Source organism: Pelodiscus sinensis, chromosome 3, assembly GCF_052426305.1.
Source record: "Pelodiscus sinensis isolate ZL-2025 chromosome 3, ASM5242630v1, whole genome shotgun sequence".
In the NCBI taxonomy this organism is placed as follows: domain Eukaryota; kingdom Metazoa; phylum Chordata; order Testudines; family Trionychidae; genus Pelodiscus; species Pelodiscus sinensis.
The window spans coordinates 69,208,973-69,281,061 of NC_143054.1; positions in this window are offsets into that span (position 1 = coordinate 69,208,973).

The window sequence follows — 72,089 nt, forward strand, 5'->3', positions numbered from 1 at the left end:
AGGTGCAGGGACCGCGTCAGAGTTGGGGTCGGGTGGGTCTGGGGACTACAGGAGGTGAGCAGGAGCGGGAGCTGGAGAGGGGTCAGGGATGGCAGGAGGGCAGGGGAAGGGGCATGGACATCACTTGGAGAGTGGGCAAGGGCATCACCTGGGGAGGGAGCAGAGGCATTGCACTTGGGTCAGGGGGAGGGGGAATGGGCATAGTATGGGGGGCGGCTTTAAGAGGGTCCAAGAGACAGGAACTATAGAGTTGTGATTACTTTGGATGGACTGTCCACCAGGGCATCTGTGTTATTTCCTGGAGGCCTCCCTCTTCGTCCAAAAGAAAACCCTTCCACCAGCTGGTGGGAATCCCTGCCCTGGCTGGCTGTGACTATTCACTCCTAACCAGCACAGGCTCCATTTCCGCAGCCACAGAGGCTTCCTTGTTCCTGCCCAGTGGCCCTTCCATGCCCCTGGCGACAGAGGCTTCCCTGCCCCCATCTAGCAGCAAATCCATGGCCCCAACCAGCAGGGGCTCTGTGTCCCCAGCCAGTGGCAGCTCCATGCCCCCAGCTGGCAGGGGCTCCCTGCACTCAGCCAGTGGAGCTACGCTCTCAGCTGGCAGGACTCCCCACCCAGCTCTGCTTTGGCTGCTGTGGGCTGTCTGGGCTTCCTGCCACCAGGACACTGGCCATCCAAGCTGCCTGTCTGGCTGAGCTCCCAGCCACTGGTAACCTCTGTGACTACAGCTTTCCGGTCCAGCGACATCCATGATCCGGCAGAACCATGGATGTTGCCAGACCAGAGAACCTCAGACCTTACAGATTCAAAGTGTATTCAAAGACCACCCCTGACTGCTGTTTCTCTGAGGTTATGTCTATACTTGCCCCCTAGTTCGAACTAGGTATGCTAATGTAGGCATTTGAAGTTTCAAATGAAGCCCGGGATATTTTAATCCTGATCTTCATTTGCAATTTCGAATGCCTACATTAGCCTCCCTAGTTCGAACTAGGGGGCTAGTGTAGACATACCCAAACACAGTTCTTTAAAACATCAAATGATAGGGACTCCGCAACTTCTGTTGCAGACATATACTATAGCTTAACCATTGTCAGATCACACTCAGTCTTCCTTTCTCAAGGCTAAACATGCCCAGTTTTTTAACTTTTCCTCATAGGTCAGGTTTTCTGTTATCGTTTTTATTTCCTATTGTCCTAAAGCATGACACCAGAAATGGAGACAATACTCCTTCTGAAGCCTCGCTAGTACCAAGTAGAGCAAGACAATTATCTTCCATGTCTTACATGCAACATTCTTATTAATACACCCCAGAATATTTATTTGAAATCATACATTTCTATGTTAATTTTCAGGTAGAAGATATTGTTTATTTGCATTTTTTTAAGTTAATTTAATTCTTCCCTCTTATCCGGCAACTTTTTTTGGAATGAATCTTTCTTGCAGTCTACTTCCCCCGGGAATGTGGCAGATATTTGCAGCAGACTCCAGTGCTTTAACCACAGAGTTTTAGTGTGTGAAAGCTCACTATGAAGCAGTAAATACAGCATGCCAGCAAGATATTTCTGTACTACTCACCTTATTTTGCTGCACGGTTAGTCTTTCTGATGTCTTTAATCGATATGGCATGGCTGACAATTTGGATTGAAGTGGAATGAGAAAAGAATATTTCCCTCAAGAGCTTCCAGAGTAAGTAATGTGTGAAGGAGTGTAAGGTGTACAGAGTGATTGCGGTCATATGCCTCAGGAAATTCTGGGATGGAAGATATTGTACCATAGTATTCCAATTACTGTGAAATATTTCAAAGTAAAAAAAAGTGGGAAAATAAAATATACAGGTTATATGATACAGTATAGTTTCTTTTATTTGTTGGGCTGCATGCCCACTGTCTTCTTTAATATTTCTATTTTGTAGATATGTGATATTTTTTCCCTTTGGTCTGTGAACTAGACAGAAAGGGGGGGCGGGAAGCAGAAACCCATTGAGTTGTTTTGTGTGATTGAAACAATCCTTTGCAGGTCATGTGAGCAGAATGAAAAAGTTACTATATAACTTCAGGGCTACTTCTTCCCCCCGAGTTTCCACAATCTTGAATGTGTGATCAAAGTTTTAATGTTTCTGAAAACAAACACTTTCATCTGTCAAGATAGCTTCTCTTTTACAGTCCAAAACTCTACAAGCTAAAAAGAAGCCAGGTTAGAGCAGCAACTCAAAACAAGAACCAGTTAATTATTGATCAAATGTATTTAATTTTTTCCCTCTTCATTTATTATCCAGAAAAATTCTATGCTTTACAATTTATTCTTTATTTGAAATCAAATAATAATAATATTATCTTATAGGTTATTTGTGAACTATTTGCTCATACAGTTTCTTAGGTAATTTGCAGTTCATTGTTTGTGATTTGTTAAATACTTTATAGGACACTAACTTTTCTTGAATATTCTTATGAATAAAAACAAAAATTACTCATAGCTGTCCATGGAAAAAACATATGGAGGGTCATTTCAGTGAAGCAAAAATATCTTTGAATCCATTCCTCTTGTATTTACCCTGTATCTGCTATACAAAGAAACAAACCAAATTTTGTAATGAAATAACTAGTTATGAAATAAAAGATTGCAAGTGAAAGTTATTGCTGTAACAAGAAAAAAATCAAAGGAAAAATGTGTGTGATCATTACTTTAATAAAATTTAATTTCATAAATGTTCATAAAATGTCCATCCATCCCACCAATCAATATACAAAACAATCTGTGTGATGATATCCACCAGAGGTACTACTTGGTTGGAGTTTTGCCACTCATATTTAATAGATAAAGGATCAGGCTGAATTCATTATTTTCAAGATTGGAATCCATCATGAAAAACAAGTGAAAGAATAAGTGTAGATATGGGAAATCAATGGGATGAAACATTGTCATCCCACAAACAAAATACCTTCCTTTTCTACCCATGTTTCACTCAAAACTGGCCCCTAGAAAAATCCACCTGTGTTTTTCATCTGATTCACTCATCACTGATTGACTTCTGCATGCTTCTGGTCTTTCCAAATACTGGAGAACCAACTCTAACTGGTTCTGTCTTCAGCTGACCATAATAGTCCTTTCTAGGCTACCTCTGGAGTTCTGATCTTGATTTTCTTCTGTTCTAGCAAGACACCTTCTTAAGACAAAGTATGACAAGTCATTGGGGGCCACCAGCAGGGTATAATGAGTGTGTGGTACACTCCATTACAGCATATGTATTGTAAAAACTGAAATGGGTGAGCCTAGGCCCACCTGAAATTAAAGGCCTATTCTCTCAATGAAGAAGGAAGAGCCAATGACACCTTTAGGAAAATGGTCACACAAAAAAACAACAACCAGAGACAGGAGTGAGGATCACTGTGTCTCAAACACGTTATAGTTAGAATTTCACCCAAGGTGTTTCATCTCCTCTTCCACATACAGAACCTGAGAGACAGAGAAAATGAGGGGTTGTCTCAGTATCAGAATCAATGGGGGGACTAGAAAGCTGTGAAGTAGATAAGTTCAGATACTTACCCCAATCTTAACCCACATGTCTTGAGCCCTCTCAACTGGAGAGTAGCCTAATAACAGCCTTTCTTGGGATATATATGATATTTTCTTCTTCTGGTTGGGATGAAACTACCAAGTACAAACTGTTTTTGGACAACTTCATTCCTTTTACTTCTGTATCCATCCATCACCTCAATGTTTCCAAATTTCATAAAAAGTTTGTTGTATTTGATTTAAGAATGAAGGTTCAAATTGATTCTTGTATTATCTAAAAAGGCTTTTCTGGGTCTAATTGTTCCATGTGCCATTTTCTGTTGTCAAGCATTACCTTTTTAAATATTTGCATATATTTTATTTCTGTTTCTTGTCACCTAATCTATTGATTATATGTTCCTATCATTTTACACTAGGGTAAATCAAGACTCATTTCTTTGGCTTCAGTGGAGTTATGCCAGATGCATATTGATAATGTAACCAAGAGAAGATTTTGGCCCTAAGACATGTTCTCCTTCATATTTATTAATCTTCCACACTTTCCAGCTCCTTTTATTAGTCCTTCAGGAAAAGCCTGTTAAGCCTCAGGACAGCCCTGGTAACAAGTTAATGTGATTTGGGTATAAATGACCTACTCCATAATGGGTGAATGCTACTTGTAGATAAGAATGCATGAGTTATAAATTTTCTGCAAATAACTCTTGATGAACTTGGGAGTTTATATTCACACACTCTAGCCAAAAACATGCCTGCTTTAAACTTCTTTTTCCTATTAAAAGGAATTTAAATGGGATGCCATAGAGCACTATCAAGGCATCTTAGTGCAAATCTTAGACCTTAATCTTTTATGATCTTCCCATAATGGGGATTCCTTGCAGGGATTAGTTGGCCCAGACAGATTTAAATTGAGTTATTATTAATATGTTTTTATAAGGATAAACCAAGGTTTTTTGAATCGTGGAATGAAGAAAGATTCAGGATGTGCCTTTGGAAGGATATATTGGTTGCTGAACTGAGGACAGAGAAGGCTTGTCCCGGTATATAATGAAAGTAGCTATATAAAGGAAAGTACAAAACCATCAGAAAGGTGCACCACACACTTTTATCTCATAACTGGCAAAGACCACAACACAGCCTGCCTATAAGTACTTGACTAGGTTTGTCCACGGGTAATTTCTTTATATTGGATGTGGCAGTGGTGGTGGGGAGTGAAGGGGAGGAGGAAATTGTGAGACAAAGTGCCAGAAATTATACTTACTCCTCTGATCCATTCATAGAGAATATGGGACAGATTTTGCAGTCATCTTTCTTTATATTATTCCTTATATTTTCTCCTATCTTCAGACACATTTTCAGAGGCATTCACTAATTCTGTATCGCTACATATTGTGCCTTTGTGCTTAACTTTCAGATGTGTGCACCCTCAATAAGAGCTGCAAATCCTCAGCAACTCAGAAAACTGGCCACTGGGTGCTTCAGTTTGGGCACTTGAAAATTGAAAAGGGCTCAAATAAGATCTTGCACCTAGTTGATTACAAGTAAAACTAAGAAACTCTAGTGATTAAAGAGCAGAAAAGGGAGGAAACTAAGGCTCTGAAAACAATCCCAAGTTTCCTTTCCTTTCCCTACAGATCAGTTTTCTAAACCTTTTATAATTGTTGCTCTCCTCTGGACTTTCTCAAATTTCTCTGCATCTTTCTTAAATTGTAATACTTAGAAATGGGGAAATTTCTTCAGCTGTGGCTTCACCTGTCCTGAGTAAAGTGGGACATTTATTTCTCGGCTACATCTAAACTGGCATGATTTTCCGGAAATGCTTTTAACGAAAAGGTTTCCCGTTAAAAGCATTTTTGGAAAAGCGCGTCTAGATTGGCAGGACGCTTTTCCGGAAAAGCACTTTTTGCGGAAAAGCGTCCGTGGCCAATCTACATGCGCTTTTCCACAAAAAAGACCCGATCGCCATTTTCGCGATCAGGGCTTTTTTGCAGAAAACAGAACTATGCTATCTACGCTGGCCCTTTCGGGCAAAAGCCTTTCAGAAAAAGACTTTTGCCCGAACGGGAGCAGCATAGTTTTTCCGGAAAAGCACTGATGATTTTACATTAGATTGTCAGTGCTTTCCGGAAATTCAAGTGGCCAGTGTAGACAGCTGGCAAGTTTTTCCGGAAAATCAGATGATTTTCCAGAAAAACTTGCCAGTGCAGACACAGCCCCCATGTCTTACATGTGACTATTCTGGTCATGCATCCCAAAAATGATATTAGCCTTTTTTTGCAAGTGCATCATATTGTTGACTCATATTCAATTTGTGATCCACTATAACCCCATATCCTTTTCAGCTCTTCTACCACCTAGATAATTATTTGTAATTTTGTAGTTGTACATTTGATTACTTTCTAAGTATGGCATTTTGCACTTTTTAAAATTTAATCTTGTTGATTTCAGATCATTTTCATGGTCATTTTCAATTCTAATTCTGTCCTCCAAGATGTTTTCAAATCCTACAAGTTTTGTGTGATATGCCAATTTTATATCAATATCATACTATTATCAAAACAAATTAATGCAAAAAATTAATAGTACCAAACTCAGGACAGAGCACCTGTAAAACCATAATTGGATACAGCCTCTCTAGCCTCTCTATTTGACAGGCTATATTTTAAAACCACAGGTGCATCCTCTTTATAGGAACTTCTTCCAGATCTCCTTTTTCTAGTTTATTTATGAGATGATTGTGTTTGTGTCAATAGCTTTACCCCAAAAAAGACATATATCATATTCTACTTCATCCCTCCATCCCCTATGTCACCAGTATTGACATAGGGGATGGAGCGATGAAGTAGAATATGATATATTAAATCATTTGTTTTCAGTATTGTTTAAGGTATCAAAATTAGACTGAGTTTCAGGATAGCCAGGGGGCAAGCTGAGCTTAGAGCAGAGTGAGGATGGGGCAGTCTGTCAGAACTGCCAGATGGGAAGGAAGTGGCACTGTGCAGAGGGAAATGGCATCCACAGGCATCTTCTATTAGGAGCACCTTGGGGTCACCCGGTTAGGCAGTTGCTTGTAGATTGTCTTGGCATGAGCCTATTGTGGCCTTGTTGACTGGCATGGGCCTATTCTACAACTCACAGGAAAATACCTCATGTGACTCACCAGCACAGGCTAAGGGATAATCCAAAAGATAATTGCTAATGGTCCTTAGATTCCATCACAATAGTTCTGACCTTAAGTATTGTTGGCTGAATGTCATGTACCCCTGCCTATTTAAATGTATCTGCCATCCAAATATTCTTTAACGTGTTTTGTTAAAAAAACAACAACAACAAAACCCTTGAGTTTCTTCTCTCTTGTTGTTAATATCTTGTTAAGCATCCAGTCTCTATTAACACTGTTAGAGAAAACTGAAGCAAACTAAGCACTAAAAACAACTCAGCTTCTTTGATGTGATACATTAATAGATACCTTGCCTGGTAAATAATGGACATATACATTCTTTCATCTTTCTCTTGTACCTAATAGATTTATAGAAACCTCTTCATATTACCTTCTGTGTCCCTGGCTATAAATACCTCATTTTGTGTCTATGACTTTCTGATTTTCTTTCTACATGTTTGTGCTATTCTTTTGTCCCCTTTAGCAATCTGTCTATGCTTCTATTTTTTGTAAGATTCCTTTTTGATTTTCAGGTAATTAAAAAGCATCTAATACAATTGCCCTTTTACTATTCTTGTTGCCTTTTATTTGCATTGGGACAGTTGGCTGTTGTGTGTTTAATATTGTCTCTTTGAGAAACTGCCAGTTTTCCTGAATTCCTTTTCCCCTTAGATTTTCTTTCCATAGAATCTTACCTATCAGTTCTGTGGGTATATTAAAGTCTGCTTTTTTGACATTCATTGTCCTTATCATGGTGGTCTTACTTCTTCCTTTTTTTAGAATGATGAAATTTGTCATTTTGTTAAACTTTCACCACATTTCTTTCCATTTTCAGATTCACAACTAATTCCTCCTGCCTCTTGGTCAGAATCAAGCCTAAACTAGTTGTCCTCCAGCTTTCCTCATCTACCTTCTGAAATGAGAAGTGGAGTCTAACACATGCCAAGATGTTTTTCATTTCAATATATGCTAAATAAATGAATAAATAAAAAGGGCATTTATCCAAGGTTAGGCACCAACAAAACCAGGAGACTAAAAAGCAGCAGTTTACTTCCCCTACAGGCTGTCTTAGCTCTGCCTTTCCAGCATGGTGGAGTGGTGTTAGAGCCTCCATCTTGAGAACCCCAGTAACTAAAACAGCAGAAGGGGAGTCCTTGGCAACATGGCTCCTATGGAACTGTCTGAGATCTGTGATAAAGTGAGGCAATGAGAGAACAGAGCAGGTGTAACAGCCTGTGTGTATATAAGCATAACAAAGATGTGTAACAATTTACCAGGTGGAGATTAAACATTGGAATGTCTCGTGCCAAAGAAATTAGTTTAGCAGAATATGCAGCTAGCATTGAAAGTAATGCTCAAGGCACTGGAGCATGTGCTGCCACACATTTTTCTCCATCTATCTGTGCAACCTAAATTGGGCAGCAATTGTTTACTGCAGAGTAAAATACATTCAAGTGGTAGATGACATTTTCTTATAGGGCTTTACTGGTCATGATCAAACATAACACTTCAGGTTTTAGCAAAAGTCACTTAATATTATTTACTTCTTACAGGAAAATTTGCCAACAAGGTAGTTTCCTTAAATAACAGTAACAATAAAGACTCATTTTGTTTATTATTATATAACTGGACTGGGCATAAAGGCTGATATATAATTAAGTCACTGATGAATTTCTAAGACAGATAAGAAAATGTATCAAGGTATGCATGTATGTAAAAATGTAGATTCAAATCTGTAAATAATCATTTTACTTTCTGTTCAGTTCTCATCCATCTACTGATAAATATTGATCCCTCATTACTATAGTTCAGGAAGTTAAGTGGAATAAAAATACACAGCATTGGAATGCCTTCGAATTTCTGTCCGATCTCAAGGCCAAATATTTGTCCGTGCCTCCATATCCTTTATTATAATAATAATTTTTATGCATTGTTTCAAAAAGTCATCTCTTAAATTAAAAAACCCAACACCTCTTTGAACAAAAACTGCTAGTACTGGGCCAATATTTAAATCAAAAAGAGGTTAAATTCTAGCTATCCTTCTGAGAAAATATGGGATATGCAGGAAGGGATGCAGGTAGGTGTCATGGAGTTCTTCCGTTTTCAGATAACTGCTATGTGTTTCATCCAGTTCAACTTATCGGAACTTTAGACTGCTGAAGAAGACACTCATGGAAAACATAAAAACAAAGGCTTGATGTCTGGGAGATGCAGAGCTAAAGCGAAGTATAGCTTCCTACTGCTCACCTTCTATAACTACCTACTATTTTGTGGAAGCTGTTTCAACATTGCATGACCCTAGATGTGTGGAGTGGATGGACACAATTAATGGGTTTGGGCCTAACCTATAACAAAAGGCTAGAGACTAATATGTTCCTTTCTCTATATCATTGTAGAAACTTGAAGAAGGTACTGTATTTCTGTCATTGGCTTGTTCAAATGGGCCTGTTCTAAAGCTCACTGAAATCAATGCAGAATCTTCTATGTACTCGAGCTAAATGGAAAATTTTCAGGCAAAAGCTTTCCATTGGAAAATGTTATTTCTACTATTTTTTTCAAAATCATAGCAATTTTTATAAAATGAAAACTAATTTTTCAAAAACAATCTTTTTGTTTTGTTTTGGAAAATTTAGTTTTGGGAAAAATCTGGGGTTTTCTGTTTCAAAATGAAACTTTAATTTTGAATTTTTAATGTTTGCATTTGAATTAATTTTACATTGCTCTGAAAAATATGTCATATCATGCTATGATATGAATTAATATGGCATGCGCAAAATATTCTATGATTTTATTCTATTAAAAACCTTATAAGCAGCTAATACTATGTACAGAGTAAAACATCTAATATTATATAATCAACTGATTATCTAGATTAAAGCATCTCCTTTTTTTTAAATGAAGACTTTACAATTAATCTTATTTTCTTCTTGAAAGTGTCATTGTATCAAACTGTTTCATCACTATTCAAATGGAGACATTAAAAAATATGTGTCAATCTGTACTAAGTAACAGCTGCTCTCATTTAAAAAAAAGATTATTTTGGCTATTATATTATGTCATAATCATCACATGCCATAATATGTACTACTATGACATGAAATAATAAAAATGTTAAAGTGAAAGGCCACAGTGAAATAAATTACAAAATAAACATTTCCTTTGGGGAAAAAAATCAAAATGATTACTTCAGGGAATTATTGTTCCACAGGCAATGTTAAAAATATTTGTTTCATATTAATTCAATCCAAATACATATTTCAAAATGGCAAAATTTCACACGAAAGGGAAATTCCAAGTTTTAACCAGCTCTACCACTATCTTTAGAGAGTTTTGATCAAGCCCAGGTAGGGGAGATAAGGCAGTAAGTCCCCCTGTCTCTTACACTTTCCATTCTTGGCATTGTCAGGAATCTTAGATGGATCTGGAAGTTCAAATGCACCTGGTCTTTTGGCCAGGCAGAAAATGTGCAGTTCGGTTCTTTGCCAATTTTGTCCAGTCCTCAATTTGCTTGACACTAGATTGCGTGGTCTGCTGAAGCGAGGGCAGGCATTTGGGACCATTGTGAGGATTTACTAGAGAAGGATGCTCCCAGCAAGCACAAATGTGAAGGTCAACCACATTCTCCCGATGGTGCTGTACAGAATCTTGAATGTTTCTGTGACATTCAGGGGTTTAGCTTTAGCCTTGAATGTCACAAAACAAATGGCATACAACATTTGGGCTTCAACATGCCTCCCACATCAATCCATCTTAAAATGCTTTTGGGAGTTATGTAGAGTTTTGAATAATTTGTACAGGATCATTTATAACACCCATACAATGTTTTTGTGAAAGAAACACTATTGGAAAGCATTGCCTGAATAAGGAATTAGTTTGATTTTAATCAACCACTTTCTGCTGGTTAAAAAAATTAAAACCCTCTGCAGAAGTGCTTAAATCATGATGGCTCCTAAATTGATACATATAACTTGTTTAATTTCAAAGCTAAAAGTAAATGTGTTTTTAAAATCTGAACAGAGGTAGCAGGGCTAGGAATTCATATGACTTTAGTGTTTGTAAGCTCGTGCGTTTGTAACAGGAATAAAGAAATCATGATTGCTATGATCACCGAAAAAAGTTCATGGATTCAGTTTCTGGCGAAAAGGAAACCAAGAGAAATTTGTGACACAAATGGATGGAGAAATTTCATTTTCCATGTTATCCCAGTTAAATAACTAAAAGATCTTCCTTGTGTATACATAAACACTTCAGATGTGTTTATTGTTCAATTCAATCCAGCGCACCGTCTGTCTTTTCACGTTAACAGTAATCATCCTCTATATGGCTGATTATAAAAAGTATTTTGATACACTGAAACAATCTATCTGATGTTTGTTCAGTACTTTGGCGAAACATGTTCATGGAATAGGAATATATGAAATATGACTCTTCTGAAGCCACTTCAGTGTCATCAGCTGCAGATGAGCACCTAAGTCATTAGCCATTACACAGTATGCTACACAAAGGATGGGACCTTCAGGTTATTAGAATACAGTTGACAGATGAACTTAATTGTGCCATTCCCATAATGAATCTCATTCCCTCTTCTAGAGAAAGAAAAAAAAATGTTTTCCACTATATTGGCCTCATGCATACACACATGACAGAATGGAGGGCTGTTTCAGCAGAGGGAGTCAGATATCTCTTGATAAACGTGTCTGAAAGAAGCACGTAGTAAAATTTGTGTCTATTATTATTCAATCAATTCTTACTTGCTTTAGGGGAAGTTGAATAAATGATTTATATGACAAGGTGCATTGTGTTATACATATTCCCTATAGAGAGAAAGAATACAAGTCCTAAAGTGCAAAGAAGATTTAATTTTCACAAATGTAAAATTGTAAAAAAAGCGCACAGAACTCCAGTCTTATTATTATTAATGCTAACAACAGTAAATGCCAGGAATAGATGCATTGAAGTTATTAAACTTAGTGTTATTAAAATTGTCTGAGTGTAGAATTCCTGAAAGAGACTAGATTGCTAGGGAGATAAGTCTCCTGTTTAAGAGGCAGAATCAGGGCAAATTGTTCCACCAATATGTAGCAGCTTTCTCCTCCATCTATGAAAGCATACTTCAGTCCATATGCCTATTGGCATCTGCTGAGGTGCCAGATGGATAGCTGATCAGCCCACATTGGGAGGCAGATTGTTACGTGATATGCACCTACCTAAGAGATTAGTTTAGGTAATCACAAAGCCCTTTCCAGCCAGATAATCTCTGAATTGCTGGACTGTTTACTTGATGGGATTGAAATCACAGTCCCATTTCACACAGGATACCTATGGCAACCTCATCTTCATTTGAACCAAACAAATGAAATGTAACATAGGGTATGCCTAGATTACAGGGTTTTGTCAACAAAAGTGGACTTTTGTCAACAAAACTATTCCTGCGTCTACACTGCCGCTGAGTTCCATTGACATAACATTGACAGAACTCAGCAGTTTTGTTGACGGCTGTAAACCCCATTCTACGAGGAATAACGCCTTTTGTCAACAGAGTTCTGTCGACAGAAGGCGTTATTGCATCTACACTGTCATGTCAACAAAGTGGCTTGCTTTGTCAACAGAACTGGCTGTAGTCTAGACGTTCTTTGTCAACAGTATCTGTCGACAAAATTTCTGTAGACAAAACCCTGTAGTCTAGACATAACCATAGAGAGGCCATTATCAACCCCGTGGTTATAGTGTAACCCACACACCTAGTGGGTGTGGTTCACTGTCCCATGAAGTGGCACTTAGATCAGTATTTCCTCTAATTTTTTCTATTCATGTGTGGAATAAATCCACCAGTAGAAATACAGGCTGCTGGCTGCTGCCAACTGTAGATGTGCTGCTAATCAGCTGGGTGGCAATGGAATCTCCCGAGGGTGGCCGCCCAAATGCTTAGTTTAGGTGGAACACTGACTTGGACCACTTACAGCAAGAGATAAGAATGAGTGAGCTCTACAGCCTAAGTTGACAGCCAGCTGACTTTATAGCTCAAGCTGTAGAGGCTCCTACACTAAACTCCAGATGTCTCAAATTCAAATCCTCCTGCAGACGGTACAAGTAGGGGCTTGTCCAGGATTTCAACTGTGTCTCTGAAGCTCATGGAGGCTAAAAAGAGTCAAACAGGCCACAGAAAAAGCTCAGAGCTGACAGCTATGAAAAGCTCTCATCCTGCACTTTGGGAGTTAGGCCCATCAAGTACAAAATAACCTCTCTGGATATGCTGACAATTGGGAGCAGTGTCCTGGACCCGCTCCCTACCCCCCCTCCACACACACTTCTCCCATCACAGCAACAGCACACATGATACTGCATCCTAAGGTCAGGAACTTCCATAGCCCTAGTTAACAATGTATAGTGGATAGGGACCCATATTCAAAGGGTGAATTGGAGAGCCATGGGTTCTCTGTCCCCTCAGAAGACTGGCCATGGCTCCTGATAACTCCTTGGTCAACTCTACTACCTTACTCACTAGAACCAGACCTCTTCCTCTGGTTGGTGTGGTATGAAACCATGTTATTACCCAGAATCCTGTAGTTAATGTGCCCCTCAGTGTATGGGTAACACAGGAGCAAAAAGGAGGTGGGAGACAGGATATGATATAAAGATTAATAAAATGATGGGATTTATACCCCCAAACTGGCATTGAAAGAGTTACAGGGAGATTATGATCTCAGTTAGGATGCTTGGTAGCAACTATGGGGAATGCTAGACTCAACTGAAGATGAGACCCAGCTCGGGAGGAGCTTGATCACTGATATGAAGGAAGGCTCTCAGGACACAATGAGGCAGGAGAGTGTGCATTGGGATCCCCCTACTGACAAGGGAAATCTGAAAAGGGGTCAAGAGAGACACTGCAAAGCCACAGGAGTAGAGTAAGCCTATGTAGTGAGCCTATGAACTGGCTTTCCAGAGAGAAATCTGTTAGACTTCCTCTCTCCCAGAGCTAGGAGCACTCTGAAAAGCCAAGAAGAGGGCTGGGAAGAAGAGCCTAAAAATAGACCAAGATAGGAAGAAGTCGAGGGAAGTGGCTAAAGAAAGTGGCCAGATCTTGATTGCTACCAGGGTCTATGGACTGGAACCCAGAGTAGAGTGACAACCTGGATTCCCCTACTGGACACCAAAGGAAAGTGGTTTACACTCTCCTGTTAGAAGTGGTTAGGCCTACTGGAAGCCTGGAGACAAGAGGTAAAAGAACCACTAGGCCCACAGTCAGTGACTTGACACAAGGTCAATGATCTATTTATTGGTGGCTCCTAATACCATACCCACTCACAAGATGATATACTGGCCAGGCACTCACTCTTCAAGAACCTCATCCCTTCCAGTTTAGATTAATCTGTGATACTGCTTGCGAATAAAGAAAGTATATCTGACTTTCTGTACAGTATTTAATATGGTACTAAGGGCATTCTGCAAAGTGCATTTATAGCTAAAAATATGAACTTAGTAACACCCATATGGGTTTCCACAGATATCTGTGCACTTGCTCAAATCTGGCCAAATCCCAAACTCTGTGGCTGAAGGTGGCTCAGTTGTTGTTGCTGTATTTTGTGGGGGTTTTTTTTGTTTTGTTTTTGTTTTACCTGTGCTGTGCACTTAAAAATCAGATTTTTTTTTCATGACCTTGCTGGCACTTGAAGATAATTCTCACTGTCACTGCTATTTGTTTCTGACACATTCGTGGCTTACAAAAATGCACTGTTTTATGCACTGGAGGCAGAGGGAAAGAAACTGCATGGCTTTAAAAAGGCAAATGAAAATAAGAACCTCATTAAAGAACCACATCTATAAAATAAGTGAAATTTATTTTCAGTAGCTATAAAAGAAAAAGTCAAATTCTTTTATAGTGTTTCCAACAACATATATGTCCACATCCACCTATACTTTCCTGAGTAGTATCCAATGTAAACTAACATTGAGTGATGGTTCTGGTGAAACTATATGAGCAAAGACAAAAGATATTTCCATTTACATTAGGATTTACATGACATAAGACTGCCCCTGCAAGTACTTATGCATGTGAGCACATAAAGACTATTTACATGAGTAAAATTATTCAAGTATATGTGAAAAAAATGGCTCTTAGACTTTAAGGACCCAGGGGCAGGAACTATGTGTGTTTGTTTTCATTCATTTATATGACACTCATATAATAAGAGAAAAAAATCCTATAAAATGAAATAATTCAAAGATTAAAATCACAAACAAGCTTATAGAAAGCACTGCCAAAGTTCATATGATATGGCAAATGAGCCAGACTCTTATGTGAGAGCACCTGATAAAGTTGTGTAATGAGACTTTCACAATTGGGCAACATAGTTGGGAAGCCAAGCAGTATGATAGCCCCTGCATTTCAGGGAACACTGATGCTGCTATGCACCTAACCCAACATGATCCATGGCATCTCAACGGGGGGAGGAAGTGGAGCCCGGACACATAGCATAGCTTCACACACCTCTTTGTGCTGGCCAATGGAGCTTATCAGCCATGTTGAGGCTATATGGCTGCATACACATTTCTGACTGCTCTGTCAGTAAATAATTAGTAAAATAATAACAATAAATAAGAATGACAAAAATAATTACATATTAAAAATACGTAACTGAATCATTGGCTTTTTCAAAGAGCTCGTAATGATCTATCAATCTCTTTTCACCCTATGAAATAGTGTATATTCCTTACTGCTAATAATCCTTTCACTGGTTAATAGTTGAAATATGGTTTTTGCCTACATGAATAATACCCCCTTTAGTCTGAGATAATGTCATAATATTTATTCCGCAGTTTTCTGAAGCCCAGTGCACTGTTCCTAGCTGGGGTTGATACTAGTTCAGGGTATGTCTACACTACAGCACTAATTCGAACGAACTTAGTTCGAATTAGTTAATTTGAACTAAACTAATTCGAACTAGTGCATCTAAAAACTAATTTGAATTAGCGTTTTGCTAATTTCGAACTAGCATGTCCACATTGAGTGGACCCTGAACCTGAAGTTAAGGCTGGCCGGAACCAATGCTGGCAGGGCATCAGGTTAGGACTTAGAGTGTGGAGCTGCTGCCTCAGGCTAGCCTGAGGGCTGTGCTTAAAGGGACTCGACCCCTCACCCCGGACAGACAGTTCTCAGGGGTTCCCCACTTGCTTGTGTACCTCGATGAGGGACAGCAAAGCAGTCCTGTCTTGGAGTGCCCTGAGTGCCCACACTCGGCACATCTCAGCACTCGGCCATAAGCCTGGCTTCACTTGCCGCAGGCTGCCATCCGGGGGGGGGGGGGGTCAATTGGGGGAGCTGCCAGGACCCAGGAGGCCCTGCAGGAGAGCTTCCACCCCGAGGAACCCGCAGAGCCACCCCAGTCCTCCCCTTTGGGGGCTCGTGCCCCATTCTTCCCTCACCTCCTTCCACTTACCCCTCCCTAGCCCCCCTTCCTGATGTAAAAAATAAAGGACATGTGTGTTCAAAAATAGAAACTCTCTTTATTTAACAAAACTGGAGGTGAGGGGGGATTAACCTCTGGGGAGACTGGGTAAAGGAGGTGGGAGAGCGGAAGAGAGGGTGGAAGAGGGGAGGAGGGATCTGGAAGGCGGAATCCAGGGAAAGAAGGAGGAGGGGAAGTATAAAACTATGGTATGCCATATCTTCAGTACTGTGTACAGATGTGGTTTCCTCACCTCCAAAAAGACATTTTGGCATTGGAAAGGGTTCAGAAAAGGGCAACTAAAATGATTAGGGGTTTGGAACGGGTCCCATATGAAGAGAGGCTAAAGCGACTGAGACTTTTCAGTTTAGAAAAGAGGAGACTGAGGGGGGATATGATAGAGGTCTATAAAATCATTAGTGGTGTGGAGAGGGTGCATAAAGAAAAGTTCTTCATTAGTTCCCATAATAGACGGATTAGAGGACACCAAATGAAATGAATGGGTAGCAGGCTTCAAACTAATAACAGAAAGTTCTTCTTCACAAAGCAAATAGTCAACCTGTGGAACTCCTTGCCACAGGAGGCTGTGAAGGCTAGAACTAGAACAGAGTTAAAAGAGACGTTAGATAAAGTCATGGAGGTTGGGTCCATGGAGTGCTATAACCCAGAGGGTAGGAACGGTGTCCCTGGCCTCTGTTTGTGGAAGGCTGGAGATGGATGGCACGAGACAAATGGCTTGGTCATTGTCTTCGGTCCATCCCCTCCGGGGTAGTTGGTGTTGGCCACTGTCAGCAGACAGGCTACTGGGCCAGATGGACCTTTGGTCTGACCCAGTACTGCCGTTCTTATGTTCTTATGTACTAAGCTCAGAGTCAAGGGTCTCACTGGACCACCTTGATTTTCATGCAAACCTGCTCCTGGGTTCGCATGTGGCCTTTGGTGGCCAGGCTAGTACCTATCCTGCCCTAGATGGCCACTTTCCTGTGCCTAGTCCGGAGGTCATGGATGTTGGAGGCCTCCCCCCAAACCTCGATGAGGTCCACAATCTCCGCACTCCTGGGAGCCGCCATCCTAGTCCTGGGAAGAGGCAGAGGTCTGGGTAGCAGCGGGTGACTGGCTCATGCCGTGCCAGGTGCAGGGTCTGCTGGCTAGGTACTGGCAGGCTTGCACCTGACATAAGCATCATAGCCAGACCGTGCCCCTTTAAGGGGTCTGGGGCCAGGAGAGGGGCAGAAGAGTTTCTCTGGTTTGGCCCAGAGTGACCACCAGAGCAAGCTGGGAAGGCTAGCCTCCCACTAGTTCGAATTAAGTGGTTACACAGCCCTTATTTCGAACTACTTAATTCGAACTAATCATTAGTCCTCGTAGAATGAGGTTTACCTCCTTCGAATTAAGCGCTCCACTAGTTCATATTAAGTTCGAACTAGCGGTTTCTATGTGTAGCGCCTATGAAAGTTAATTCGAACTAACGGTTGTTAGTTCGAATTAACTTTGTAGTGTAGACATACCCTCAGTTACTAATAGTAGACACGATTGCCATTAGAAATAGGACATATTCTGATATTCTTTGAAGGCTTCTGAAATAGAATGCATTTTTAGACTCTCTTCACCCCTCCCATTTCCGTAGATACTCTGCCTTGATCAATTTTCACTTGAAAAGGTAGTTGTAAAGATTCCAGATGTCTCAAAAACAACAGTAATTAGATATTCAAACGCAGAGTCAAAAGAAAAGAATACTGTACTCATTTCCCAAGGAAAGATAATGTTGTGAACACCTTGCTTTTTGTCTCACTGCACTGATCTTTCTAACTGCAATGTACAGAAAGTAGATAGACTCCCACGGCTTTTTTTTGAAAACTGAGCTTCTTAAGGATAAAATATGGTTAAAAATGTCCATCAAGCAAATAATAGTATTAAGACTTCTAATATCATGAGAAAGCAATCATCCTCTTGAACAAAGGGCAGTTTACTATGGTTTGAAAACAAGTTGAATCTTTTGAGAATGCTGAATTTTAGTTATTTGTAATCCTTGTGCTTGACTGTATGTCAGCTTTGATTGGGAGCCTCTAGGGTCATATTGGCACACTAAGATAAAAGATGATTTAAAAAAAATATTAGAAAACATATTTTAAAGTTTACAGCCCTTCTGTGGATGAGGCTTGAAGTATTTTTCACATGTGTAGCTGCTCATGGTTGTCCAGATGAATCCTCCTTGGTCAGTTGACTTGTGTTAAAACAGAGCTTCCCTTATGTACACTAGAATTCTAAACTGTTCTGGTTAAAATGAGTTAAATATCACGTTGGTATTTTATAATACTCTAGGCCTACCCAAAGGGTGAAATTTATCCCTAAGCAGAGAGCTAACATGGGATGCCAGAGGTGTCCTGAAATATCTACTCCCCATCTACACAAGCCGCTTGTTATTTTAAATATTTTTCTAAATAACGGGCATGCTATTTTAGCATCCCGGTATCCCTCATTCCACAAGGGTTAAGGGATGTCTCAAAATAGCATGTTATTTCAAAATCTGGCACTGTGTAGATGCACCAATTTCAAAATAAGCTATTTTGAAATAGACTTGAATTAAAATATGCAATTTGCCTCTTATTTCAAGTTTAGAGTGCTGTGTGGACGCACCCATTGAGACAGTCCAAAATAGGTTCAAAGTGAAAGTTAAGTAGTACCAAGCCCTTGTTTATGGTTTTCTGAACAAGGTGATTTTACTAATGCATAGAGATAAGTTGGCATGCAAAAAACATCCTCTTTATGCTTCCCTAAAATTGCATATCTTTCACTGCTAGTTCTGTCTGCCATAAGATGCATAACAGCTAGTCTAGGTTTGACATAGCATTTTGCCAGTCTAACCATGCTCCTTTCAGTGTAACCGTACTCAACTTCCAGAGGCATGTATATTATACCAATTCTTATATTAGCTGTACCTCATTGCAGGGGTCTCCTGGCCACCCATCTGACTTCTGCAGCCAAGACACATTTGTAAGTTTCCTGTAAGCTGTGCAGCCATTCTGGCAGGTGGCCATACAGCCACTCATCTGACTATTTAGCACCATGGTAGCATTCTAAGAAGCTGTGTAGGACAGAAGCCAATGGCAGCTGGGGGAGAACTGCCACCTCCAACCCCAGCCTATGCCCGTCCTCCAACCTGATGCTGCCAAGACCACCCGATACCAGCCCAGATCCTATCAAAGTTGGAGTCGCCCCGCCTGGCCACTGCCACAATTCAGCCCCTGCTGCAGCTGGAGCAGACCAGCCCTGGGTCTGTTACAGCTGATGAGGCTTGGCCTCAGATCTGATTCTGCTCCAACCCTAGGTCAGCCTCCCTGATGATGCAACAGTGGGAACAGATGCTGTTCTCCCCTCCTCCCTAGCCCAGGAGATGCTACAAGGAAAGAGGGCTGGGGGAATCCTCTCTCCTTGCAATATCCTAGGAGTACCTCCTTCACCCCAAATCCCTCCTGCACCTCTAAGCCTGCACCCCCATCTGGACCCTTTATATCCCAATCCTCTGCTCCAGCCCTGAGCCTCTCATCCCTGGCACCAGCCTAGAGTCTTCACTGCCTTGCATGCCTGAGCCCAATTACAATCCCAATTACAATTACATGCCTGAGCCCAATTACATGTCTGAGCCCTTGGCCCCACCCCCAAAACATGAAATTTCTTATGTGCACCAAGGTGGAGGTGATGTGTCATACATCACCTTCACATTGGTGCACATAATAAAATTAATTCCCCTCAATGGTGAGAAAAATTAGAGGGAACACTAATTAGCCTGGACAAGAAAGACAGGACCCCAAGAATGAGATTTAACTGGTTGCAACTTAATTAACGAACACATATAGGAATTACCTAGTATTAACTCATCCAGTGCAAAGTCTCAGAGGAGTTCCATCTTAGTCTTTAAATGCAAAAACAACGAGGAGTCCCATGGCACCTTATGCTCTAATAAATCTGTTATTCTCTATGGGTATGTCTACACAGCAAAGTTATTTTGAAATAACAGCCCTCATTTCAAAATAACTTTCCTAGCATCTACACAGCCATACCGCTATTTCAAAATTAATTGGAAATAGTGGAGAGCTTATTTCGATTTTGGTAAACCTCATTCTATGAGGAATAATGCCAAATTCGAAATAGCTATTTCAAAATAAGTGCTGTGTAGACACTTATTTTGAAATAGGGAGTCTCCAGCCTTCCCAGGGTACCCTGGTGGCCACTCCAACCTCAACCAAGAACACTCCTGTCCCTCCCCCGCTCCCTGGAGCCCTTAAAGGGGTTGACTCTGGCCACAGTGCCTGTGCCAGCTCCAAGCCTGCCAGCCCAGAGCCAGCAGTCACTGCCCCTGACCCAGTGGCCCCAAAACATGAGCCAGCAAGCCACTGGTAGCCAGCCCTCTACTGCTCCCCAGGAGCAGTCTGCCAGCTCCCAGGAGCCTGCCAGGGCCCGGAGAAGGTGGGTGCCTTCCTGGTCCAGGTTGGAGATCATGGACCTTATTCAGGTTTGGGGGGGATGCCCCCAACATTCATGATCTCTGCACTAGATGGAGGAATGCGGCCATCTATGGCAGGATAGCTGCCAGCCTGGCCACCAAAGGCCACATGCAAACCCAGGAGCAGGTTTGCATAAAAATCAAGTTTGTCCGGCAAGATCCCCAACCCTGAGCCCTGAGCTTCCCCTCCCCCTTCTTCCCCTTGCTTCCTCCTTCCAGCTCCCTCCTCCCAGGTTTCCCCCTCCCCTCTCCCACCTTCTAATCTCCCCTCTCCCGCCTCCTTTCCCCAGTCTCACCAGAGTTTGTGTTCATGAAAATACATGTATTTTATTTGACATCAGGAAGAGGAGTTAGGGAGGGGTAATGGAAGGACACGAGGGAGGAATGAGGCACAAGCCCCCAGTGGGGCAGACCAGGGAGGCTCTTAGTGCTCCTCAGGGTAGAAGCTCTCCTGCAGAGCCTCCTTTATACTGACAGCCCCCCGATGGACCTCCTGGATGGCAGCCTACAGAAAGTGCAGCCAGGCTCACAGCAGTGCATCCAAGAGAAGCACCAGAGTGCCCCGGGCAGCTCTGGCTTCATGTTGCCGAGTGCTGTGGTGTCCCAAGTGAAGCAACCAGAGCACACAGAGACAAAATGCTTTGCTGTCCATCAACGAGGTAGACAAGCAAGCAGGGAAACCTGCTCCTTAGCAGTTTTCTCTCGAAATAATGCTGCTACACGGGGCATTTTATTTTGCAATAATGCGATTTCAAAATGGCGTCTGGATGCAATTATGCTAATTAAGCGCAGGATATTTAAATCCTGCACTTCATTAGCAATGTCAGTACACTACATTTGCATCCCTATCTTGAGATAGAGATCAAGTGTAGACATACCCTCATTCTAGTTCACCTCCAGCTACAGAAAGGTGGGATGGTCGTGCTCATGGTATGCAAAGGCAGAAGCCAGCCAATGCCTTTAACAATAATGACAGGGACAGGGATGTGCTAGTGTTCATGGGAAAGTGTGTCCCTGGGTACTGGTCGGAATTATGAAGCAGTGCTGGGTAAGCAAAGTCTACACCTATTATATAGGTAGAATAACAGGATGCTCAGCATAATGCATGCAGCCCCCTCTAAAGCATTATCCAGCTTGGAGCACTGAATGTCACAAAATCTTCATGTAAATTTTAGGTCCAGCTTGCCACTGAGTAGACAGGACCTTGGGTATAATGCTTAAAGCTTTGGTTAAGGCTACATAAATAGAGGAGTATATGAGGTTCGCCCATTGTGACAGGGGCTGAAGCATTGCTCTATGTATATGGTTTCTATATATAAACTCGATTTAGGCTTGTCAAGTTAGCATGATCAATTATCAGCCAAGGATAAAATCTGCTTTCCCAATCCTTTTCCGTGATGAAGGCTCATAATGAAATAAACCTAATGATATTTTACTTACCTTTCAAAACAACTATTCATCTTCATCCCTCTCCAGTGGGCAAGAAGAATTTTACAATACACATAAACGTGTATAACTTTCTAGCTACTGTAATACTACAGTGAAATCCTATCTATACTGAATTCAGTGGCATAACTCCCATTGACTTCAATTAAGTCAGCTTTTCACCCTTAATCTTTAAATAAACATTTTTATGTATTGCTTTTACTTTTGCTGTTGTAGATTTATATTCACTGTTTTCCATGTATGTAAGAGTATCTGAAATATGTTAATTATTTTATTTTGTGAAGTCCTGTATTTTAGAACATATTTTCAGCTTGCATTTTGCATATACTTCAATGTGCTTTGAATTAAGACCTTCAGATGTTCTTGTTAGGTCCCAGAATTTGCTTATCACTTTCCTCATTTAATTTGTCCTAGATCTACAATTTTACTGTAGGGGAAAAGACTGTTAATACCACATTTGTCATGCAATATTTTTAGTGGCACCTCTTACTCATAAGCTTATTTTAATATGTTTACTATAATGCTGAGCAGTGAAGAAAATGAAAAAAAAATCATTTAAAGTCATATTAGCCCAGAGAAAAATGTTTTCTGTATGCAATGTGGAATTATATTAAAATACATGTAAACCATTTTATTATATTATTTTGGCTATATATATTATACTCTCATTTTCCTTACTGAAATGAAAACTGTTTACATTAATGATAAATATAAATATTCTGAGTTGTTTTTTGTTTTTATTTCTTTTTGTAATTTGAAATTAAGATTTCAACCGAATGGAGTAAATATTATAATTTTATTTCTTTGTATATTCAGGACTTTAAAGGCTTATTTTTAATTATAAGATCACAATTGGAACACTAAGGTGATGTGGTAAAAATATACAATTCATATATATGTAAGATCTATCTATCTATCAAAATCATTTCACATAACTTTTAACATTCATTTTACTTTAATTATTACCTCCTCTATTACAATGCTATGTTTCATCTTCCTATGTAATGTCTTAAATTAAATATCAAATTCATAGCAAACAATTTTTAAATTTATTTCTCTTTTTAACTTAGGTCATAAGCTTATTTTTTCATTTTGAATCATTCTTCGGAGCTTAAAAAGCCTTTGGGTGGCATTTTGAGTTTAATATAAGCTATGTGGGGTGAAAAGCAACAATCCCCTTCTTTCAACCAAAATGTTGAGATTTGTCTCTTAACAACCTGTGGTGATCCTGAGCAATTAATTTAATGTCAATAGACATTACTGTTTTCATACATGGATGAGTAACAATTGCCTCTGAGGTGCAAATGTGATGAACTGCTGACTGCATCAGGCAAAGCCAAAAGAGCCCACAAAGCCATAATATATGCCCCAACATTGGGCTAAATTGTTATCTACTGTTAAAAATGTGTTAAACTTTATAAAAAATGTAAACTTTACATGCACTGTGATCTTCTCTGGAGACTAGAGAACTAAAAAGAGACATAACGGTAATTATTGGCAACCAATTGCACAGAACTGCAGAACAAAAGCCATTTCTTTTTATGATGATAATTGAACAGACTGCTAGGCTTAGTAGGATAAAATGATTTCAAGCCTCTTTACATTGTGTTGTTAGCAGATTCAAGATGTGATGTCTTAATAAAAGAGAACTATATAATCCTAAAAATATTGTGCTTCCCTTACATTTCTTCCACCCCCATATCTTATGTCTATACTTTATCGCTTTGTGTTTCTTAAAAACTCATTTCTTCTAGGCATCAAAGCACCACCACTATAGGTTATTTTTCACTCGACCTTCATAACTACTCAACATGACTTCAGCAACATTGACTCGCACAGTGCTAGTGAATTAGATCTCTTAGGCATGCATCACTCCCCCATCCCTCAATGCATCATACAGGGGTAAGCCTAGTTTTGGGTTAGCCAAATTGATATGGTTTTCACTGGACTATAAGTCAAAACTCTACGGTTGTATTCCCAGTTCTGCCATTGACTCACTGGCTAGCCTGTGACAAATTCTAGACTCTTTGTGACTTAGTCTCCTCAACTGTAAAAGGAGTCCAGTGATTAAGGGATCTGGCCTTGGATGTGGGAAGCTAGGGGATCCATTTTCCACTCTATCACAGGCTCCATGAGTGTCTTAGGCCTGGTCTACACTACATAGTTAGGACAATGGAAGGCAGCTTACACCTACCTAATTATGTCAATGTCTACACTATAGTCTTCCTCCTGAGGATGTAAGCGCCTATTACACAAACATAATAACTCAATCTCTATGAGGGTTACAAGGTTTATGCTGGTGTAGTTAGGGTGACACAGGAGCTGTGTAGACATTCTGTTAGGGTATGTCTCCACTAGCCCCCTAGTTTGAACTAGGGAGGCTAATGTAGGCATTCGAACTTGCAAATGAAGCCCGGGATTTAAATATCCCAGGCTTTATTTGCATGTTCCTATCCAGTTGCCATTTTTAAATGCCACTAGTCCAGACTAACTGCCCGTGGCTACATGCGGCAGTTTAACGGTAATTTGAACTAAGTCCTTAGTTTGAATTACCTGTTACTCCTCCTGGAATGAGGTATGCTTCATTTGCAAGTTCGAATGCCTATATTAACCTCCCTAGTTTGAACTACGGGGCTAGTGTAGCCATACCTTTACTTACATCATCTGTTGGTAGGAACCATTAATTAGCCCAACTGTCCCCCAGAACCCCGCTTCTCTGGAGATCTCTGTGGCTGGATCCAGCTGCTGGTGAAGAACAGGAAGCAGGAAGGAGAACGGACCTCTAGGAGCCTCTGTAGAAGTTGATTCGCAACGGGGAGCTACCAATCAAGCTAAGAGACCAAGATATCAGCTCCCGACACTTCAACTTTTTTAGGTTGGTACAACAGCTTCTGGTGAGGATGCACACCACATATCAAAGAAGGGTAGTGTGGGCATGCATCACCATGGCAATTACCACAATGGCTGTATATCGGTTTAATATGGGTTGATTTACTTTTTTAATGTAGACATGCTACACTTAGGGTACGTCTAGACTACCACGTTTTGTCAACGGAAGTTTTGTCAACAGATACTGTCGACAAAACTTCCGTCGACAAAAAGCGTCCAGACACATTGAGTTCTGTCGACAAAGCAAGCTGCTTTGTCGACAGAACTCCGTAGTCTGGACGCAACGTTACAGGCAATAACACCTTCTGTCGACAAAGTTCTGTCGACAGAAGGTGTTATGCCTCATAAAATGAGGTACACCAGCATCGACAAAACTGCTGAGTTCTGTCGACGTTATGTCGACAGAACTCAGCGGTAGTGTAGACGCTGGTATAGTTTTGTCGATAAAAGTCCACTTTTGTCGACAAAACTAGGTAGTCTAGACACACCCTTAGTCTTTCTGTGTCTCATTTCCACATCTGTAAAACAGAGATAACAGCATGTCTGCATCGTGCTGGTATGTATTCAACGCTAAATATATAGTAAAGATTACAAGAAAATCAATAATATGATAATGAAGCCAAGATAGATACATAATCATCAAAGGTGTTATGTGTCTTAACTATTTAAGGTTTCTAAAATTCTTTGATGATAAAAAGCACTGTTGAAATACTAAGAGAGTAGGAGAATCCTGGCCCCATGAAAATCAATGGAAAATTTCCCACTGACTTCACTTGGGGCCAGGATTTTATCCTAAGTATTTTTTATCCCTTTCCCTTCCTCTTTGTCAAGAGTAAGAGTGCTATATCTGAAAAGGAAATGGGTAACTTTGCTGAAATAATAAATATATTTTCTGGTCATGATAAAAGTATAAGAAAATAAGAATCACCGTACTGGGTCAATGGTTCATCTAGCACTATATCCTATACATCCAGTATATATAAGTGTGTGTGTGTGTGTGTATGGCAGAGCCACTGGTGCCTATCTGGCAATGTACATAATAACAAGGAAATCAGGTGAAACATATTTTTCAAAAATGATATATAGTATAGCCTTTTGTTTCTTCCGATTTGTGTTTGGTTCTTATCTTTCTCTTTCGTACTAGGATGCCCATAAGCAATGATTTGGAGCACTGGCTTGAGAGATTTTTCCTCCTTAGGGGATTTCTGACCCAGATCCCATTTCATCCCTCTCTAAAAGCTACTTGCATTGAGATGTGGAATACCAGCATCATGCAGGATCCAATTGCACAGATGTTGGCTGGTGATAATGATACACTACACAGCCTACAACAGTCACAGCTAAAATGAATATGTTTTCCTTCTCACAACAGAGATGGCCCTTTGCTTTTTCACACTGCTGGAAGCAGGATTCTTTGCCATTTTGTCAAGAAAGTTTAAAATCCTTCAATAAACTTAATAGCTACGTCTACACCGGCCCCTTCTTCGGAAGGGGCATGCTAATTTTGAAAGTGGGAATAGGGAAATCCGCGGGGGATTTAAATATCCCCCGCGGGATTTAAATAAACATGGCCGCCGCTTTTTCCTACTTCAAAGTAGGAATAAGAGATCCTCCGGAATAGGGCTTTATTCCGGAGGATCGGGCCAGTCTAGACGCTTTTTTCCGGCTTTTGCCCAAGCCGGAAAAAAAGCGGCGGCCATGTTTATTTAAATCCCACGGGGGATATTTAAATCCCCCGCGGATTTCCCTATTCCCACTTTCAAAATTAGCATGCCTCTTCCGAAGAAGGGGCCAGTGTAGATGTAGCCAATTTGTATTCTAATCATTGTACTGAATACGGGGCAAAACCCCTTTCCACCTAAATGCAGGAATACAAGGCACAAAATGCAGCAGAACTAGGACAGACAGTGGAAAGGTGATGCACAGGGTCTCCACATCGATTTACATGAGTGGTGAAAGGATATCTTGGAGCTCTCACACACCAGTGGATATTGTACCAAGTCTGAAACTAGGTGCTTTTCTCTCATAGCTACCATCCTGTGCTTCAAATCCAATCTTCCAACAAACAAGCAAGCAAGCAAACAAACAAACAGAAAGACAAACAAACAAAGTCTCTAACTTTTACGGTGGACAAGATAATGTCCAAATGTGAATTGGACTGAACTGATAGAAGGCTTGCAGCATAGGTGCTGTGAAGGGAGGCATATGATCATCATCTGAGTCAGGATACAGATGAACAAGTCTAATAACATGAGTTAAATTTTTCTTGGCTGTTTTAGGAAGCAGTCTTGGGGGAGGGGGAAGGAGTTTCCCTTCAGTTTTGGGGTTCTTCTGTGCTATTGTTGTGAATTCAAAGATATAAAGTAGTGTTACATTACAACTGTCCAACAAATGCATTTATGCTTTATTCTGATTTCACTGTGTGTATGCTATGAGCATAATAATAACTACTTCACAGTTGACTAAACATGAAAGAGAGAAGAAAGATCCTATCTTGATGTCCTACACAATCTATTGTGAGTGTTTATTATTCTGGAACTTTGAGTGGTGGAACATGTGTGGTGGGGCAGCTTGTAAAAATCCCTCTCCCGGTATATCTTAAAATTGACCTTTATGTGACACAAGAGTGAGGCAAAATGGTGGAGGGAAAGGGGGCCTAGAAGGGACATTTCCTACTGGAATATACACAAAATGGTTCCACTGGCCACAAACACAAGAAAATAGTTAGTAGTGGGGTACATCTGCTATTTATTGCTCTGTAATAGTTGATGTTCTTGTCTAACCATGCAAACCCTAGTTTATTGGTACAATTCCTACTGAATTATATGGGTGTGTCTAAGGGCAGAATTAGGCCAACACATATTTATTATTTTCCTCTTCTTTCAATGAGTAATATAATGGAAATCTGATGCCTGTTTCTTTAGATCAATAATACACGGTCTGAAAGAGAATCATGGGGGGAGCTCTCCCAACGTATACCGATTCCCCTCCATCCAAATACTCCTGGAGCCAATTTACTACTAGTCTTTGGTGGTGGAAATTCCTAAAAAAAACTGTGCTAGTGGCAGTAGAACTTCCAGCAAAACACTGAGAAAATTCTTCCAGATTCTGTTAAAAGAAGAATCCAATTTAATCCAATGAAAGTCAGATTTGTCAACCATTCCAACAATGGAGACAAAGGATGTGCCTAGAAATTCTTGTTCCTAGTGACCTTAGAAAAAAGGACAAGAGAGATTCCAAGTCTAAATCAGTAGTTTCATATACCCATTGTTGCAACACAAATGTTTAATTAGAAGAAATGTCCAAGAGGAGTTTGGGATTAGTTCTTACATACAATACTGGATTTCTGGAGTAATTTTATTGAACTAAGAGAAATGAACCTCTGTGTAAAACAAAGTACTTTGTTTGTATCAAACGGTTGAATATATGTCCATATTTGATAAAATCTGCTGGCAGTATTTGATTGACATATGTATTCCTGTGCCCCTTTTCTGACCCCTCTCCTGACTTATGGAGTTCAGAAAATGTCTCTCTTTTAGAATGATGTTGGCTGAGGGTGTGTCTACACAGCAGTTCCATTATTTCAAAATAAATTCGAAATAATGGACAGCCTTTTCCAACTTCTGTAAACCTCATTCCATGAGGAATGATATCTATTCTGAAATAGCTGTTTCAGAATAGCAGTTTTGTGGACGCTCCGCTGTTGCTATTTCAAAATAACTCCTCCCCTGGGCCATGTAAACTAACTATTCCCCAGTGCCTCCTGGGGCTCTAAATCAAGGTAGCATGTCCACATTAGAGGAGCCTGCCTCAGACAAATTTTGAGGCTTCCCTGTAATGTAGATGTGCTATTTCAAAATAAGCTATTTCACAGTATTTCTTCCAGAATAGCTTATTTTAAAATAAGTGTGCAGTGTAGACATGCCCTCATGAAAGAAAAACTATTAATGGAAGGGAGGGCAGGGACAAGAGAGGAAGCTCCCAGTCAGAAGTCATTTCTATTTAAAATGTAGAGATGCTTAACCAGATGATATCAGAAACAATGAGCCAAAGTCCCACTCCCAGCTCTTCTCACTTTGTACTTTTCATGTAATGCAAAAGGAATGGAAAGAATGGAGGAGTGCAAAGGAAAATTCCTCCCCTTTAGGGAGTCCTACATGTGTTTTCAAAAAGGTCTGGTTCTTCTAAGCTACTGCAATGAGCTATGATGTGTCAAGTCATGAATTAACTAGTTTAATTTGAGCTAGGAATTCTTCAGTTTTCTGGGCAATAAATGCATATGGATATTTTGGGCTCAATCCTTAGTTGGTATAGAAATCAGTGCATCTCTTTAACCTCAAGGAGGCTATGCTGATTTTCTCCAGCTGACAATCTGACCCTACATATCCTGTAATAGGATATAGCTTTTAGAACCTCGTATGAGCTTCTAAAGCCCTTCAACAGCCTGACTCAGCAAGATGAAAAGGGTGAGTGCCTGTCTGATGAGAGTCAGACAGGAAAGCCTGCCGATAGAAGTTCTTAGAGAAAGCACACAGAAGTGACCTGAGGGCTGAGTTTTATGATGAACTATGTATACGTAGGATCTGACTCCATATTAAATAGTGGAATGATGCCAATACTTTCACAATTTGTTGTGTTCACAAATCAGTTTCCCTCCTTAACTTGGGATAAGGCCAATGACCACAGAAAAATGTGTGTGTGTGTGTGTGTGTGTGTGTGCATGTGCGTAGGCGTATATTCTTGTACAATTGCATTGGATGGGAGATGAAACATGAAAACATCCACAAATGTGTTCCATCTCTCTCTCTCTTTCTCTTTCTTCTAATGTGTTTTTTAAATTTAAGGAGACAAATCCGTATTGAGAACAACCATAAACTGTGTCACTTTGTTGGAATGTTTATATTTTGTTCCCAGAAAAAAATATTCTGATTGTTTTATTGATAGTACAACACAGCATCCAATTTCTCTGATAATGTGCTATGGTGATTGTGTTGGTAATGACCAATCTTAGGGGGTATCCTCCTCTAGCAATTATTTCAAGCTCCCTGGCAATTAGTGCAATTACAAAGGGTACCACATTTCTTTTTAGAAATATTTTATGACTGAATACTTTTGATCATAATCATTCTGGTATGAATTGATTGCAGTGTGACTCCAATACCTTTTAACTATCCTCTGTTCACCACCCATCTTCTGTAACAGCTGGTCTGAGGACAATGTGCAATCATTTTAGCCTTTAGTGAAGGAAGCTAGAGATCTCTCATGTGCACCATAAAAGGCTAAAGAACTTTTGTATGTTCAATTTATAGGACTGTCGACCACAGTTACGCACAATTAATACAATTAATACAATTAATCATAATTAATTTCAGTTAAACAATAAAATACCAGTTGAAAGCTATCAAATATTTTGGATGCTTTTCTACATTTTCAAATACAGTCAAAGCCCTTTAAACCAGCACCTCAACAACCAGCAAGCTCAATAAGCCAGCATGTCCGACTGCACAGAATGTCCGGGTTATATTATAGTTAGAGTGGGGCTGGAAGGGAGCTGGATTGCAGGGTGAATTATGGGAGGGGCTTTGGTTCCAGGAGGGGGCTTGGGATAGGGATTGGAGCAAGGAAAGGAGGGAGATGCACACCTCTGGTGACTCCCACAAGCAGCTCCCCATCCCTTCCTTTGTAGGCAGAGGCATGGCCATGTGGCTCTGCAGGCTCACTGCCTCTGTCCCCTTTCACCAAGCACTGATTCTACAGCCCCCAGCTTATTGGCCAAGAACTATGGAGGGGGGGACTGTCCGCTGACAGAGGTGACATGCCTGATCACAGCAGAGCACCCTGGCTGTACCTCCATTAGGAACAGCAGGGATAGAAAGCTGCCTGTGGGGACTATTAGAGGTGAACCCCTCCCCCATCTAGCACCTGGAGCTCCTCCCATGACCTAAGGTCCCTTCTGGACACAAATTTCCTCCAAGAGCTGATGTCCTTCAGCCCCTCCCATAGTCCTATCCCACACCTCCACATCTCCCTCACTAAACTCCTCCCTCTTAGTTAACCATTTTAATTTTACCAGTACCTCCCGCATTCCTCCGCCATGCCAGTTAAAAAAGCTTTTAGTATATATTGATTTAAATTATAACACAGAATGTAAAGTGTACATTGCTCACTTCCTGTTATTTTAATTACAAATATTTGCAAAGTAAAAATGATAACAAAGAAATAGTATTTTAAATTTATCTCCTAATAGTACTGTACCACAAGTTTCAAATGTATATATTTTGTTATATCCCTGCATTCAAAAACAAGTTAATGTAAAACTTTAGAGCCTACAAATCCACTCATTCTTACTTCTTGTTCAGCTAATCACTAAGATTATGTCTACACTAGGGAATAAATTTGAATTAAGATATGCAACTTCAATTATGTTAATTGTGAAGCTGAATTTGAAGTACTTTTGGTGCTGTCCTCACTGTAGGAAGTCAAAGGCAGAGCACTCTCCCTTCAGCTTCCCTTACTCCTCATGGAAGCAGGACTATTGGCATTGATTGGAGCACCCCTCTCAGTTTGAATTAGCTGTCTTAACTAGACCTGCTCATTTGAACCCTAGAAGATTGACTGCAATAGCTTCAATCTTCTCTGTAGTGTAGACCTACTCTAGAACAAAAAAGTTTGATTACATTTACAGAAAATATTGCTGCCAGCTTCTTATTTACAAAGTCATCTGAAAGTGAGAACAGACATTTGAATGGCACTTTTGTAGTTGGCATTGAAAGGTATTTACTTGCCAGATATGCTAAACATTCATTTGCCTGTTCATTCTTCGCCATTATTCCAGAGCACAATGATGATGCTCTTTTAAAAAATGTATCATTTAAATGTATTACTGAACTCTTTAGAGAGTGTTATATGTTTCCTGCTGTTTTAACCAGATTCTTCCAAATGTATCATATTACAGTAGGCTCAGATGATGACTGAGCATATGTTCATTTTAAGAACACTTTCAGTGCTGATTTGACAAACTGTAAAGAAGGTAATACTATGAAATTTCTAAAGATTTCTACATCACTTGACCCAAGGTTTAAGAATCTGAAATAGCTTCCAGAATCTGAGAGGGATGAAGTGTGTAGCATGCTTTCAGAAGCCTTAAAAGTGCGACACTCCAATAAAGCAACTAGAGAGCCCAAACCACCAAACAGGAAAATCAACCTTCTGTTGGTAGCATCTTTCCAGATGATGATAATGAACATGCAATGATAGATGCTGCTTTGCATCAGTGTCTAGAAAAATCTGTCACAAGCAAGGGCACGAGTACTAAGCTCTAGAGGTCCTAGATTTGAATCTGCCTGGTGGCGGTCACACGTGACCTCTGGAATGGTAGTTGAAGCATTGCAAAAGACAGCTCAAGCTGGAGAGAGCTAAGAGGACACTGCAGTGCCACGGTCCTAAGCTGCAACCTGGAAGGTATTAATGGATCATAAAATACTTCATTCACATGCTAAAGGACTCCACCAAACTCTGCTTAAACAAATAAAGGATTTCCTGTCTTTGTTATTTGTACATTTTTATATTTTAGTGAGTCTGGAACTTCTGAAGGACACTAGATAGTTGCAGAACAAGAACATCAAGGACAACCACTGTTCTACCAATATGCCTCAGCCCTCTTTTCATGAGATAGGTCTATACTGCAGTAAAACACCTGCAGCTGGCCCATGTCTGCTGACTCAGGCTTCCAGGACTCCGATTGCTGGGCTATAAAAGTGCCCGAGCCATCTGGGCTTAGGTCTCAGACTCTAATCCAGTTGGTTCTCTATCCTCTGAACCTGAGTCTGCTGTGGGTGTTATATTTCATTGTAGGCATACCTATGGATTCTTTTGGGGGGAAGTAAAGTGCAGTTCTTGGCCTCTCTTCTGAAACTCAAAAAAGATTTAAATTGTGAATACAATCTAGTAGGGCAGACTTTACATATTAAAGATTGAACTGATAGTACAAGTTTATTTTACACAACTCAACAAATAGCCATCCAAAGAAAGCAAATGCCCCTGTTGAAGTGCATGGAAACTGTATGAGTCCCTCATGCCATTAATATGGGCTGGATTTCTACTTGTAACCAATAGCTGAAATCCTGCATGGCCAGTTAACACTGCTTGAGAAGTCTGTGAAATAATTAGTTTTTAGTGGACTTAAGAAGCCTTAGGGTTTTTTTTGTGGGGGGGGGGGGGCAAAAAGAGAGTCCCCGAGATAGGACAGACTCTTCTGCCGGGCTGTGTAGTTGGATAGAATGACGATATTGCTGGGTGAGTTAGGGGTACCGCTGTTGTGGCCCCATGTGGCAGGTAGGATTATGGACAGCTTACAGTCCTTTTTCCTCTGTAGAGAAGTGAAGTGTTTAATGTAGATCTCCTGTCTTATTTTAGTAAAGTCCACCTGTGTGGAAGTTTGTGTGGAAAGCTGGTTTTTTTATGAAAGTCTCCAGATTGGAGAGCTCTTTTGATGTTTTCCTGTTTGCTATACAGGATGCTGACCAGGCGATTCCTCAGTTTCTTTGATAGTGTCTGGCATAATCTCTCACCATAGTCTGTGCAGTATGTTGATTACAATGGATTTTTCACCTTCAGCCCATTTGGTATGATGTCCATCCTTTTGCATTTGGAGAGAAAGAGGATAGCTGTCTGTACTTGTGCAAGTTTCTTCATGAAACATGATACAGTTCTGTGGTGATCTGGAAGCCTACTTTCACCATCTCCAACTCAAAGAATACTTTCAACACCACACTGAACAGAGCACTGACACACAGATACCCTCCCACCAACAGCACAAGAAGAAGAAGTCCACATGAACTCCTCCTGAGGGTCAAAATGACAGTCTGGACCTATACATAGAGTGCTTCTGCCAACATGCACAGGCAGAAATTGTGGAAAAACAGAATTGCTTGCCTCATAACCTCAATCGTGCAGAATGCAATGCCATACACAGCCTCAGAAACAACTCTTACATTATAATCAAAGACGCTGACAAAGGAGGTGCCGTTGTCATCATGAACAGGTCTGACTACCAAAAGGAGGCTTTCAGACAACTCTCCAATAATAAATTCTACAGGCCACCTTCCTCATATCTCAATGAGGAATACACTAAGAAACTGCACCATCTGCTCAGGACATTCCCTACACAAGCACAGGAACAAATCAACACGCCCTTAGAGCCCCGACTGGGGTTATTCTATCTACTACCCAAGATCCACAAACCTGGAAATCCTGGATGCCCCATCATCCCAGGCATTGGCACTCTCACCGAAGGACTGTCTGGATATGTGGACTCTCTACTCAGACCCTACACCACCAGCACTCCCAGCTATCACCATGACACCACTGATTTCCTGAGAAAACTACAATGCACTGGTGATCTTCCAGAAAATACCATCATAGCCACCATGGATGTAGTGGCTTGCTACACAAACATCCCACACATAGATGGAATACAGCTGTCAGAAACAGTATCCCTGATGATGCCACAGCACAACTTGTGGCTAAGCTCTATGACTTTATCCTCACACACAACTAGTTCAGATTCAGTGACAATATATACCTGAAAACCAGTGGCACCACTATGGGCACCCGCATGGCCCCACAATATGCCAACATTTTTATGGCTGACCTGGAACAATGCTTCTCAGCTCTCATCCACTAATGCCCTTTCTCTATCTATGCTACATTGATGACATCTTCATCATCTGGACCCATGAAAGGAGACTCTGGAAGAATTCCACCATGATTTCAACAGCTTCCACCCCACCATCAATCTCAGGCTGCACCAGACTACAGAAGAGATCCACATCCCAGACACCACGGTGCAAATAAGTGACGGTCACATAAACACCACCGTATATCGAAAACCTACTGACCGCTATGCCTACCTTCATGCCTCCAACTTCCATCCCGGACACACCATACAAGCTATTGTCTATAGCCAGGTGCTCAGGTACAACTGTATTTGCTCCAACCACTCAGACAGAGACCAACACCTACAAGATCTTCACCAAGCATTCTTGAAACTATGATACCCACACGAGAAAGTGAGGAAATAGATTAACAGAGGCAGACATTTACTCAGAAGCCTCCTACTACAAGACAAGCCCAAGAAAGAAACGAACAGAACGCCACTGACCATCACCTACAGTCTTCAGCTAAAACTTCTCCAATGCATAATCAATGATCTACAACCCATCCTGGACAATGTTCCCTCACTTTCACAGGCCTTGGGAGGCAGGCCAGTCCTCGCTCACAGACAACCCACCAACCCGAAGCAAATTCTCATCAGCAACTACATACCGCATCACATTAACTCTAATTCAGGAAACAATCCATGCAAGAAACCTCGGTGCCAACTCTGCCCACATATCTACAGCAGCAACACCATCACAGGACCTAGCCAGATCAGCCACACCATCACTGGTTCATTCACCTGCACATCTATCAATGTAATATACGCCATCATGTGACAACAATGCCCCTCTGCTATATACATCGGCCAAACTGGACAGTCACTGTGTAAAAGAATAAATGGACACAAATCAGACATTAGGAATGGCAATATACAAAAACCTGTAGGAGAACACTTTAATTTCTCTGAACACACAGTAGCAGATTTAAAGGTGGCCACCCTGCAGCAAAAATATGTCAAGACCAGACTTCAAAGAGAAACTGCTGAGCTACAGTTCATCTGCAAATTTGACGCCATAAGTTTAGGATTAAACAAAGACTATGAATGGCAAGCCAACTACAAAATCAGTTCCTCCTCTCTTGGTGTTCACACCTCCAGATCAGCTGCTAGAAGTGGGCTTCACCCTCCCTGACTGAATTAACCTCGTTATCTCTAGTCTTATTCTGGCCTGCATATTTATACCTAACTCTGGAAATTTCCACTACATGCATCTGACGAAGTGGGTCTTTACCCATGAAAACTTATGCTCCAATACATCTGTTAGTCTATAAGGTGCCACAGCACTCCTTGTCATATCTGAATAGAGTTCTTGAATGGTTGAACCTATGGTGGCCGCTGTGGATGACAAACATTGGATGATATTTTTTCTATTTTGCTTTTATTTATACTGGCTACTGAATTTGACCGGTCTATATTCCAGAAACAATTGTCCTTAAAAGACTTTTCAGTATTGCAAGTTAGAAGAATGAGCATATGTATGTTCATACAATGGCTAGCAAAATGAAGTCCTAATCTCTTTGAACAGAGCACTGTGGCACTTTATTATTATTATTATTATTTACAATAATAAATGCATAAGTATACTGAACTGCAGCAAATAGAAAATATTGCTAAAGACACTAATCTCTATTAATTATTTTATAAAATAATGGTGAACGACTTGGAGTTGACTATATTTTATTTTGCTATGCAAATTCTAATCGGGTAAGAGTTCAAGAGTAGAAAAGGAAAATGAAATTTTATGGCACCTGTGATCTGATGATTAGAAAAGAAAGGTACCTCCCAAATGACTAAATCCCTTTAAATTATGTATATTGCTTCCCCTTTTCTTTATTATACCTGTTGGCCAACTTGAGAAGCTATAGAGTAACACTGCTACCCTCTGCCCCACTGAAAGCAGGTAAAGTGATATGGGTGGATTAATGTCCAGTAGTTATCAATCCTTTCTTAGTAGAGCCATGACATCTGTATTAAGCAATGGAAGCTCTTCTGTGTGGAGAGGATAGGCTTTGCATACCTTATTTTAAGTCAGATAGAAAATGATCTTTACCTGCTGCAGTGAACTGGTTCTGAGCATTACAACATCTTGGTATGTCCATTGTTGCTCATCCACTTGCAGAGGTCACCATCCTATACCAAAGCTAAATGAACTCGTGTTTAGTTGTTGAAAAGCCTATCTACTCAGCTATAGCTGAATAACAGGCAATCTCTGAAAGCATCTACCTTATCTAGCATATTGAGACAGGGAGAGGGGCTACTGTAAAGTTAAAATCCATGACACAACAAGAAACATCAGAAGCCAAACTAATAATGAGAGCTCAAGACTTCTCTTTCTACCTTTTTGAATCATCACATTAGCATATTTTACATTTATTTGATGGAAATCTTTGCATTTCTTTTACCAAGAGGACATTGCCTTTACTTTGCTGACACAGGAATGATTAAAATTCTGCTCATATATACTCCTGGATGCAAATCATTTTCATCTTGAAGAATAGGACTATGTTAAGCCTCCAAAATAAGAATTTTGGTAGTTAATTGCTATGCATGTCTGTTTCTCTCAATTGTTCATTTGTTTATTGTTGAAGATTGTACTCTCATTTGAAATTCACAGTTTCGGAGAACCAATTGTTACTCTTGCTGATTATTGCTGTTTTTTCCTGCTTCCCCAAAACCTCTAGTCACTGATGGCATTCAAAGAACATGAGGCATAAGACATGAGGTGCAGCAGTGTCAAGATATTAAGAATTACTGCAAGGTCTTCTCATTTGAGCCCACGTCAGCAAACCCACGTCCTGGACCTCTTGATATTTATAAATAATAAAGAGGAAAATTACTAGTTTTGCTCTCAAATACTCAGCAAATTACTAAGCACTGTTCTCACTCATGCAAAATTAATTCACAAGCTTGGTGCCTGGCATTACTTTGCTATAAGAAATTGCATTGTATCTCACATGCATTGAATATGGGGCTTAAGGACAAAAAAATCAATAAAAGAAATTAAATATAGCCAGCCTCCCTCAAACAATAAAAATCAATGCTCTGTTAGCAAGTACCTAAGAAGCAGGTTTATTTTCATCATTAATCTGGATACTAGTTTCATAGTAATTGATTTTTTTATACTTAAGCTGTCACAAACTATAAAAAGCAATGATTACTTGTTATTTTCCAAATTCATAAAAGAACTGACTCTGTGGGGATTGTTCTATTTCTTTCCTTTCTTTCTCCAGTGCTGAGCTACTATAATCACTGAAACAATTGCTCATAATTTATGTGGTGATGACAAAATACAGTTGTGATGGAAAATAAATATTTACCATATCTGCAATGGAAATGCTTTATAAATGAAATTAATTTCTGCATGCAACAACTAAATCCTTGTTATTTTGATTAGTAAACATTTTTTATTTCTATTGCCTTTGGCTGAATATTACATGTTAATAGTTCATTGTACAGAAAGGGATAATATTCAAAATTAATATGTTCCTATATAATCATTAATCCAAAAGCAGATCAAGTACAATTTAAGTTTAAAAACAAAACTATTTTGTATGAAAATATCCACAAAATTTTCACTGCACATTGTATGTCACAATGCAGAAACATTCATATTCTTATTGGAATTTTCTATAAAAAATTAAATCAAGATTCAAAATTTCCCGAAATATTTTAATCCCAGTAAAAAGATGAGTTCGTGAATAAATTTTACACTAATTCAGTTTCCAAAAGAAAAAAACCCAGAACCACTAGAAGTATACAACTCAAGTGTTCGTAAAAAGTAAAATATTCTGCTCCAGGAGATGTTACTAATATAATTCCTGCATAATCATACCACATGCTTTGGACGTTTGAGGGATGATTTGGAGGATAGCTAAAAATATTCCCTTAATGTTACTTTGATTATTAAATTGAATTCAGAAAAACTGGATGGATAATGCTTTTCTGTCTTCCAAGATAAATCAAGGCTTTAACAACCATATGTATTCCAGACAATATTTAAATATAAAATAAGATTTTATAACACAAACTTGTTTTCCACAAACAATTATGGCTGTTGGAGTGCCAGCCAAAATCATGCTAGCTAAATTAATACTCCAGAGAGACATACACCCATTCAACACATCAGGTTTGGAAATGCTATGCATGGTGTCTGCATACATATCATGAAAGTGAAATGATTGTAGACTCCCTGGAAGTTGATATGTCATTAATACTGATGTGCTGATCTTCTCAAAAAGGAAAATGGCACAGAAAGTTCCTGTTTGTTTTTAAGTTCCATGATAAGCACTGCCACTTATTGTATAATATTGTAGAATAATAGCAGTTAATTCTGGAAGCTCTCATCTACTCCATCTCCCTCCAGATGCAGTTTTACTCTCTATAGCATACAGGGTTTTGTTCATCTAGTTTTAAATGTCACAGGCACTAACATTTCCAACACCTTTTCTTAGGAGATTATTAGAGCCTAATACAGCTGGTGTCAGGGTTTTCTCTCATATATTCTGCCCACATTTTCCCTTCCTTAATTTAAGCCCCAGTGACACAGACCTATTTCCTCTTAGTAACATCCTTCATAACAGAGCTGGTTAAAACATGGCAAACTACATTCATGGATTTTTTTTTAAATCTTCTGTTAAAAAAATGTTGCCAATTCTATGTAATGTAGTGGACATCTATATTTTAAATTATCATTTTCCAGCATAGCTATTGTATATTTAGCTCTTTTAAACTTTTCCTAATAATAATACACTTTAATCCTCCCACCATCATTTTTGTTGCTTTTCAATGAACTCATGACTATTTGTCAATATCTGACTGGCAATGGGTATCAACAACTGAAGTCATATTCCAACTGAAGTTAGGAAGATGCTATATGAATAGAATGTAAGAATATTTTAACTTAGATGTCATACATAAAAAGTTACTTAAGCAATATCACAATGTAAATAACATTTTAATAATGAAGTTTAGAATGAGCTTTAGTCTTTGTTAGCCATAAACTGTCCTGAATAAGTTTGCTTGAATATATGTGTGTATTGTTGTATTTTGATATTTTGTTAGAAATTATTAGCAGACATGATTGCTTTTAGATTAATTTTTGATTGCTCTTTAGATTGTTAGTACCAGAGTAATTTGTTTTTCTTTGAGAATGTACCTGCTATATTTATTTCTGCATTAGGAATTATTATTATTGTCTTGTCTGTTGGGCTCACTTGTTATTAATACTGTTAATATGATAATTACAGTACAATACAGGTATATATTTTACATGATGCAATGTACCATATTTCATGTGTAGAACAGAATTCCACTTATAAAGAAGAATTGGCTTCTCAGAAGAGTGAACATAAAATGGGGAATAGTTCTTAAGAGGAAAGCATAAAATACCTGTTGAAGAAACTGAGGCTTCTTCAGCCTTCTAATTGCTTGTAAAATACATAGATCAAAGGATTGCAGAAATGCTGATATTTCTTAGTCAGCAACAATAGACTTTAACAATCAGCTATTTGCTAAGGTTTGTGATCTATGTAAATGCCCACCAAGCTGTGTTTCTAGCAAAGTATTATTATTATCATTATTATTATTATCATCATCATCATTATCATTACTGTATCTTGAGACCCCACCGTCCTCCTTAGGAACTCATTGTGCATGACACTATACAAACACATAATAAGAGAAATCACTGAGCTGAAGAGCTCATAATTTAAACACTATGCAATGCCATCTTCCAAAGGTGTTGTACCTAGAAAGGATAACAAGAACAGTACGTTTTTCCTTACTTTATCTTTGGCAGACGAGCAACATGATGATTCATATGGATGACAGGTACCTGTGCCTGAATCATCTTACTATCTAATTTAGATTTCCCATTGCTAAAGGACTATCGTAAATTAGGGACAAACTAATAATCAATTCCCAATACAGAAAAAATAATACATCGAATATATGGAATAAGATTTTAACATAATTTCAATCCGGCAAGAGTAAGTGTCTAATTTTGAACACCTTTTTTTTCTGGGAGAACTCTGAGATTTTTCTAAAGGAAAGGATTAAATGTGGTTTCTGGCTGCAAACCGTTGCTTGTCATGCCCTGTTGGTTAGTCTCTATATTTTGTGCTTTTTACAAATAGAGAGGAAATAACTTTCTAGGTTTTTATGGATCTTTTAAAATGCACATACTTTGGGGAAATCATATTTTCTTAAAGGAAATGAGGCATGACCAATCACACAAAACGTGAGAAAATCCCCTGATAAGTGACCTTTGCCACGTGTAAAAGAAGTTGTTCAGTGGCTGAGGTTTCATGGATTTCATGCATGAAAATCAGATTTTCTGGCCACCAGTGCTGTTCAGTAAATAAATAATCCATCATTGTGTCAAACAGTGGAAACATGCTAATACTGCCATTGCTAACTGAATAGAGGTTTCTAGTTAGCATCTTATGTAAACACTTCCCATTGCTTTTTCAGCAATTTTGTAAAATTTTCAGTTTTTTCAGTTTTCATTATTTGAAATAAGTTACACACATTTAGGTTAGGTCTGACTGAAAGGAGTAAGAAAGGGTACAGCACTGATTTTACTGGCCATGCACAGTTGTACTATGAGAATATACTATATATCCATTTACAGGGGCGTTATAAAAAGTAACAGATGATGCTACTATAAAAACATTTTAGTTATTATTTTTAAATCATTGCAATGGAATTGCAAGGAAAAATACCTCCACCATTGTATTGTATTTTAAGAAGATATGACATTGTTATATATTTTTCGAAGATGTCTTGTAAACAAAAAAATGGCACATCTAACTAACTTAAATTAGTTCAGATACATGTTGACATCAATGGTGTTAGGCTAATTTGCACCCAGTCAGGATTTGACAAAATATCTTTTTCATTATCTATTTTATGTAGTTTCTTGTGCAAAAATATTACTTCATGGACAAAAGTTCACTGGTATTTAAGATTCTTTACTGACCAAATCTGCCCATAACTTTAATAAGAGCTTTTGCTGAGTAAGGAATGAAAGAGTAGGTTCTTGGTTTGAAATACAAGCTCTTTGCCATTTCAGTGCACAACACATTTTAAAATTCCTTGTGTAACTTTTTTCCTGAATTGCAAACTTTCAAACTCTTTTCTTTACTTAATTTACTTTTATGTATTTTAATTTTCAATTATTATTTTAACATATATGGAGTACAGTTGTTTCAGCTGAGCTGCTTCCAGGAAAAAAAATCAGTAAATACAAAACCAAAAAAATCCACTTAGCTCTTCAGAACTCATCATTGCAATAAACCATTCCAATTTTTCCATTCACCTTCTGATTTCCTGAGCTAAGACTGTCATGGCTCATGGCGATGCAAATGATATGTTACTCACATTTATTGTCTGCTTTTCAGCTACCCACCATCTCTACCACTGATATTTAAAATACTTTGTATATACTTTTTAATCCCTCTCCAGCCACAACAGCTCTGTTCCTTCATTATTGACTTTTATTTGGTCTTGCAAACAGCAGCTAACTTATCCAGTTTATATCCTCTTACCACTGGCAGGATACAACCTCAGATAGATTACAATAGGCCTTCATTTGTTTTAATATGCTGTCATATGGACTCAGGGCACATTGTCAAAACTCTCAAGCATGTCCCTTCAGCTCAGGAGACAGGATATAAAACAAAAAGTAAAAAGATTCCACAGACTGGATATAAAACAAAAAACATGATTTATTGCAAAAATACATAAAGAATGAAAATAAATAAGAAAGACAGTAAACTTCTTTTGTTCTATTTTCTTCAAAATACAGTAAAAATAAAACGTTTATTTGATTAAAACATTTGTTTAAATTAGCACAGATTTACCACTTGGACATGAAAGTATCAGTTCAATCAGTCTTTTTTTTAAACCCATTATACTATAAGAATTTACTATGGCTACCATATTTCAGGAGAAATGATTATCCTATACATTATAGATAATGTCTTTGAAAAACTTGTCCTGAAAGAAGAATCTTTCTGGCTGATTTACATTACATAATTTCTTATAGCTAATAATCATTCCTCTGTAGGGGGATAAATTACTTACAGGTTTATAGTTGGCAAAGTACACACAGCTTCTCAAATATTTTTTTCTCTTTTGTATAACATGGACCTCATTAATTTTCATAGACATTGGACCAGGTCTATACAGAAAATATGCTATTCCTAGCTAATATTACACACACACACACACACACACACACACACACACACACACACACACACTATGCTTGACAAGTTCTCGTTAGCTGGAGAGCCCGAACAAAGGAGCTCCTAATGTTGATAATCTAATATATCATATTGTTTATTTACATTTGTGATGATTTCTATTTCATGCATTTGGGAATAAGATCAAGAACAGTTGAAATGATAACACAGGCCCAGTAATCTCTTCCCCCTTGTCTGGTTGTGGGGGAAATGGCAGAAAAAAAATATCCCCTCGCTTTGCAAAGCCTTGTGGATCCACAGACTACCAAACTCATCGGCGGAGGGATTTGTGTTGGCTGTTACCCCAATGACCTCTCCCCAGCTCCAAGGAGGTTGTGCTAATGTGACCTTTTCCTTGTCATTCCTTCTCCTGGAATCACAGGGTAGGGGTTCCATGGGAAAAACAATATAATCACAAACTCTAATATTGTGTAAAGTAATTTTGCATAGGGCAGAAAGCAAGATGATGTGCATTACTGTGTAAACTGTTCCAACAAGGCAGACCCAGGAAGCCATAGAGAAACATCCAGAAGGTCCAAAGATGAGCAGCACAGTATTACAAAGGTGGCTGAATCCTTCTTATATACATATGTAGATTTTGGAAGAATAATCTGGGCCACACTGAGATTTTTTCCTTCTTCATGTAGCTACTTCCTTTGTAATAAGAAGAAGCACTCCTGCAAGGGAATGAAAAACTAAGTTTTCAAAGACTTATCACTAAGCCAGATGAAATCACATGTTGCATATGTGCAGTAGTTTTATGAAAATAATGGTATTTTTTTTTACAACAAGCTAAATGTTCAGAAGGAATTTGGAATTTCTTGTTTATGCATGTCTGGATCATTTAGCTGCATATTTAAAAATGTTTAATGATCAGAAGTTCTTGTTCTATTCACTGTAGATAGGGTAGATAAATCTGATCAATTTATACATAAATGATTTAAAATATCTGTCTCTGGTATTACCAAAATAACATTCAGTAGAGAAAGGTATTGCACATGGGGATCTGAGTTTATAGAAAAATGTGAATATTTGATGAAACAAAGCATGTGCACATGGAGCAGAGTTAACGTTTATTTAATGTTTACTCTGTCGGGTTTTGCTTAAGGTACAGCTGTAATAGTACCTGAATATTATTTTATATAGAATAGGAAAAACAGAATAAAATAATGTCATTTACACTTCAGATGAGGCCACATTATTTGTATTAATGGCTCAACCAATTAGATAGCTAAGATTTATTGCACCCCAAATAGCTTGTGCTTTCTTCATCTACAGTATAAACAGGGCTCACTTTCTCTTTTCAAGTTATCCATTCTGTGTCACATAAGAAATGTAGTTGAGAGGAATTGCTTTCACCCTATTCCATATGGTTTTGAATATCAAATTTCAGAAGATTTCTCGGATATTTTTCTGTCTTATGGGAAAAAATGGTGTGTGTTTGCAAGGCCCAACTGAATCACTTAGTCCCAAACCAGGGATCAGTGTGCTGGTTGTAAATTCCAGACATGCTTGACAGTCAGCCAGTAGCACTATGCTGTACCTGGCTTTACACCACTCAATTTACATTCACTGAGTAGTACAGTGAAAGTGTGTGTGTCTATTTAGCAGTATACAAAATATAATCCAATATTTCTCTTTGACCTCCATGCCAGAGATTACCTGTTTCCCCCTCAAATAAGGATTACCATGTGCTCCCAACTCATATTGCCCCAATTAAGGACCCGGGTTTCTACTTCATCCCACTCCAGAAGTTCTGTGTCTCCAATATTCCCTTATGCCAGAGTCCTCTGGTCTCTCTCGCCTCATAAGTGCAGTGTCACCATCACTGCCAACACTAGGTGCTCATTTTCTGTCTATCTGTTCATCTATTTCTCATTCCTTCCTTCCAATACTCTGTGGGCATTTGTGGCAGCATGTTTACTGGAAGGAAGTTCTGGTTCACCCTCTGTCTCCCCCTGCTGACTCTTCACTCAGCAGCTGGTAGGAAGCTCTCCAGGGTAGGAGGACAAAGAGCTGAAAGCAGCACTTCCATCTTTGAAGCTGACCTCTCCTGATTTCCTGCAAACTGGGATGAAATTGAATGCAGGAGGGAGAAAAGAACTATCAGGCCCAATGACAATTCTAAAGGGCCCAGAGTTCCCACCTACAGCTGCTGGTACTGCAGCAGCTGCAGTCAGGATCCTTTAAATCACTGCTGGAGCACCACACTGCTGGCTCTAAGCAGCTCTTAGAAAAGGGGAGGGGTGGAAAGAGGCTGACTGTGGTCTGGATGGTGCTCAGGGCTGGTGGCCCTAGCTCTGCCCTTTCAATTGAACTCCCTGTCCCTTCCGGCTCTGTGAAGTCAGACCCTCCCCCAATGTCTTGCTGTGGGGCCCAGAATGTCTGTAAGCTCCCCTGAGCACTGTTATCTTCTCTCCTCACCCTTTGGGGATCATGTCTTCTTTTCCACATTTTTTACTATACTTGTGGTGAGAATTTTCCTTACTTACTTCCTGGTCTACCTATATGACTCAAATAAGAGGTCATCCCAACATTTTTAAAAAAGAACTTTTCCAGGAGGAAAAACAGCTCTTTAATTTGGAAAAGTTAATGGATATTTTTCGTTCTGGTTAACTTACTTTTTTATTTTGAAACTAAACTTAAATTCTCATTAAATTTTATTTGTAACTGAATATTTTCATTTCATCTTTGTTTTGAACATTAAAAAGTAACTTTGAATGTATTGTTTCTCTGCTTCTTACTTTACTTACTTACAAATGGAATGAAACATTTCCAGTATTTTTTTAAGTAAATTAATCTTTATTTTCTGCAGTCCTAGACCAACTGACGCCACACCAAAACTTATGGACAGCAAAATCATTTATGTTTTAAGTACCTAAAAAAAGGAGGAAGGAGAAAAATTATTTTCCTTAACATTTGATGATAGGCCAAGAAGCAATGGTCTTAAATTGCAGCAACGAAGGTTTATGTTGGACATTAAAAAAAACTTCCTAACTGTCAGGGAGGTTAAGCACTGGAATAAATTGCCTAGGAGGTTGTGGAATCTCCATCGCTGGAGATATTTAAGAGCAGGTTAGACAAATACCTGCCAGTGATAATGTAGATTGTGTTTGGTCCTGCTGTAAATCAGGAATCTGGACTTCATGATTTATCAAGGTTCCTTCCACTTCTAGTATTCTGTGATTCTATAATGTGATGAAATACCTACAGAATTAAACTTTTATTTGGTGTAAATACTGGACATCTGTTCTTAAATTGGCAGCCACCTCTCTCAAGCTGTTAAGTGACATTTTTCACAACCCCAATATGAACAATAGGAAAAGGTCTAGGTGCAACTGTGTCTGTGTGTGTGGGGGGGGGAGGGTAGCATAAACTTAGACCCAATCTAGGGGTGTCTTTGCATTCTTTTTTAATTACAATAAAGAGAATCCCTGATAGGAAAAGTAGGAAGGCACTAGAGTCAAGTTGTGTGATCTGTGAAATATTTTTGAATTCACTGAAAGAACATATACTACAATGTTCTTTTGGTGAATTCTAGATTATGTACAGCAGGAACAGAAGACTAGGATGCAGAAGACTTGTAAAACATAACTGAAAGATGACAGTGTACGTCAACTGTACATGGAAGTCTGTCCAGACAACAGAATAAAGTCACTGCTGGATGTTCTGCTCTAGGTTGAATTGAAAACTGCAAGGACTGATCATTCTATTCTAAGATTTGCTTTCACCCAGCAAGCACTTTAGGATATGTCTGTTTGGTAAAAGCATGAAATAAAGCTACCAGAATTCAAAATAATTTTGCTACCTACCTCAGCAAGACAAAAACAAAAACAAAAACAAAAAAACCCAGGTGCTGCTTACGAACACTTTTTCATGAATTATTTTCTGGACCAAGGAGTAATTAGGGTCAAAGCCATGGCCTCTAATGTAAATCCCAGAAACCTGAAATGGGGCACAAAATTTATATAGATTTTGTTAATGTCCTGGAAGACTTAGGGCCTTGACAAATAGTCTATGGCCAACACATGCCATTTTAGGAGCACTTCTGGGGAAGGCTTGGCTAAGGCCAGTTTTTCCAGGAAATCCCTCTGATAAGATATTAAATGAAAAGGCTCAGCAGTCCCTAAATGAGTTTTAAAGGCTTTCGACTCAAAATTGGATGGTAACCCTCAGATGATCTTGAGGAAGATGCCCATTGATATTTGTAGTTTGAAACTATCCACAAGAACCCTTCTCTTATTTCTTCCTTTAAGGCTTGGGAGATATTGTGGTTCTGATTCCACTTTCACTTACACATGTTTTACACTGTTTGAAATGAAATTTCAACCATTCTAGCATCTAGCATAGAGTTGATGGTGAAGGATTTCACTTTTTCCAAATGTAAGTTCAAAACCTTAACTTTCCTACTGTTACTAATGATTGCCTTCCTAGTGGGAATGAAAGAACATCTGCTAGTGACTACTGAGGGCTTGCTTTGAAGGGTCCATGCTACTTGCACTGTAAATCAGACAGTAAATCCTATTTACCTCTGCCAGCATCCACTCGTACGGTTATCATGTCTTGGATGCAACAGGTGGGATTAGTTTTAACAAGCTGCTTAGTGTTAACAAAAACCAGAATATTACATCTTCTTGATCTTCTTCTGAGTGAGTAATACATTTCATTTCCAGTGAATTCTAACGAAAATCTCTATGCTATATCATTATACACACACACACACAAATATATATGACACACATATTACATGGAAAACTACTATGTTTTAGTTTTTGAAAATTAATTGGAACTATTTCTTGTAAACCATCACCCTTTAAAGCTAAATGATTTAACGCTTATAGGTGAAATTTTGGTCGTACTATAGTTAATTTTGGTTTAGTTTAGTTTAGTTTCAAATACTGCCTTTAGTGGGGCAAGGACTTCATCTCATGATTCCAGTTATATAAGAGAAAAGAGGTAAAAAAACCGAACTCATAAATGTTAAAAAACCTCCCAAAATCACCTAAACCATTTTTTAACTTAAAATAAAAGGATTCATCTCACAGCTAGAGATGAAATCCAGTCACCGTTGGGAAGCTGGGGATCCCCTTTCTAAAGCCACAATATAAAGCTCCTATTTCCAGCCCTCTTAAGATGTATGGTATTGGATGTTATAACATTTTTAGTGCAGAAACACTGTAACTTGCTCGAGAATGAATCTTGACAATTCTGAACCATGAGCTCAGGTAATTTTAAGAGGAACATTCCACATTGGAAGGGAAAATAAATGTTTTGGTGTCAGGATAGCTTATAGAGATGTTACGTTTATTGTAGCTGCTGAGGGAATCCAAAAGTTAGTTCAAAAAAGAGGCAGATTCATCTGCAGATGATATGGTGATAGCCTGAGACAAATACCTGTGCCATTTATCTCAAGCCTCTTTAATTTACCACTTCAATATCACCAGTGCATATATTAATTAAACACATACCCAGACAGATTAAACTACCACTCTGGAAATAGAATTGTCATTTTCGTAAACAGTCTGTTGATTAAAACTGCACTTTTCATTGGATAATACTACATATGTTGGTTTAATACTATATATGTTGGTTTAAAATTAAATGACATAAGTGTAGGCAGGTGCAGCTGTCGTAGCTACAGGCAGTCCCCGGGTTACGTACAAGATAGGGACTGTAGGTTTGTTCTTAAGTTGAATCTGTATGTAAGTAGGAACTGGCGTCAGCCGCTGCTGAAACTGATCAGTTTCAACCGCGGCTGAATCTGGACGCCAGTTCTGACTTACATACAGATTCAACTTAAGAAACCCAGGCGTTCCCAAGTCAGCTGCTGCTGAAACTGATCAGCAGCTGATTCCAGGAAGCCTGGGGCAGAGCAACTCTGCCTTGGGCTTCCTGTAGTCAGCCGCTGGTCAGTTTCAGCAGCGGCAGACTTGGGGACGCCTGGGGCAGAGCAGCTTTGCAAAGCCACGGGGGAAGCTGGCGGCGGGACAGCCCAGGTGCACCTGGGCTGCCCCGGAGCCCCAGCCCCTCCGCGGCTTTGCAAAGCCACGGGGGAAGCCGGCAGCGGGACAGCCCAGGTGCGCCTGGGCTGCCCGGCTGCTCGAGCCCCTCTGCGGCTTTGCTCCGTGTCTTCCTGGTCTGCAGACCAGGGAGACGCGGAGCAGCTTTTCTCGCCCCGGAGTACACGGGCGGCGGGACCGCGAGGTCCCGCAGTCCGTGTCCTCCAGGGCGAGAAAAGCCGCGTTTGTAACTGCGGATCCGACATAAGTCGGATCCGCGTAAGTTGGGGACTGCCTGTACTTCACTGCAGCAGTACTGTGTCTTTTTACGGTGAGGGAATCTCAAGATGACAGTTTAACTCAGTTCCTGACAAAATGTTCATTTGATGCTTCAGGTGGGATCCAAAACTTAGAGATGTGTGATAGTGTAATGCCCCCAAAGAGGGGTGCAATCCCCAGATGAAAAGTTGCACATATCCCCTAACAGCCTTAAGAGTTAGGGATAGTGAATTGATATGCAAGAGGAAAACACATTGAAATGAATCCAGTGTCACATTATGGAAAACTTTAACTGAAAAGATTAACTTTTTTTTTACTCTGCTATGCTTTACAAAGCTTCAGATGCCCACAAATATACTAAGCCAGGCCATTTAAAGAGTATAAATAAGCTTGCACGGTTTTAAGCTTTCTGACTTTGAATATTAGCTTTGAAGTTGTGCCAAACATTCACTGCTGCAGAGCTGCTTTTAAACTGAATTCATGGGACTGGAATTAGTGTTGAGTGTGTGGCTTGTCTACTGATAATCTTGACCACGCATTCCATACACAGCCACTGCATATGGTGTCTCTGAGTCAATAATTCTCCAAAGATAAAATGTGGCGTATCCTAGCTCTTTTAATCTTTCCACACTAGCATTTTGGACAAGTATCCATTCTGCAAGAGAGCTTGCTTAATGACATATGGCATTTTTTCACTAGATAGAACGATTGCCTGCACATTCCCTTGGTTATTCTGTCCGTCCAGGAAATGTACAACCAGAGCCCAAGCAAAACATCATAGCTGAAAGTGTACTTTCACCAATGTCAAATAAAGGCTACTGCAACCAGATAAGTCTGTTTTCAAGCTCTACTGATTTGCAAGTCTGTGCTAGCAGCAATGTTTTAATTAGAGAATTTTTTAATATTTATTTCAATACAAATATGAGGGCATTGCTTAAAATAGCTAGAAAACACACAGCTCTGTTTTCAGAGTCCTATGTTTTCATACTTGCTCTGCTCTAATCTCTGAGAATAGAGGACATGTGGCCAGGAATATACTATTTGGCTTTTGGAGTCTTTGTACCTAGCATGATAATTTTAGAATTTTAAAGATAAAAGAAAAATCACATAATGGCAGATCTCTTTCTCTCTTTCTCTCTCTCTAAAACACATACACATACATACACTATCTCTAGTGGCTTGATCCATCACATACTTAATCAATTCTCATACACTTCAACCATGCAGAGTCAGGCTGTAAGTTCCCAGGACAGACTTTTTTTTAACACTTATAAATTCATTGCTAGGAAAAAACAGATAATTCATCTAAAATATTGAACTTTTAAAATGCATTCCTGACTAGATGATTTCATTTTATGTTTTATTACCTGCTTAATCAGCCTATTGTGATGCAGCACGATGTAACTGAACACATCGGGCATTTAAGATAAGAGTTGTTTTGCAGTTACAGATGTCGATGATGGTTTTGAAAGTACATTTCTGACTTGAATGCATGAGTAGCACACAAAAGTAATGCTCTGAAATTATAATTCAAGTTGCAAGAACGAGTAAAAGGAGTGAAGAATATATTAATCCTGTCAGAGAACTTAAAGTTTGGAAGATTTTAGCAATTATTATTTTGTTTATGAATCACTGAATATGATGAACTGGTATATTATGGCCCTCATCATCCAGCATCTTATGTAGGTATTTGTATCCATGCAAAACAAATGTTAAATGGTGAATAAAAGGCTTGCATTTCAGGATGTCTTACACCCATTTTGCACGGGGCTAAATATCTGCACAGACCAAGACAGTGAAGGATTAGTACCTCTGCTTGAAATGTGTGATATTTTGTATTGTGCCATTATTTGGAGTTTTATTTGTATAATTTTCTGGGATTTTTCTGGTATTCAACTATTATTTCTCTTACATATCTGACAGGGAATGGAACAAAATGTACATTAATGCTACATTAAGATTGCAAAGTGAAACATTTAAAACCAGGTTGCACAAGAAAGATTAACACTGCACCTTTTTTGTGAGTGTTATTGAATAGAAATATGTAGCTAAAGTCCAAGGTTCCCTCTAAGTTTTGTGCAGCATGGCCCCGCAGCTGCTTAATGAGCCCAGACCATGGGCTCAGGTCTTCTGTGCACAAAGTTGCCTGGCTGGGAGAGGGGCACTTCTCCCTCCCCTACAGAGGCAGCTCCCTGCTGAGAACAGAGCATCTAGTCTCTCCCAGCTGGTAGGACCCTTCCACACAGTTTATACTGCTGTAAATTCATAACATTTCTACTGACTTCAGTGGGGTTTAGACACAGATATCTTTAGAAGCATACTTCATTATCCGTGTAGAATTACCATCTATAGTTTTGTTAATATATTTGGAAAAATATGTCTAAGGGGATGTAAAATATTAAAGAACTGTATTCCCTACTATATTTAATTTCCAATTTTCCTGTGCAACAATTGTAACGTTGTTACTCCTATAGTGTTAAGTACTTTTAAAAAATATTATCCATTTCTTTAAAATCACAAGGTATTTTTTTATTGTTATTAAACTAATTATTTATTATTATTATTACATTACTATTACTAATCAATTTTAATCCTATTCTAGACATGCTAACGACAATAGCAAATCACTGTTTCTGTCTCAAAAAGAAGGAGAATTTTGTGGATGAAGGTCTTGAAAAGTATAGTGAAATATGTTTCTAATTTCAGTAGTGAAATTCAACCCTTGTTTCACTGAGTGACAGAAAAATAGTGGGTGTTTCCAAGGGTAAGCAATTTAATTATCTTAGCAAAGTTACTTTTTCAATAACTCCCTTAATGAAGCAGAACAGCTAGAATTATCATTATTGAAAGGTGTCATGATCTTCAAGGGTAAATCTGTTTACAGTGACATTTTAATATTACTCTTTTAAAAAGAATGATATCGCATCTATAGCATTTGGTTCAGTTTTGCTTCACTTTGACTTGTTCAATTATATGGCTTTCATTAATTCTTTTTGTACACACTAGTTCATGATGGGACACACATAATTATCTCTGTGGGGAAAGAAATTGCTGCCATTTGAGGAAGCTGCCATGGCCTGTTTCAAAAAATTGGCCCACTGAAAACAGAACATGTGCATTGTGAGTGAACCCAGCATGTTCCTTGGTGAGAACTACTGTAATGAACTCCTTTTATCTTCCCACATATGACATAAGAGAAACCAAGAGGCCAAATTCAAGGCATCAGTGATCAAATCTATGGGGAAACAGGCAGATCCTCAACTGGAATGACCTGACCTCATTAGCTCAGGATCTGACTTAAATTTGTAACAGGTAGCAAAAATGGTAGAAAAGATAATATTTTGGTGGAGTTCAAAAAAGCAAAACATTTCTTGTTGTTACCTCAGAATTTCTTGATAAAAAAGGTAGGCTTTTCAGCGAGAGAACTTGCATTTTGTTGTAAAAAGATTCTCCCCCCCCATCCCAATTGTATCTTGGCTAACTGCAAGAAAAATCAGTTTTGCTGAGACGATGTATTTTTACCATTTCCCCCAAAAGCAGAGATATCTCCTAGCCACGGAAATGATACTTTTCTCCAGATCAGATTTATTTGGCTTATTTGGTAAAATTCCAAATGAGTCTCTTACCACCAACCACCTCCTGCAAATTGAGTACTGTCCCTTTTTCATGTTCATTACACTACAGAATCTCTCCGTCCACTTATAAAATGGCACTAGCAGGCCAGTTATTTAGAGGGAAAGGTTAGAGTGCCCTAACCTTAAGGTTTAAATTGTTTAGAGCTCCTGGAACCCTAGTTTTCAATTTCAGAAGAGCCAGCTCCTTTGCTTATCCTTCCTGGCTATTTGGGGCAGAGACAGTCTCTTTGTTTGATGTTTGTACAGTGCTTAGAAATAATGAGGTTCCAGTTTATTTATGTGCAAAAACACATGATAAATAATTATTTGTAGGAAGCTGAACTCTAATGCATATGGGTCTTCCTACCTTGTGCTGAGCCCTGGCTGCTTCTCTCACTCTTCAAAACAGGAATGGTGGTATGTTTAGCCTGACTCTGCAAATACTAATTACAGGCATACTCCTTTGGACATAAAGGGGAGTGCATAAAATGCTTGCAGGGCTCTTAATTTGCAAAAACTTTGGGATCCTTTCAGATTAAAATTACTATATGAATGTAAGGTATGATTTTCTTGGTCAGTAGCCACAGAGATCTCTTACACTTTGTTATGACATGTCGGGATGCTTATTTTTCATTTCTTTATAAGGCATCAGCATCTATTTGTCACTTTCCTAAAATGATACAGTGTTAGAAACCTTTATGACACTGCATACTATACATCATTAATGATAATCTTCACTAAAGCCATATCCTAAATATTTAAGCTTAATAGTATTAAATAGTATTAAAAAGCATTGAAAATGTAAGGTTCAGGAGATTCATTTGTAATTCTAACAAATAAGTTTCCGATTAGCAGCATTACCAACTCTCACTGTATCACACAGAATTTAGGGTTCACCTTAAATCCCGAGGTAGTATAGTCTTTGATGCAATTAAAATCACAGCTTTAATTATTAGCCATTGAGTTTTCAAAGGAAAAATTAACAACAAATCACTAAAATCTAAGACCTCTCCCCGCAAAACAAGGCTAATTAAGAGAATGTCATACTTACAATTTTTTAAAAAAGTTTTTTAGTTTTAAAGACATTTCAGGAATGGGCTGGATCTAAGTAATATTTGAATGTCTGGAGTTGTCAATACTGTATCAGGTCACCCAAGAAGTAGTAAAAGGGGGAAAGAGGAACACTTTATCTTTTACTCTTCCACTCAAAGAAATTACCTGACAATCATACTTTTTAATTTTTTTTCATAAGCTTTGAAGTGGTAACGGTAATCAGACTTCAAGTGCTAACCTTTACCTTCCCAGAGCTACAAACCTATGAAAAACTCAGGTTTGTTTGGGACCCAAGAGCCATCTGAACTAGGAATGATTGCCATTCCTGTATTATTAGCTGTGCAGACAGACAAAGGATTTCTATCAAAGCCCACAAAAAGTAGCTAATCTGCTTTCAAGTTTTGGACTAAATCCCTCTGAGAGTCTATATCTTTTGAAAGATTTTTTTAAATAGTATGTTTAAAACTAATATATATATAGTTTGAAAAGAACAAAGTACTTTTTAGTTCTCTTTTAATGTGTTTGTTTAATTGATTTTTTTTTGTCGTTGTTGCAAATGGAGGGGGGTTTTTTCCCTGACAACAGCTGCTGTATTTTTAATAGAGTCTGTTAAGCATCTACGTTCCAAAAGAGTCTGAATCCCAGGAGGTAGAGGAATGGAATCAGAAAGAGCATTGTGTCTCTTTTGTCACAATTCTGTTAGCAGCCTCAAGTTAATGTATGCCTGCCTCTTGGGCAGAAAAAGCTCCGCAACTTGTCCTTGTTTGAAATGAGAATATACCACTGGCTCAATTTCATTAAAATCAGTCTGCTCAGCTGTGACAACCAGCATGTTTTTCTGTTGTGCAATATATACAATGAGTTATCACCATACGGCCCATACTTGGATGATGGGTTTTTAAATGTCAGGAAATAAATGAAAATATCAACAGTTTGGCAATGGGAAGATTTCTTTTTAATGTGAACCTGACTTTTGAGAGTCTTTTAGTAAGTTTCTATCTAAAACCTAAAACGGGCAGATTCATTTTAAATCTATTAATTAAAATACAACTTAGCATGCATGTTTGTGGTGTGTTAACTATGAAAATACAAATAATGGTGAATGCTTTTGAAAGCCTGTGGTGAGAGTTGTTCTTAAAGCAAGATTAAATGCCCTCTTTTTCAAACTTCAAGGAAGGTAGTCATTTGGCACTAACCTCTTTCTAAACTCACGAAAACAAATTTGTCTCCATAAATTTCATAAAAACATTACATTTTCTAAATATTTCTACTGATGTATTTACTAGCATTTTCAGAGGAAACATTAATTTTTTCTAAAAAATCTTGCCCTGTGTTTCTCTGTATTTCTTTAGATACCTAACCCCAATCCTCCTGGACCTCCCTGGACCCATGGACCAGGCACCCACCTGATCAGTCCTGAACAAGGGATTTTGCTGGACCAGGGCAGGTCCCCTGCCACCAGCCTCCCAGCCTGCTGTCCCTCTCTGCTGCCAAAGCAGCAGGGGAACCCCAAGGATCCCCAGCCACCACCAGCTCTGCTACTGTCGCCAGACTGGGGCTCTGCAGATGTCATTGGCCAATGGCTATGGCTCTTTGGTCCAGCAACAACTGTGGTCCTGCCAGATCATGGATGTTGCCAGACCAGAGTGTCCTGGATTTGAGAGGTTGAAATTATACACACATACATATTATTACAATATATCTGACACTGGAAAAGTTAAGTTTAAGATTAAATGTTATTTCCCTTATTCATCCTAAGTAAATTGAGTTTAGCTGAGCCTAGTTTTTAACTGCTCAATTCAGTCATTGACTTCTGTTTTCTAACTTTGTTAATGTGACTCCCTGACTAGATGCACAATGTCTGTGACATTGTTTTTGCTTTACTTCACCAAAATAATTTTTAATGTAAATTCTATGACACCTTCTAACTCTGATTTCTTCTTTCTCCACATATGGTCCTTGTGAGTTAGGCAGGAAGGCTTGAGGAGAAGGGGAAATAGAAGTGAGGCTAGGGCAGTGATGACTTTGTGGAAAAATATGGGAGTTAAGTAAGGATGTGTGTTCGGTAGCGAGCAAGGAACTACAAAGGCAGACAGAAAACAGGGCCTGTTGGTGTTGGGCAGACAATCAGATACTGAGAAACGCTTCAGGAAAATGAATAAGGAGAAGCGATGTTTGTGAGAAAGCGAAGGACTGGATGGGGAGTAGGCTTAAAAAGTAGCTTTTCAGTGACCTTATTATGGAAGGGAGTCCATTGAAGCACTGGCCCTTTGGTCCTGCTTCTGTTCCTATTGAAGTCAATGGGACGTTTCCAAAATTCCTATTGACTTCAAAGTCAACAGGCTTGAAGCATTACTATGACGCTTCCACCTCAGCTTCTCAGGATGAGACTGGAGATGTAGGCTTTGGGCAATGGAAAGGAGGCCATTGAGACTGAGAATGAACATGAAGAATATAGTTCAGGTGACCGGACTCCTATGGTTTGAGTTAGTGCAAACATGGTACATGCATGTGTAAATATGTGTATATATGTGTATACACATATGCACAAATTTATACTGACACAGGACATGCAGATCATATTGGAATGTAATAAAACCAGAATTTTCTGTAGTAATAGTTCACTTTAAAATCTGAAATAAATCCTGTGTAATCTTTCCTTAAACCAGCAGCATTCTCACTTTATTTTAGTGAAGGTCAAATTCTGATAGACTTGCACTGTGTTTTTAAAAAGATTAAAAGCCAGACAATGAGCACTATATGAAAGACTTTCCTTCAAACAATATGTCAAGCTCAGTGAATCAGCTTAAAACATAAGCCCACATCTTAAAGGTCACCATTAAAGTTGCTCCTTGCTGCTAGGTCTCTAATTTTATATAAGTTAAATTACATCCCTTATCCTCCTCCCCATATAACACAAACTGAAGGTGAAACACCATCAACGAGATATCCCCTCTATTCATTTCTGATCCAGACACGTTTTTTTACAGGTAAGAAATCACAATCATTTGTGAAAAAACAATTAATTGAACACATGCCAATATTCAAAAGTCTGTGAGGAAGGGTTTCAGTACTTTAGAACAAAATATTGTTCTGGACCAAGATCTGCATATAGATTTATGCCAACGGGAGAAAAGATGCAGTGTTTTTGCTATATGCTTAGCTGTTAATCACAGCTTCACATGTGTGAACATCCTGCATTCATAGTTTTACTCAATCCTTCATAGAGAAAGCCAAGTGGAGGTCAGAGGGAAGTCATGATAGATTGAGACTGGGACCAAGGGAGATTTAGAATCTTGGAGTGGAAATCATAAGATCCTTGCCTATGTTATAGAATTTAGCAAAAAAATGTCATCATCAGAAAGGTTTTAGGTATCACAAAAGTCATGAGAGATAAAGATGTGTTTTTTTCCTTCACCATGTGACGCTAGAAGGGAAATCCATAGTATAAACTGCTCTGGGTCTGGCTTCATGGAACATCCCAAGCTGGCAGGAATTCTGGAAATCATGAAATAGCACCTAATAAATGTTAAAAATGGAGGGATTACAGAATTAGATTTAAAAACAAACAAACCTGTTAACCCCAAAACTATATATATAACCTTTACAGTAACTCCTGCATTATTTAATTTAATTTAATTTTTAACAAAGATCCTGTACAATTAACTGCAAAATGAGCAAATAATCTACATTTGTGTTTGTTCTTTTTCTTGGCTAATTAGCACCCAATGAAGAGGACTGCAGTTCTCAATGCCTTCAAAGAAAAGTGTAAATCCCTGTAAACCAAAAAAAAAGTTTAAAGTCTAGTCCTTGAAAGCTAAAAGGAAGAGGGAAGGAGAATTATACTATTACAGGACATAGACAAGGTCACATATACTTAAGAATAAGTTGAATCTAAATACTGTGTCAAAGTATTTGTATTCTGTGGCATGGTGGTAGAAATTTTACGGTGATTTTACATAAATTTTAATATTTGATATTGGAACAAATTAGTAATGCTAATAATACAATACCTTTTTATTATTTATTTTTGGTCATTGGGATAAGGAAGTTAGTTGTATGTTTTTTACAATATTGACAAGAATGTTGTCATCATTAAAATTCAGAGTCAACAACCAATTTATATGGATGGGTCAGTTCACATTTCTTCAAACTGCTATTTCAGGCTGTCATCAAAGTCCAGATGACCCAATTATAATTTTGACCTTCATAATACTTTTTGCCAATAAGTTCCATAAGGTGATTGTGTGCTGTGGAAGTGTGTCCTTAAATTTTGTTTAAACCTGCTGCCATTGGGTGATCGTTTGTTATATGAAGAAGTAAATAACACTGCAGCTTCACTGTCACTCCACCAATCTTGATTCTATAACCCCCTATCATATACCCTTTCAGTCATCTCTTTGCTAAGATTATCTCTTCTGGTCTTTTAAATCTCTTCTCCTATGTAAGTAAATCCATAACCCAATCATCTTTGTTGCCCTTCTTTATATTTTCTTCAGTGCTAATATATCTTTTTTGAGATGAGACAGGCAGAATGACACACAGTTTTCAAGGTGTGCACATACCAAGGCTATATAGTGGCATTATGATATTTTTTTCTGGGTACGTCTAGACTAAAAGCCTCTTTTGAAAAAGATCGTCTAAACAGCCACAAGATTTTCAAAAAAGTGATCCACTTCTTCAGAAGAGAGTACCCAAGCAATCTGAACGCTCTCTTTCAAAAAAGCCCTGTTTGCTTTCAAGAACACTTTTTTCAAAAGCGCTCTTTCGAAAAAAGGCATTCTTCCTTGTAAAAGCAGGTTTACCACTATTGAAAAAACTGCCACATTTTTTTATTTAATTTCGAAATAATGCAACGGCGGTCTAGATGCAGGCCACTTTTTTTCGAAAAAAACTCTGTAGTCTAGACATAGCCTCTTGTAGGCTATCCCTGTTCCAATTATTCTTAACAGTCTAATTGTTTTAAATTGCCACTGCAAAGTGAGTAGGTGATTTTAGAGAACTATCCCCAGTGATTCCAAGATGGCATTCTTGAGCGGTAACAGCTATTTTCCATGCCACCACTCCACACACACACACACACACACACACACAGTTGTTTCTATTGTTCACTACTTTGTTTCTAATATCCATTACTTTCTATTTACCTACACTGAATTTCATCAGCCATTTTGTTGCCCAATCACCCAGTTCAGTGAGATCCCTTTGTAGTTCTTCACAGACTGGTTTGGACTTAACTATGTTGAGTAATTTTGTATTAGCTGCAAAGTTCGCCATCTTACTGGTTAGCCCTTTTTTCAGATCATTTATGAACATACTGAACAGCAGTAGTCTCACTACATGACATGGAGGGGTCCCATTATTTGTCTCTCTCCACAGTAAGAACTTTGGAAGAGTGGCTCCAGTACTGTCTGTTTTGAATGAATCTTTATTTATTTATTTTTAAATATATCTTTCATGTTCTATTCCGAATGTTTACAGCAGTACTCTTTGATCTTCTCTGTTGGACAGTTGTTAAATGTTGACAATTAACTTCCTTTAACAAACTTTGTTTAAATGATGATAATGGGGAAGGTCATGGTTAGGAAGCTTGGCCATGTCTGAAATTTTGAGATTTCAAAGATCGTTGTGATCTCATTTTAGTATTGGAAGGACACTATTTGTGATGTGTCTCTGGGGAGAGGAACAAGGGATGATGTGACAGGATTGAGAAACATATGCCTGTCCCTGCCAGAGGCTAGCTCCCCAACTGTAACCCCTGTTCCACTGGATATTTGCAATATTTTCTGATTGACTGTTTCCAAAGAATCAATACACCCAAATTCCACCTCAGAATATCATTCCACTTTCATGTGTTTATAGTAAAATCAAGTATAAGCTTATTTAAAATAGAACAGAGATTCAAGCAATAGCAAATAAAAGTATTGGAAAGAAATGGTTACACATGAAATAAAATCATAATATGAACTCTAAAGCTTCATCTTAATTAACTAGATACTGTCATGTCTTGTAAAATAATGCTCACCCAAAGTCCTTGGAGAGTTTTACAGACAGGCATGGGAGTGATTCTTTGTTCCGGAGACTAACAAACTATTAACTTGTCTCCTTGGTGAAGGACCCTGTTATAACACCAGTTATTCTCCAACTATTCTTTGCCCATTAGTCATAACCAGAAAATCTTCTACCATATTGGGAAGATTTCTACATAGTAGAAACATCATCCACCAGGAGAAAATCAATATAAAGACCAGAGCCCTACTTTGCTGTAACATCCAAACGATTATAAGAAATAGATTAATGTAAATTGTTCTGTCAAAACATAGATTGTGTGTGTGTGTACAATGGTGAAAACTGGTAAAATGAGCTGTTAAAAGTATGACTACATCTCTTGAAAGCTTTCTCCCTTACTGTTGCAGAAAACATGAATTATATACTTTGCAGCCAGCTGTGATGGCAGTACAGGCAGCTGCTCCCAATGTACTGGATAGAGCCATTGTACATAGTGTTTACTTTAAAAATTACTTGCAATTTCCAAATTTACATCTTCACACTTTGTGAGAGGGTTTAAGAAGCATTGCAAGAATTTGAACGTTTTTAGCCATTTAGCAAGATCAATTCCACAAGCTCATTATTAGTGTAGAGGCACTTTGCTTTTTCTCTATCTTACAATATTCTTTACTTAATAGCATTCTAGGAACACTAAAGAATTTGTAAAAAATTGATCCTTCCCAATAACATCTGGAAATTGTTCATTAATCACTTTTTTTTAGGTAGAATACATATTCCCTTCAGATGAATATCCTCTTCATTTCAGGCAACTTTCCTAGACATGCATAGGTGCCTGGTGCCTCCAGGGGGAGGGGATGTAGGGAGGGCCACCCGGAAGAACAGAGAGGGGGCATAAAACAGCACCCCATTTAGCAATTAAAAATTTGGCAGGGGCACAGTGGGGCTGGTGTGGTACCCAAATGGTACCACAAGGTGCCTATGTGACTATGTTTGTAGTTAGTAGGAACAGGAGCACTGTCTCCTATTATTGTAGTCACCCTAATAAGAAGAGCTACCTGAAATGGAATGGCTTCAAGGTGTTTGGAAACGGTAGTTCATCAGAGAAAGCCTCATCTTATAAAACCATAAAATGGAGAAGGTGAAAGTAGGGAATGAAAGAAGAGATAACAGAGGTAAAGGAAGAAAAATGGAAAATAAAAATAAATGGAAAACAGACAGGTCAGAGGTGAAAAGGATAAAATGTAGAAGAAAATATAGAAGATTAGTTGGAAGAATGAGAAAGTCTGATATTTAACAGCTTAAAGCAGCTAGTAGCCCCGGGACTAGGGTTACAAAGATATAAGGATGATGGTGTACAAAAGCATGTTTCTGATGACCATTCTTGATATGAACTGGAAAGTTACCTGATATATATTCATCTGATGACTTTAGCTCCAGACCAAGTAGGGGCACTATGTTACAATCCTAAGGAATGAAAGCAAAGTGACAAATCCTATAGTCAAAAATTATAGCTTGTAAGTAGAGCTGGGTGAATTTTTTCAGCTGCAACTTCTTAAGGGAAAGAAATAGATTCTGTAACAGCCAGTTTGTGAATGCATGTCAGTTTCACCAAATTGTTTTAACTAAAAAAAAAATCTAAATATTAAACACTTTTTTTGACATTTTCAAAACTGTACACTTTGATTTTTCATGCTGACAGATATTTTTGTTTCAAAATTATCTTCAGTTCTATTGAAAAAATAATCAAAATATTTAAAAATGATCAAAATCTAAAAATTTTTTAAGATTTTATTGACCCATTTAGTTTCATTTGACCAGAAAATAATTTTAATATTTACTGTTTGATTCACTAATTTTTAAATTTATTTTCTGTTTGGTCTGAACCAAAATATTATTTCAATTTTTTAAGAATTGCAAGCAAACTGAAAAAGCTGTTATTCATATAGCTCTGTATGTAAGCACTACCTACATCAGAAGGTGCAGAAGTATAGCAACCACTACAGCATGGAAATACTGGATTTTTTTCTAGCTCAGAGCAGCAAGAAAAAAGAAGCAACATAGTTGTCCCTGTCCTGACCAAGTTCCACTGGTTATTCCTCTACCCTTATTATCTCCTTCCCTATTCACCCCAGAAAGTCTGGAATTGAAACTAGTCCCTGTACTGCATTATTGTACGTATGTCTTTTTCTGACTGCAGAGCATCCATACAAGCCTACTCATGAGCTCTACCTCAACCATTAATGCAGTCCTTACTCACTTCAAACTCCTATTGACCTCATCTGGACTGAGGCACATTGTAGAGTATTGCTGAAACAATCACTCATATTAGTCTGTCCAAGAGGATTTTTTTAAAAAGATCATAAGTGGCTTGAGAATATAAGTTGCACTCATTTTCAATGACACTTGATATTCTGAGTCATTCAGCGCCTGTCAAAATTCTAGTTTATGGATATAGCCACACTGCAAACTTAGGGTGACTCTAGCTCTTGGAAACATATCTCAGCTAGCTTTAATCCATCTAGAGCATCCACCAGACCAGTGTAGCCATACAACATAGATTTCAGTGCAGGCTGGCCACGTGAGTAATTACTCAGAATTTGGGACAAAACTATAAAGCTGGCACAAAAGTACACATTGCCCTCGCTTCACTGCCCCTGTGCTCAGACCAGCTACATTAAACATGTACATGATAAGTAATCATGCCAATATCAACATATTTGTGTAGCCCAAATAGCATATCTTATTTCAAGTTATAGTGCAGTGCAGATGCAACCAAAGCGTGTGAAAAATGTTACCATTCTGATCTGGCAGTGTTCTAAACACAACCATTCTGCACATGTGAAAATTACTGTATATAGGAGACAAGGCAGGGGAAAAGCAGGCTAATAGATTCAAAATTACTTCACAGTGACAGATGCTGTGTAAATTAAAGAGATAAAAGGTGCACTGCACGACGCAGTTATACCTTTGTTTTCTGTGAACTCCACTTCTTCAATTTCAATAAGGCTGCCAACTGCTGAAAGCAGCTGCCATTTTGTCCTCAGCTGAGATGCAGCCTGTTGGAGAGAAGATAATCTCAGTGATGTCTCCTGGAGGCATCGCTGTTTTTAATTCTTGCTGTGCTTAATGACATCTAATCTTAAGCAAAACTTCAGTCATTCATACTCAGTGTATCTGCCTGTTCCTTGTATGGAAACCACAAAAAGCAGTATTGTAAAGAAACTTTCTTTCTTGCTAAATGGTAACAGTAAAGGTGATTAGTCCTTTAAATCTCTAATTTATCAGCCAACGTTTCAAGATTGTTTGCATGATACTTTGAAGCACTGTCCCCTATATATGCCAAATAGGATTAGGTAAATAATATAAATGACTAGATGCATAGATATATTTGAAAACTAACTGTGAAGAAATTGCAACATTCTTTTATGACTGAGCTAATTATCAGGGGGCAACACAAAAGATGACAAGACAAAAAAAGAGATGTCACAGCATATTGCTTCATCACTTAGCTATGCAAAAGCCCATTTTGATACTGCGGTAAACATTAGCGGTTCTTTAAATAAATCCAAAGTACAAAAAAGGTCCTGGTAATTAATATCATATACTCACTTGTTCAGTTTCACTCTTCAGAGGCTCTTGGTAAAAAGTAGATTATTATGGCAATTAAAGTATCAAGTATTGTAGTTACAATATAGAAACACGTTATATTGTTAAACAAAAATGACTCTTCACATGAATATCTAAGACATGTTTGATATGCGAGTTCTATTGCAACTAAATAACAGCTGTGTTAGATTGGAGAAGTTGAAAATTTGTATTTAGTAGAGAATATTTACAATTGAAAAACTGTGGGTAATTGAATTGTTACAGTGCTTTATTTATTCGTTTGTTTTGTGCCAACAACTAACATTCCTTATGTTCCTTCTTTCCTAATTCTTACCTTCGTCTTTTGGTCCATAAGTGAAAATACCCAAATACCTCCTGCAAAGACTCCCATTTAAACGTGTTACAGATATGTCTCTCTGCTCATATGGTCACTACTGACTGCTCAATACTTGTGCCCTCTGCAATTAGTAAAAATATAAATTCTTTGTGGATAACTTCTCTCAGCCTGTCCAGGAATTTCCTAAGGTGCCCCCCAGTAATTCTACAAATATGTTACTGAGGGCATTTCCTTCTTACCCCTAAAGCAGCAGTCACACTAACATGTCAGCAAGGATCATTATGCATTGGAAATTCCTATATCTAATACCAAGCCCTACCAACCTAAGTCTTCTTGTTCAGCAAAGGCTCATTGCCATACGCGTATTTTTGAAATGCAGCCAATAAATTGTGTTTACTCAGTCCTGCTGTTAATGGTATTTTTGCTTACAATTTCCAGTTCAGAAAACTCTTTAGTAAATGGACTAGAGAGGAACTCTACCCTCTGGATAGAAAAAATACCTACTGACAGTGCAAACTATCTTGGTCCCTTTCTTGCACTGTGGACATTTATGTATGTATGATACATATCCATATGTATGTATGTCAGCCCATACAATGTTTGTTTTGTAGTAGGAATAACGCTTTTTTCTTTACTTCACTGTATCTCCTTCCTGCAGAATAAAAGCAATGATTTGACTGATACCTGTTTCCTAAGATTATAATAGGGTGCACATTTTTGACATTGCACATGAAATCCTGGCCTTGGTGAAGTCAACAGAAGTTCTTCCATTTGTGTTAATCTATGCAGAATGAGGCCCACAATGAATGCTTCTGAAAACCCCACCCATATTCTATAAGGAAAATGAAAAATCTGCAGTCCCTACCAAACTTAAAATGGAACAACTATCAACAAGTTAATTGCAAAAAAGATTTAAGAGCAAGAAGACAAATGTACTATTGGCTATTGGAATTTGTCACACAAAAAAAGAAAAAAAAAGCTACCATATTTCTTTAGGTTGATGTGTAAGAGGGAGATACTAAAAGATGTAAGCAACACTGTAAATTAACTTCCTCAGTTAATGGCTGGTTCTCTCAGAAATGTACCAGCTGCTGAGGGTGGCAGAATTTTTGCAATTTATGCCGGCAATTAAAAAATAATTTGTTTTTGTGAATAATCTAGAGTTTGATGGTTTGTCTACAAATATGTCAGTCTTTGTTTACCTCACTGTGTGTCAATTGGATTAGCCCCTTATTCAGATGAAAGAACTGAATCAGCCTTTATGGATACCCTGCTGCTTGGCCTACCTCTGCAGCCTCCTCCCAAAAAATTCCTATAGCTACTAAGAACAGCAGGAAGTGTAAAGCCACCCACTGTGCAATAGTGTGGGCTTAGCAAGACTAGGATAGTTAGCAAATTAAGAGAACTGGATTTTGATAGAGAAGCTGGTTAGCTGCATGCATAGAGCTAGATCTCTTCTGTACAATAGCATGATTAACTCTAGGAGGAGTCTTAATAGACCACCAATTAGAGTCAAGTGTTGAGCTGAATGATTTTGGAGTTTTGCTTGCTGTTGGTTTGGTTTGAAGTTAGCTTCTTCCTCTCCAAACAGCTGATGCTTGCATTAAGTGAAGATCAAATAAAAAGCATATTCAGCATTTCAGAGTGACTCAAGCGGGGGGGTTGGGGGGGAATAGTATCAGTAGCTAAGCTTTCTTATGCCTACTCTGTATGTGTCAGCTCATATTATACTTTGTGATGTATCATTTTTCCCAGTGCATTTAATATTATAAAGAGGGAGGATTGTTATTATAGAAATAAGGAAAGATACAAAAATTGTCTTTCATATGCAAAATAATTTGCAGGAAACTACACATTTGACATAAACTTTTGAACCCAATAGCTGTGAAATATGCTGCTTATACACTTCTTGGATTATTTGGATAGATCCTCATATTGCTTTTATTTTGGGGAGGGACAGAAAATGATAACGTGTTTTTTTTATCAGTTGCAACAGCAGAGCTAGTGTTGTGATAACTAAATCACTACTGGTATATATGACCCTGCTTGAAATGTTTGTTCTCATTTCTTTCAATATGTCAGTGCCGCATGAAAGTGTTAAAACCAAAAGAAATATTCTTCAACATAATGAGAAGGATACATTTAACTGAGGGAAAAGTGTCTCGCTCTCCCTCATAGGCAGCATATCCTTTGATTTTTCCAGTTATGACTATTTTCTGGAAGATCTGATGAAGAGTTTAAGATAAGGAGTTGAGCCAATTCATCCCCATACTAGGTTCATCCAGTTCACTGATTGTGTGTGGCAGGTGTCCAGTGAAAAAACATTGTATATAATCATGCAGACTATACCATAATGCATCACAACTCTAGTGATTAATTGTATATACTTCCAGAATGCTTTTGGCAACATACATAGACCCAGTATTATATAATAATGTTGAATGTACAGTCAGAGATAGTGTCATTAACCAATGGTTTGCAGTGACAGCTGGAGTAAGGCAAGGTTGTATTAAGACTCCACTACGGTTTGCACTGATCATTGACTATGTCATGAGGAAAGTAACTAGAGACAGCTACCAAGAAGTTTTATGGACAAATGATAAAGTTGGATGACCTCTTTTTTGCTAATGACATTGTCTTGCTGAGTTTGACATATCACTTAAAAGAAGAAAAAACACAACTTTTGGCAGACACAGCAAAACAAGTTAATTTGTTCATCCAGGGGAAGACAAAATATATATGGCTATCCACACCCCAAAAGCAACAATCAGAGTGGAGAGAGACATAATAGAAAAAGTATGTCATTTTACCTAGCAAGGAAGTGCAATGGGAAATGATGGCAACATCCCATGCTATTTGTCAAGCAACAGAGACCAAATAAAATTTTTAACACAGGAATCATGTATATTCTCCTTAATACAGCAGACTCATGGAAATCTTCGGCATAAATTAATAATAAGATCACCTCATTCCAAAGTCAATGTCCATGGAAGAGTTTCAGCGTCAATATGAAAGAGTTTCTTGCAATATCATAATTTTTAAATAAAGCAAACAAATTGAATGCATCAAGCTTGGTAAGAAGAAAATGATGGTCATATTTAGGACACACTTAGAAGATGCCACTGATGTAACTTCCACATCAAGTGATAATATGGACATGACCTGGGAAAAGAAACAAAAAAATTCAACCAAGAGAAACATTATGCAAAACAACAGAGAAAGAAGCCAAATCCATCATGACACTCAGAAGCATGAACAAACCAGCACAATACCACCATAAATAGCCGAAGTAGTGGAGACACTATGAAGCTGGAAATGCAGGAGAAAGCAAACAGATGTACAAGGCAGCTGAATTAAGCTTGAACAGGCAGTCGCAATTCTGGCATTTCTCAACTTCTGAGGGCTTCACTTTTCACCATAATACCATTCTTTTTTTGCCCATAATTGTAAAATATAGTATGAAATATAGTATAGATATGCAGTAAAAATCAAATGCACCTAGTAATGTTGGCTTCCTAAGTAGCAACATCACTCGGCTTGAAAACAAAATAAAGGCTCTTATATCAAGTATGTGATTTTGAAAATGTTTTCCATTTACTCCATGAACTTCTCTAATTCTTTTTTTTAACTTAATTTTAGTTTTGGCCTTCAAAATGCTCCCTGGAAAAGTGATCCAGGAACTAGCTTTGCATTGTGCAAAGACTGTCTCTTTCAGTTTGTTTTAAACTAGCTTTTAGATACTATCATTGGGTGTGATATGGAGGTTGGTAAATAACACTTCATGGTTTACTTTCTTCACATCATTTTTATGGATGTTTACCATACCCCACCAAGCCCTTTCTGGTCTCTTTTCTATGATGAACAGCCCCAGTCTTTTTAATGTCTCCTCATATTGAAGTTGTTACCTGCTCCTGATGACTTTGGTTGCCCTTTTCTGTACTGTTCCCAATTGTAATGTATAAGTGGTAACTAATTTAGACCCCATCATTTTCTGTGTAGTTGGCATGATATTTCCCACTGTGATTTACTATGCATGATTGACATTGAATTTCATCTGCCATTTTGTTGGCCAATCTACTGGTTTTAGCTTTATAACTGATCAGTTAGCTTTGGAAATGACTACCTTGAATAATTTTGTATCATCTGCAAACTTTGCTACCTCACTGTTTACCCCTTTCTCCAGAACATTTGTGAGTAAATTAACAGATCTGGGCTCAATATAGGCCCTTGAGGGGCACTGCTATTTACCTTTCTCCAGAGCATTTATACTTACTTTTTGTTTCTTATATTTTAACCAATTACTGGTTCATGAGAAGACCTTCGACTTCTTCTTTTGCATAAGTGTCTTTGTCATGAATGCTGCCAAAGGCCTTCTGAAAGTCCAAATGCACATTGCCAACAGGATCACACTTGACCAAATGCTTATGCCTCGTAAAACAAGGTATACGGGATCTATCGAAAAGGCTTTCTTTAGGTTTCTTTAGCAAAGACTGCCACTTTTCTCTGACAAAGCTCCATGCCAAAAAAAAAGCAGCGGCAATTTTTATGCTAATGAAGCGTGGGATATTTAAATCCTGCTTCATTAGCAATTACGACCTGCCTAATCTGCATCCATCTGCTGGTAGAGGGGTGCAGTCTAGACATACCCACAGTGATTTAAATCAGGGGTTTGCAGAGTCTGGACTGTGGCTTGTAAGAGTAAACCATTAGCCAGCCATGAGACACTTTATTTACCTGAACATCTTCAGGCATGGCTGTTTTTAGCTCTCAGTGGTGAGGGTTCACCATTCCTGGCCATTAAGGGCTGTGAGACCTTTGCTTCCTAAAGTTCCCATTGGCTGAATGGTTTTTTTTCTCGTCACTGGCCAGCAGCTTATCTGTACAAACTGTGACCTAGACTCTGCACACCCCTGATTCAAGTGATAGCACGGTTAGTAGTTCTGTAATTTAATATTTGATTTCTTTCAGAACTTTCAGGTAAATACCATGTGGTCCTTCTGGTGACTTAATACTGTTTTATTTGTTACTTTGTTCCAAAACCTCCTGAGCTGATGCCTCAGTCTGGGACAGTTCTTTAACTTAGCCACCTGAAAAGATGTCTCCCACATTTGCATATCATTTATTTAGCTTCTCAACAACTATCTTTGGAGTCCTTGAATGCTCCTGTAGTACCTGATCGAGCAGGGAAACCATTGATTGATGGGTAAGCTTTAGAAAAAAAATAATGTTAGTGTTTGCATCTTGCTAGTTGTTCTTCAAATCCTTTTTTGGCCTCCTTATACAGTTGAGTTGACAGAGTTTATGCTCTTTACTATTTTTCTCAGAAAAATTTGACTGCCTCTAATTACCTTTTTCACTCTGTCATTGAGTCAAGGTGGAATTTTTTTCCCCCTCTTACTGTTTTTTTTTAATTTGGATTTTGTTTTCAGTTTTATTTGGGGAATACATGTTTTATTTGGGGAATACATGTGACATGAATTTCCCTTATGTGTCTTTTAAAAGTTTCCATGCAACTTGCAAACTAATTCTGTTGTGACTTTTCCTTATAATTTTCATTCAACTAGTACCCTCATTTTTATGTAGTTTCTTTTTTGAACAAAATGCTATTGTGGTAACTTTTTTTTGTATCCCTCCCCCTGCCCCACCAAAGATATTAAATTCAATTACTGTAAAGTCATTATTAACTGAGAAGTTCAGCTATATTCACCTTTGAACCAGATCCTGATCCTTTTGTATCATTCTATCAGTTTGCCATCATGCCTGCTGCGTTAATCCCCAGCCATCTATGTGGCTTCAGCTGTTTAGCAGTTCTGTTACCATGGATGTTCCTTGGCCATGGCAATTGCTCCCCCTCTCCCTGCCCATTCAGTTCAACATACTCACTCCTGCTCTTGGCCTACTCCCAGCTCTTCTCCCATTGCAGGCCATGGACTTAGGGCAACACATGAAAGGGGCACAGCATTGTGGAGGCAGACAGTTCCTCCTTCCAGCTGGGAGCAGCAAAAGACCTGGTGAATAAAGTCCCTACTGTGCTTGGGACTGGAGAAACAATCCGGCCCAAAGTAAAATAGAGCATTATATTTCAAGTAAATTGGAAGAATGTCAGTATCTTATCCAGTTTATGGGAAGTACAGTACATTAAAAATGTTCCGGACAACAGCGTTATGAACATGTGCTCACAGTAGCAAAAATGAAGCTCACCACATTGGCTTTCTTAGTATTTCCAGTATGTGTAATATCTCATTTGGGGCCTAATGTTTATGCAGCATAATTGCATCATTAGTTAAGTGGTGGCTATGCTCAATTTTGGCTTTCTATTGGCTTAGAGAAAAGATTTCAAATTTGCATTTAAATGAAAGTGAGGAAAGTATGATAAAGATTTCTAGTTGCCTGGTTTTGTTAATTAATTTTTAACAGGAACACTACATATTTTCAGTTGATAGAGTTATTCTACTACAGGATTTGTATTTTCTTTTCTTTATCTAGAATGTCAGGCATCCCTCATTAGAGCAATCTATCACTTTCTGTGGCTGAAGAAACCTTTCTTTTTTCTTGGAAATATTGGTACAAGATAAAAGAAAATAAAATTTAATAAATAGTTACTTTCAAAGTGTAAGCTCACAATGCTCTAACATAAATAGACTAAACTGTAGGTAATTATAAGCCAAAACATGGAGGAAATCTCATCTATAATACCTTCCTGCCCGCACCCCACCTGCATCAAAAAGTCTGATTCTGATCTTACTTATGTATACCAGAAACAGGAGTAACTCCAGGGACAAAATTATAAAACCGTATGTAAGTGAAATCGGAATTGGTTCCAATGGGACTTCCTGGAGTATGAATCAAGGCTGAATTCCATTCATAAATTATACATTTCATCTGAGGAGTTTACTTAAGGTTTGTGCTTTCAGCTTCAACCCAGTGCCTGGAGACATGAGATCTGTCTGTGAAATCACCTCCTTTGACATTGAATCACTTGCTTTTAATTTTGCTTTACATCTTAAGTTCCATCTAGTTTCCATTAGTACCACCCTAACTCATCTTCATTTTCATGATACTTTTGAAATCATTTGTAGTAATAATTACTTCTCTGTTTTCCATTTATACTATAACCATTACCACTAATTTGATAACAACAGCGAAACTCCTGTTACAACCACAGCTTACAAAAAAAAGGGCAATTCTTTAAAAAAAAAACAATTTGCACTGGACATCCTCCTCTTTGGGGATGCAATGTAATCATTTAAATAAAGAACTGAAGCATTTAATTAGTATGTGCTTGCTTCCTGCTAGCAGGACATCACACTAGTGAGTAAATGGATTAAGTTTCTTGTAACGCCAAGCAGGAGACATCTTGACAGTTGTGTTTTTCATTCTCAGGTGTCTAGTTAAGGGAAACACAGGGGTCCAATTCAACCTTTAAAAACTTTATCTTTGACTAGAATGATTATTGCTTTAGAACACAACGTGATTTTCCACAGTAAACTTAGCAAGGGATTATGCTTTTCAATGCCAGTTGAATGAAGAAAGGAATGAATAGAAAATGTAAATAGAAGATATTCCATGGGAAACGGAAGGCTAGGAGATTTATCTCCCACTTGTTACAATCTAATATTCACAAAAGAAAAGAAACTCTGCGGAGCTATATGTTACAGATATTTTCTGTTTGCTTTGCCTTTAGTTTTTTTCCCCTGATATTTTTAAGGTGAAGGACATGAAAACTTTAAAAAAGAAATGATGGATTATAAAGTTTTCATCAAATATTTTAAATAATTAGTTGCTTTTCCCTCCAATTATTAAAGAGATAAATAAATATTTCTCTCTAGATTTTGGTGAGGCCTGAAAGCAACAGCTTAGACCAAAGGCTTAAATTATTTTATACAAAACATTAGTCTTTTCCTTTAAAAGTAGAAAGCCAAAGAAACTAGATCAAACATGCAAACTGTTGTTAGCAAGGTGTTTAAGGAGAAAAAATCAATTAGTTTCCCCACAACCCATCATAGAAGACCCATCCTTCTCCTCCTTTCTCTTATACTCTTGCTAGAGCTGTATGGAGATAATTGCTGTAGTAACTTCTGCAAGCTAGGTGACAAAGGAAAAAGAGATGCTGACAATCTATAATGGCTATTAAGTGGGAGAAAGGGCCCTTCTGCTTAGCACCCAGTTGCAGTGCTGGGCCCTTTGAGATAGATGCTAGGCATCCTGAGCCACACTGAACACAATAAAAGGTGAATCATCAGGACTGGTCAGCTAAGCCCAGGTCCTCA